The 50928-nt window shown below is 39.4% G+C and overlaps 1 protein-coding gene and 1 long non-coding RNA gene across 2 annotated transcripts; one reads left to right on the top strand and one right to left on the bottom strand.

Annotated features, from left to right (window-relative positions):
• The first annotated feature begins 1878 nt into the window (after nucleotides 1-1878).
• LOC143718296 (guanylate-binding protein 4-like) lies at nucleotides 1879-25776 on the top strand. The gene is made up of 10 exons (XM_077209352.1): nucleotides 1879-1920; nucleotides 2888-3078; nucleotides 7482-7609; nucleotides 15797-15906; nucleotides 16963-17150; nucleotides 19298-19540; nucleotides 19991-20271; nucleotides 23753-23965; nucleotides 24390-24492; nucleotides 24705-25776. Exons 2-10 carry the CDS (start codon nucleotides 2904-2906, stop codon nucleotides 25217-25219), a joined length of 1956 nt encoding a protein of 651 aa, XP_077065467.1. The 5' UTR covers nucleotides 1879-1920; nucleotides 2888-2903; the 3' UTR covers nucleotides 25220-25776.
• A 2896-nt stretch (nucleotides 25777-28672) lies between these two features.
• LOC143718382 (uncharacterized) lies at nucleotides 28673-33562 on the bottom strand. The gene is made up of 3 exons (XR_013196341.1): nucleotides 33382-33562; nucleotides 32224-32353; nucleotides 28673-29066 (listed from the first exon to the last, which is right to left on the bottom strand). It is a non-coding gene; the product is annotated as an uncharacterized LOC143718382 (long non-coding RNA).
• Nucleotides 33563-50928: the final 17366 nt, after the last annotated feature.

Below are 50928 nucleotides of genomic sequence, written 5' to 3'. Positions count from 1 at the left end.
GATCTGCTCTGACGGATAGATCCTTGTAGATCTGCTCTGACAGACAAAAATGTGTTGATGGAAATATTCCGATGGTTAATTTATTTGATTTGAATAAATACGTTAATACACAAAAAACCCTTTGGTACGGTGTGGCAAATTAAAAGATAAAGTTGTGATTAAGTGAAGGATGGGTCAAAAGATATCGAGACCGTTACAAAGGGAAAAATCCAGAGATTAAATGTTTAGAAATAGTTGTGGAGATCATCATGGCCACCATGCCAAAGTCCCCTCAGATCCTGCAGCAGATCCAGCAGCCAGTGGTGGTGGTGGGTCTCTACTGCACAGGGAAGTCCTACCTGATGAAATGCCTTGCAGGAAAACAAACAGATTAAGCCCCACACGCAGCGCTGATAGCATCCAAAAGCTTGTTTGAAACATCATGCAGTTACACAAATTTAAGGCATTGTTTTTTTGTGTGGCATTATCATGGTTTGCGTTGTGCAGCACTATTGAGTCCAAGACGAAGGGCATCTGGATGAGGTGTGTGTCTCACCCCACTAAAGCAGGAACCACTCTGGTGCTGCTGGACAAGGTGATGTAAAAAGCAGAGTACTGAAACACAAATAAAAGTAACATCAAATGTCACAAGCAGTTTTAATGGTTCAACAATACTTTCACTTTCAGAGCAGAGATACCCTTATTAAGATAGAATGTCACATTCAGCATGTTGTTTGCTTTTGAGAATGAAAACATTAATTAAATTAATAGTTTGCTAGTTTGTTGTTAATAGGAGTCAGTGAATGCACTTTCTTAAAAAAGTGTATTGATTAATGTATTGCAACATATTTACTTAATTTGTACACTAGATTACACTAAACACTAGATTAATGATTTGAGATTAATCTCCAGTTTTTCTAACTCCATGATTTTCTTTCTCTTTTCTCAGGGAGACTCAAAGCATGACACCAACATCTTCTGTCTGGGTGTGTTACTGAGCAGCACTCTGGTCTACAACAGTCGAGGGACGATTGACAACAGGGCTGTAGAGGAGCTGCAGTATCCTTCTGACAACCTAGACAAATGAGTACAAATACATCACAACATTGTAGTCAAAACAAGGAGATGTCTCTTGCTCCACATTGCCATGTACAGGTACAGTCTATTATGAGGAAGTGCATTGGGTTTATTTTGCATTGTTTTTTTTTATTCATTATTGAGAAAGTCACAAAAAGGCACACAAAGGGGGAAAAGGGGTTGGGGGACTTATTTACATCTACTTACCTACATCTACATCTACATCTATCTGCTTCCTTCATAGCTAGACTTTGTGATACTAAAAAGTATTTTAGAAATGGTGTTGAGAGTTTGCTTAGTACTTCATGGAATGACACATTTGTTTTGTTAGACTATGAATCATTTGTTGTAGTTTGAAATTCACTTGACATTCCTGACATGTTTGACATGCCTGAACAAACTGTCAGATTTGTTACTGAACTAACAGAGTGCATTAATGGGGATTTTCACAATATGCAATGGAAGGTTTGCTAGTGCCGAAATCAAATAACTTGAAGGAAAAGAGAATCTAGAAGTGTGTGACTGCATTAGTGGGTGTAAATAATTTCTTCATTCTTTGTTTTTAGATTTTAGGAAGGGCACCATAATGATAATGAACGGGCAGTTTTTATTAAGAAATAATAAATAAGCACTTAAATAAAATAAAAAAATGTACACACTAAAGATGTGTTATTAATCATTGGCAATCAAGTCACATGTACAATTTCAAAGACATGAAACAAGCAGACACAACCATTCAGTTCACTGCAAGTCAATAAGAAGAAATGGGGCCGGATTCAGAGGTGTGGTTTTAAGGGTGGCTACCAGGAAGTAACTGCTCTCAAACGGTGTCCTTCAGAACTCAAGAGAAATCACAGAGAGCAGGTACGTTTTTAGTAAGATTACAGCTCTCTCTTATACCTCAGGTCTCTTTATGTCTCTGTTCTGTGTTATAACCTTGTTTGTAAAGGAAGCATGCATTTAATAGTTATCTAATAAAAATGTATGAATATATATATATATATATATATGTATATATATATATATATATATATATATATATATATATTAAAACAAATCTATGAGTGTGTGTATATATTGGTAAAACGTCAAATAATAGCCAGGGCTTTTATTTTCCCAAATCGTCGAACTGCAACGGCTTGTATTTGAGACAGGCGTCTATATGAGACAGGCCTTTATAATTTAGTGTTGAAATGTTGTTCACTGAGATGTTGTTCCTAGAGTCTCTAATCTCTAAAAATCTCCAAATGCTTTACGTGAAACTGCGGTCTTCCGACCTTTTATTATCGTGTCAATTGATTTTGATTAATATGCGCGAGGGAGAGAGAGCAAGACAGCGCTAGTGTTGTTTGAAGACGTGAGTGCGCACGCGCGGCCGGGGCTCTCTCTCTGCTCGTTTGCGCCCTGCCCACGTCACTCACCGATCAAAAAAGGCTTTGGCGGGACACAAATTTGCTTTGGCGGCCGCCAAAAAGCAGACGATCTGACGGGGTTTAGAAGATGAAATACAACCCGAAACTAAAAAACAGAGCCGGCCTCTATTTGAGACCGGCCTTTATTTACCCAAACCTGTCGCCACACCAGGCGTGTAAAAGAGACAGGCGTCTATTTGGGACTCGGCTATTATTTGAAGTTTTACGTATATGTCCGAAAATGGCCTCATAATGTAGGTGTACTCAGAATTAGCAACATTATGAGAAAATCCAAACTGTCTGAGATGGGGTTAGAGGTAGGGTATAGAAAATAGTATTAGCTCAGTATAAAAACCATTACACCTCTATAAAGTCCTTGTAAATGTACCAAAATGTAAGTGTATGTTTGTGTGTGTAAGTGTGTGTGTAAGGACCATGGATAAACCAGTCTGCTTGATTGACACTGGGTCAGAAGGGAAGCTGTGTGTGCAGGAGTCAGCACTACAGATCCTGCAGCAGATCCAGGAGCCAGTGGTGGTGGTGGCCGTGGTGGGTCTCTACCGCACCGGGAAGTCCTACCTGATGAATCGCCTCGCAGGGAAACAAACCGGTTAGAACTATACAAGCAGCAACATCCATCCTAGCCTTAAACAGTAATCACACTCAACATGCAGTCATGGTGATAATGTGCCAATCTCTCGATCACAGGTTTGATGGAGAAGCCAGGTTCATGGTGTGTTGTACACTGTGCATAATATCTGGTAGAATAGCCATGACAATGTGACTTACAGCCTAGTCTCAGCCTCAGACGTCACACCCACAGAATGATAGGTGAACATCGAATGCATATGTCACACTTTTCTGGATACACTTCAGGAGTTTCAAAATCGTGATCTGATAAAAATCATCAATCAAAAATTAACCCTCTGGGGTCTGAGGTGTTTTTGGGGTCCTTGAGATGTTTTGACATGCCCTGACATTTGTGCTTTTTTCAGTTGCTTATAAACATATTAATTGCAAAGGTGTAATTACACTCTATTTAGCACAAACAGGGCTACCATAATATGTGAGCAAGATGTATGTACATGTTTGTATTTTTGAGAGAATATTGTTTATGCATGGTTATTGAAAAAGCTACAACTTAAAGTGTCTGAAATAAGGCCACAACACACATACTAAATATGTGTCCACAAGACTTTTGACTAATGGGTGTTGTTGCCTAGAATTTTTGCTTCAAAATGATCTGAAAATCATCCTGCCTAATCATTCACATAAAACAATACATTGATTTAAATTTTACAAGACACCTTTTGTTTAGAAAGGCAATATATACGTGGAGGCGTGTTCACACCTGAGAAGACAAAGGCCGGATAATGTACGAGCTGCATATTAATGAGCCTTTCACACAGCTGTGTCACTGGGTACCAAAGAATGTGACCTCAGACAAAAGAAATTATATATATATATATATATATATATATATATATATATATATATATATATATATATATATATATATACAGGTCCTTCTAAAAAAATTAGCATATTGTGATAAAGTTCATTATTTTCCATAATGTAATGATAAAAATTTAACTTTCATATATTTTAGATTCATTGCACACCAACTGAAATATTTCAGGTCTTTTATTGTTTTAATACTGATGATTTTGGCATACAGCTCATGAAAACCCAAAATTCCTATCTCAAAAAATTAGCATATCATGAAAAGGGTCTCTAAACGAGCTATTAACCTAATCATCTGAATCAACTAATTAACTCTAAACACCTGCAAAAGATTCCTGAGGCTTTTAAAAACTCCCAGCCTGTTTCATTACTAAAAACCGCAATCATGGGTAAGACTGCCGACCTGACTGGGTCTGCAATATTTCAGTTGGTGTGCAATGAATCTAAAATATATGAAAGTTTAATTTTTATCATTACATTATGGAAAATAATGAACTTTATCACAATATGCTAATTTTTTGAGAAGGACCTGTATATATTTTACAATTAGAAATTGTAACCAATTACAAATAGGTTACAATTACAACAACAATTACAATTTTAACAATAATACAAGTGTATTCTTTCTTTGTAAAAAGTATACATTTTATCATACCTATTAAAAAAGGTAAGGATTCATTGGTTTGAATATTGGAACAAACACTATAATAACATCTCAGTTGATAATTCAATATACCTACTTTATTTTTGACAAAACATCCCATACTATAGTATATTTAACATATGAGCAGAAATTGGCGAACAAATGCTTACCTATTTAATGTGACAGTAGTCTTTTTTCACAGTCAAAACTTTATAATTTGGGGGGTGGTGATGGCACAGTGGATCAGACACATGCCTTTGGTGTGAGAGACCCGGGTTCGAATCCACTGTGAAACACCAATGTGTCCCTGAGCAAGACACTTAACCCCTAGTTGCTCCAGAGGTGTGCGACCTCTGAAATATAGCAATTGTAAGTCGCTTTGGATAAAAGCGTCAGCTAAATGAATAAATGTAAATGTATAATCTATCCAAAACCAATCACGAAATCTTGGCTAAACATTCATATTTAGTCTGTAACATATCGTGTTTATGATATTATATTAGTATGTTAATTAGCAGTTTGTTGCTTATACAGACATTTTATTTCAACATATTTCAGTCTATTTTTACTCATCTTAGTAGGCTAAAGCAATATAGTTTCGATGTGTCCATGTAAAAATAACATGTTTACTAATGAAGATGCGAGAGTGAATGAACGGCACAGACACGCGCTGAATAACTGTAGTAAACAACGCGCGCGCGCCTGTGTCGTTCATTCATCATTTAGCCTACACACAGACACGCAATTCATATTTAAACAGTCTTTTTGCGGTTTACAGACACTATTCAATATCGTGATTCAATATCGAAGTCTGTAGTGCGAGAGCAACGACGGAGCCGAGCGGTGAGTAAGTAGGTCAAGTGCAAAATGACGAACACCTGTCTCTGATTGCAGTAATTGGCGTGGGGAGACCGCATATAAAAGCCGGCTGGTGCAAGAGAGCAGAGAGAGAAGGACTGGGTACTCGTGCACGAGACGTGAGCTGGACGCTGAAAGTGGAAAGAGTGTTACCTGATATAGTGGAAAGAGTGATATTTTAAATAGTGGAAAGAGTAATATATTTATAGTGGAAAGAGTGTTCTCTGAACTTGAACGTGGTTTATGTTAGAGCGCGCACAGCACATTTTTTCTGTTTCTCAACCAAATAAAAGTGTACGGGTCCCAGTCACGCCGACCCCTGTCTTCTTCCATCACACCAACACTGAACCTTCACTACACAGGTATAATGAGCTGGAAAGAAAAAGACTGACATCTCTCTCTTTTCATACAGATTACATAAACTGAGAATATTTGTTGTTTTATATAAATTAATTCATTTAAAAGAAGAGAGTTCAATCTTCATTATGGAAAAACACTCGTTCCTATATGACAAGTATTCGCGGAGTTACAGTTCATTTTCGGACGCGTTTCAGAATGGACTTCACTGACAGAGAGAATGCAAAACTAGCATCATGTTTATTTTTCTTTATTTGACTAAAAGCACAATACTTTGTTTATATTGTGAGTATACACAAAAAAAATTGAAACTTAACAGGATCGAATGATGTATAACACTGACACGTAAGATCAAAATCAACAGAGTATTTTGAATCTCTTTTGCACTCATAAGAAAAAAAGCCAAAGACTATCCCGCCAATCTCAGAGGGTTAAGGGCACGAAAATATAATGTCAATGTCCCAACAATAACTGACCGGCGTGCATCTAATAAATTATTCAATCAAGAACATTATGCAAGTTTACTCCAACAATGGAGACGTGAACTTCCCATACTTTTGAAAATCCAGCGTTTAGTTGATCCTGGTAAGTGCTCATTGTCACCGTTGTAAACATGATGGTTTTCTTCTGACATGAGTTGTTTTGATGTCACGGCATTTGTTTCAAATTGGACCTGTAAAGAACACGACACACACGCCTCCCGGACATCCTGTAGAATTTAAACATGACGTGGAACAAAACAAACTGATTGATTGCGTAACATGTCAGTCAAACGTCCTCTTGGGCAGTCCTTGGCCAAGAAAAGCTGCAATAAGAGTCGAGACCTTCTGCCGTCAGTCTGAAAGTCTGGCTACGTGAAACTACTTGCAGCCTACAAAATATAATAATAAGCTACTAACTAGTTCACTTGTTTACTTTACATTCCTAAAATAAACATTTACACAATATCTAGCAATACTTGTCTTTACAGTGGTTTGGCTAGCCTGGCTCGCCAAGTACTACCGCTCAATTTTTATTTTCCTTTATTACTACGTCTGGGTTTGCTGTATATTCTTGGGTTTTCTCCGATCAATTTTTTACCGATCCAATCAGCGAACAGAGGGCGTGGCTGAGAACGATGACGTCTAGGTGTGCTAGTTTGAGTTATAGACATACGTCACAACCAAACGTTAGCGATTGGTAATGGCAGATCCAGAGTGACTCTGGGAAGATCCAATAGTTTTAAACTTCAACAGAGTACCCGCCTTCAAGGAAGTTAACGCTTGTCAATGGAGAGTGGCCATACTCTCTGTACAAATGAAATGTTTACTTGAGTCTGGTAGAACCAGGCTATGGTTCGGCAGCTGTTTGTCAAAAAGCTTAGGCTACAGTGGAACCATGTTTCTTCTTTTTGCCTCTTAAGTGGTAGTTTTTAATAAACATGTTATCAAGACATTTGTGTTATCAGTCTGTCAGAAGACATGGTTGCTGTCAAAATCTAACAACTACAGATCCTGGTGGAAATTTGTCAGAAAACAATTTTACAGATTATTGTGTTGACCATCTGCCAAACTTTCTCTAGTTCAGCAAGACTGTTATTTAATATGAAATTAAGCAAGCACACAATCTAAATAAGACATTACTCTATTTGACAAGGACAAAATATTTTGGTGATTGATGTTACATGTTTCTTTGCTCTTTCTCTCTTTTAGGATTTGCAATGGGCAGCACCATTGAGTCTAAGACGAAGGGCATCTGGATGTGGTGTGTGTCTCACCCCGCTAAATCAGGAACCACTCTGGTGCTGCTGGACACTGAGGGACTCGGAGATGTGGACAAGGTGACAACAGCCTATATGCAGTAATAGTAATAATAAGAATCACATGACCCACAGGAACCATGACTTAACTTCAAAATAAAAGACATGAACCAAAACCAAACATGACATATCCCCCCCTCAAAGGGCGGCTCTAGACGGGATTATGGAGCCCCTCATCCACAATTCCCACTGTAATCCATGAACCGCTACACAAAATTGCATAGCCACTATATTCCTCAAGGGTTTCTGGGCTGTTGCTTTTGGGCATTAGATAGTTTTAACAGTCCACACACATGGTGCCACAACATCAAAATCCACCTGGGAACATAGTTCACAAAAATCTGCGACATAATCTTCAATGACATGATCACATTGACAGAGGTGCAGGAGGCGTACTGCTGGGTTCATTTTTGGCAGTCTAGCTTTCTGTAATGGTGCTGACATAGAGCCAATGAGGACGACGATTTTATGAACCAAAGTTCCTTTTCAGAACATTTACTCGTATTGCGTCGCTAGACGCTATGGGGAAACTCCTTTTCTCCGAATTTTGAAGCCTTTAATTAAAAATGCAGTGCCACTGCACAGCCTTAACAGAGCGGCGATCTGAGTACGCCCATTGGCCCCCGCAAGCCGTGTTAATTAATCTCTCGCTCTCCGCTGTTCTCTTTACGTCCAGGGGATTGTTTTCTCTCAGTGGATCTGAAAAATGTAAACATTCATATCTAAATAGCCCCCTTCACAGACCGCTTTTGAGATTCGTGTTCGAAGGGGTGGCCTACCAGTATACAGTTCAACCATTCAGACTGTCTCGGGCACCACACACTTTTAGTGCATGGATGCAGCACTTTCCCCCCCTGAGACAGAAGGGGATGCGCATCCTGAATTACTTTGACGACTGGCTCATAACAGAGAGCCGATCTGAGTGCGCCTGTTGGCTGCTCGCTGGGAACTGTATGAACCTATGGCAAAGCAGCATGTCTGCGTGAGCCAATCACTGCGCAGAGCCTGCCGAGAGGGGCACGGCATCTGCCTATAAAAGCAGCTCATTTCGCCATATGAATCAGATTTATTCTCTGTCAGCAACGAACATAATTCTCAAAGAAGCCTTCTCGCCCACGAGGAAGCCAGGCAGCGGAACGAGTGCTGAAGATGGACACTCTCACTATGAGAGCGCGATTCTCACCTCGCTGTGTTCTCCGCCGTTCTCTTTCTCTCAAGCATGAGACTAAAAAACAATGAAGCCACTCCCCATGCAGGCCGCGTTCTTCAAAGACTAGGCAAGGCAAGGCAAGTTTATTTATATGGCATATTTCATACACAATGGTAATTCAAAGTGCTTTACATAGAAGAAATTAAAATAATCAAATGAAATAAGAATAATTAAAACAGTTTAGAATAAAAAAGAGAAGAGTGGTGCATGTGCCAGGCAGACTGAATAAGGGAGCAGACATCTTTGGCAAGGCAGAGGTTGACCTCTTAACCTTCCAAAGGCAACTCTCACTGCCCAATATTCTGTACAAAGAACATGGATGCGCTGGCCCACGAATGGCCCAGTCTTCCCCTTTATGCCTTTTCCCGGTTGCGCTGCTCTGTCAGGTCATCAAACTGATCAGGGAAGACAGGCGTGCCGTCATTCTGGTTGCCCCTTTCTGGCGGACCCAGCCTTGGATCCCCGAGTTTATTTAGCCCCATGGCCAATTTCCCTTAGGAAAGATCTCCTTTCCCCAGGTCAATGGGACAATTTAGCATCTACGACCCAAGATGTGGGGTCTCCACGTATGGCTCCACGTATTTCTCAACGGGAACTTAAGGTCCTCCCAGTGCGTCCTAAACACTATATCTGAGGCTAGAGCTTTGTTCACAAGACGCATCTACGCCCTTAAGTGGTCTGTTTTCTCCAAATGGTGCTCAGCCCGGAGCCAAGACCCAACTTCATGTGAAGTACCGCTGGTACTCTCCTTCTTACAAGAGCTAATGGACGTGGGTCGCACCCCCTCCACACTCAAATTCCACGCTCCCGTGGCCGGCTAGTCTCTGGGTAGAAGCAACCTGATTGTCTGCTTCCTGAAAGGGGCGCGGGGGCTCAACCCGTCTCATCCTCTTACCGTACACTCTTGCTATCTATCTACGGTCGTTAGGGCCCTCAAAAGCACAAGTTATTATGCTGTCTGCTATTCCCGATTTGGAAGACCTGACAACATTCACCTGACAGCTGAAAACTCATCTCTTCCGTGAACACTTAACGTCATAAAAAAAAAAAAACTTTCCTTTTACTTTAATCCTCCCTTGTCTGGCTTATGCTACTCTGAGCAATGCCTGAACTTTGTATTTTGAGCACTTCTTGCATTTTTTTTGCCTCTTCACGATGATTCGCTTGCTTTAGTCCTCATTTGTAAGTCGCTTTGAACGAAGGCGTCTGCTTAATGTAAATGTAATGTAAATGGAAGACGAGCGTCAACTTCACTTACTCTGCCCTGTTCAGGCCTTAAGAGTATACATAGAGCGCTCTGCCCATTTCAGACAGTCAGAGCAGCTCTTTGTATGCTTCGGTGGCCGCACCAAAGGGTTTCCGGTCATGATGCAGAGACTATTCCGTGTCGGCGTCAGAGCTCACTCCACCAGTGTCAGGATTCCACCAGTTTCATCCACTCATTCACTCACTCCGCCCACTTGTTCATTATTACCCGAATACTAATGACCATCACCTGCACCTCTTCATCACATCTCCCTTAATTTCAGCTCCCCTTCACTCACTCATTGTCTGGTATCGTCAATACATGACTCACATACTCTCTTATGCTACTTACCCGCTACTTACCTGCCTTCCACTGGACTTCATGCAACCCTTGCCCTCAGAACTCTTCCTCAGTCTTCAGCCATCCGTCTGCATCCGTCCCTGGGATCTTTCACCTGCATCTGCAATAGAGACTCTAGTTAATCATCAGCTAAGTTACCATTCAACTATCATATGTCTATATACTCACCATATCTCCGACTGCTTCTGCAAAACCTGTAAAATAAACTATTTCACTTACCATCAGTCTGACCCCTGTTCCATCCGTGACAGAAGACCAGACCAAACATGCAGAAACCAGCGGAGCCCGTGGAGAATCCATCACGCGATTGCTTTTCTGAACTCATTCAGGCCGTTTGCCAATCACTACTTTCTTCTCCACCTACCGATCTACCCTCCGTTTCCGAAGATGTCATCCACTCTGCACGTCAGCGCTCACTTCCGCAAACATCTACTGCTTCGTCAGCTGCCTCTGCGAGTCCCATGGCCCGACCAGTGACATTCACCGGAGAGGCGGAGGACTGCAGCGTTTTTCTACTTCAAACCTCAGTAAACTTCCAGATGCAAGCACACCAGTTTTCAAACAATTCAGCCTGAGTCGCCTTTGTTATCTCCCTGTTATCCAGTCGAGCGCTCCAATGGGCACAATCTTTATGGAACTCCAGTTTCGAACTTTATGCAACATTTCAAGGAAGTGTTTGGTCAGACAGTCTCCGATCTCTCTGTTCACGATCAGCTGTTCAATCTCCATCAGGGAAACTCCTCGGTGAGTAATTATGCACTTCAATTTCGCATATTTGCGGCTTCGAGTGGCTGGAATGAAACCGCTCTGATAACTGCCTTCCGACATGGTCTCAACCCCGACATCTGACAGCTGATTGTGGTATTTGAAGACTAGGAATCGAGAGCCTCATTCAGAGAATCATTCGGCTATCCCAACATTTGTCTGCCTGCAATAACCCTGCTTCCGCTGTATGTCCTCCGACCTCGGCTCCATCATTCGCTCCTCCAGCACCCGAGCATATGCAAGTTGACTCCACTCATCTCTCTACTACGGAGCGGCAGCGTCGCGTTAAACATCACCTCTGCTTGTACTGTGGGGGTGATAAACATCTCATCAGCACCTGCCCAGTTCGACCTCAACGCCCAGCGTTAAGCACCATTCAAATTCCTGCCAAGATTGCATCTTTGAACTGTACTACTGTCCATTTATTAACCTCTCATGTATGTGTCTCAGCACAAGCCCTCCTCGACTCTGGTTCCACGGGGAACTTCATTTCCACACAACTCCTACAAAAACTGAACATCCGTAAACGCCGAAACCTTCAAGATCTCCGAGTTCAAACTATTCAGGGCAAACCGCTTGGTCGAGGTCGAATTCGCTATTTCACCCCCACATTGAAGCTCTGCGTCGGCTGCCTACACACTGAGGAGATTTCCTTTATGGTGCTGGAGGAGTCCACTGCTGAGCTCATCCTTAGGAGTATGTGGAGGAAGCCCTCAAGTAAGAGTACATTCGTCCATCCACATCCCCTGCCGCTTCCAGCTTCTTCTTCGTGGCCAAGAAGGACGGAGGTTTGAGGCCGTGCATAGATTACCGTCATCTCAACTCTCAAACTGTGAAATTTAGCTATCCCCTTCCTCTGGTCCCATCAGCATTGGAGCAGCTGTGTGGAGCCCGTATCTTCTCTAAACACGATTTACGCAGTGCGTATAACCTGATCCGAATTCGTCGAGGCGATGAGTGGAAGACGGCTTTCATAACGCCCTCCGGCCATTATGAGTACGGAGTCATGCCCTTCGGACTGTCCAACGCTCCAGACGTCTTCCAGGGATACATGAACGAGGTTTTCAGAGAATATCTCAACAAATTTGTGGCTGTCTACATTGACGATATTCTCATCTACTCTTCTTCCCTCGCTGAACATCAACGTCACGTCTCTCTTGTCCTAGAGAAACTTAGAGCTCCTCAACTGTACCTCAAGCTGTAAATATGTGAGTTTCACACCACCACAGTTCAATTTCTGGGCTACGTCATTGACCAACTCGGAGTTCAGATGGACCAGAGGAAGGTGGAAGCTATCCGGAACTGGCCCCAGCCGTCAACTGTAAAAGATCTTCAGCGATTCCTAGGATTCGCCAATTTCTATCGAAGATTCATCAAGAACTACAGTCACATCAGTGCTCCTCTAACATCTTCTCTAAAGGGCCGTCCCAAGTCTCTGTCCTTATCTCCTGAAGCCACCATCGCCTTTCAACACCTCAACGAGGCCTTTCAAACCGCTACAATCCTGGTTCATCCTGATCCTGAGATTCCCTTTGTCGTCGAGGTGGATGCATCCTCTACCGGGGTTGGAGCGGTACTCTCCCAGCGGCAGGGTTATCCTCCTAAACTCCATCCATGTGCCATCTACTCTAAGAAGCCATCCCCGGCGGAGCCGAACTATGATATCGGCAATCGTGAGCTACACGCCATCAAGTTGGCTTTAGAGGAGTGGAGGCATTGGCTGGAGGGAGCTAACCACCAGTTTCATGTCATTACAGATCATCACAACTTAGAATACCTCAGAGAGGCTAAGAGACTAAACCCGCGCCAAGCTCGATGGGCCCTCTTCTTTACCCGCTTTGATTTCCTCGTGTCTTACCGACCTGACAGTAAGAATTGAAGAGCTGATGCTCTCTCCCGTATTCATAGTCCTCCCAGTGAAGATTCATCACGTGAACCCATTCTACCTCCAGCCATGTTCGTCAAACCTATCGTCTGGGACATCGACGAGCAGCTGGCCGAAGAGAACCGTCGTCATCCCGCTCCGCCGGTAGGTCCAGAGGGGCGCGTCTTCGTACCTCGCCACCTTCGCACCGCCCTTCTGGACTCCGCTCATACCACTCCGGGCTCTGGACATCCAGATACCAGGCGTGCCCTCTCGCTCCTCAGTAACCGGTACTGTTGGCCGTCCATCTCCCAGGACGTTTCCAGGTACGTCAGAGGATGCTCAGTCTGTGCCGTTACCAACACCCCCAGAAGACTCCCGGAGGGCAAGCTCTTGCCACTTCCAATCCCTCAGCGACCGTGGTCTCATATTGGGGTGGACTTCATGATTGACCTGCCCCGATCCAGCAACCACACATGCATCTTCGTTGTTGTGGATCTTTTTTCTAAGGCCTGCAAGCTGATTCCATTACCAGGACTTCCAACTGTTTTCGAGGCCGTGGAAGCCCTCTTCAATCATGTGTTTCGGAACTTCGGTATTTCCAAAGATATTGTCTCGGACAGAGGTCCGCAATCCATCTCTAGAGTGTGGCTAGCGTTCTTCAGACTCCTCGGGGTAACGGTCAGCTGTCTTCTTGATACCACCCTCAGACTAACGGCCAGACTGAGCGGAAGATCCAGGAGATTGGACGGTACCTGAGGACCTACTGCCACCAGTACCAGGACAGCTGGAGCCAGTTCCTTCCCTGGGCTGAATACGCCCAGTACTCCCTTCGGCAGTCTACCACTGGGCTCACCCCCTTTCAGTGTGTCCTGGGTTTTCAACCTCCTCTCTTCCCTTGGTCGGGTGAGCCCTCAGAGGTTCCAGCTGTCGATTACTGGTTCCATCAGAACGAGAGGGTATGGGACTCGGCTCACGTGCATCTCCAGCAGGCAGTGCGGAGGCACAAAAACCAAGCAGATCGTCGGCGCTCGGAACCTCCGCAGTACCAGCCTGGACAGAAGGTATGGCTTTCGACCTTGGACATTCGCCTCCGCCTGCCTTGCCGTAAGCTGAGTCCTCGATACATTGGTCCATTCACCGTACAGAGGCAGCTGAACGACATCACCTACCTGCTCAACCTTCCTCCTCAATACCGGATCTCACCTTCCTTCCATGTGTCTCTGTTAAAACCCTTCACTGAACCTGTCACTCCTCCTTCCACAGAACCTGTTTCAGCGACGTACATCCTCCTCCGGTCCCCATCGAAGAAGAGCCCATCTACCTGGTCCGCACCATCTTGGACTCACAGCGTCGAGGTCCAAGGCTGGAGTATCTAGTCGACTGGGAGGACTATGGCCCAGAGGAGCGGTCGTGGGTTCCTCGCGAGGACATTTTGGATCCAGCCTTACTCACCCAGTTCCACGCCGACCATCCTGATCGCCCAGCTCCCAGGCCTTGGGGTAGACCTCGTCGCCGTCCCTGTCCCTCCTCTCAGTCGCCAAGAGCCGCCTCGGAGGAGGGGGGTACTGTCAGGATTCCACCAGTTTCATCCACTCCTCCCACTCATTCACTCACTCCGCCCACTCGTTCATTATCACCCGAATACTAATCACTTGCACCTCTTCATCACATCTCCCTTTATATTCAGCTCCCCTTCACTCACTCATTGTCTGGTAAGGTCAATACATGACTCACAGACTCTCTCATGCTACTTACCCGCTACTTACCTGCCTTCCACTAGACTTCATGCAACCCTTGCCCTCCGAACTCTTCCACAGTCTTCAGCCATCCGTCTGCATCCGTCCCTGGGATCTTTCACCTGCATCTGCAATAGAGACTCTAGTTAATCATCAGCTAAGTGACCATTCAACTATCATCTGTCTATATACTCGCCATATCTCCGACTGCTTCTGCAAAATCTGTAAAATAAACTATTTCACTTACCACCAGTCTGACTCCTGTTCCATCCGTGACAACAAGAGACGTGGCCTCTTCCTGGGCGTGGTCCAGTGGTGTGTCTATTGGCGACATCTGTGCGTCCACCTTCGCCAGACTTTACAACTTGGAGGTATTAAAATTTTATGCTGCAGGCACAAGACCTCTCTGTCTAGTTGGAGTTGACCTCAGAGCGAGCTTCCCCATAGCGTCTAGCGACGCAATACTCATTCCCGTTATCTCAGGAAACCGAGGTTAAGTAACCAAGATGTTTTGTTTATTCCAAAAGTACAAAATAAACAAAGAATTGACTTGGTGTGTGAACTAAACTTTAACAAACATAAACTCACCAACAATGGGTAACACAAACAAAACTAGAAAAGAAACAATAGAAACATGAGGGCTATAAATACACAAAGATTAATGACTAACAAGGGACACCTGTGTACAATCAAACAATGAACCAATGAGAACACATCACTAGATGTTAACACACTCTTTCAAGACATTGAGTCTAACCCCCTGTTCTGATTTGCAACAGTACTATTTCCGGGAATGATACAGGCAGACCTGGAGGTGATGGAAGCTCTTTCACAGAAAAGGTTGAACTGGTTCAAAAGAAAAAAAAATTCACAAACCGGAAATCACTAACCGTTCATGTGTTAGTTTCTGACACATTTTTACCACTGGGGTGCGCACAGATCCACTATGCTGTCAGGGGTTTATGTATGCTAACAATCTTGCAATGTCATTCTTTGTCAAATTATTGTATCCAATCTGTCTCAGGGGGACTCAAAGCATGATACCAAGATCTTCTCTCTGGCTGTCCTTCTGAGTAGCACTCTAGTGCTGAACAGCCGAGGGACGATTGACAACAGGGCTATAGAGGAACTGCAGTATCCTTTAATTCAAACATTATACATTTTTCGAGTTGACATTTCATTTCATTTACAAATTTTCCAGGGATGTCTCTGAAAAAGGGATGTGTGCTCAAAGCATTTAATCCACTCTTTATCAGCTTGCGCACAGCAGCTATTATAAGGCATAGATAATTAATTTATCTAACATTCTATAAATTTTGATTCATTTACTTCATAGATATCCTTCTCTGATATATCCATTCTTCTCTCTGTTTACTCTAGTGTTGGTGTTTCTTTTCATAAGTACTGTACTCTGCACACTGTGGTATTGTTTGTTGGTATAGGAGCAATTTAATGAATATAGGGCCCGATACCGATATTTTTTGTGAATGCCCAGTGAAAAGGAACATTTGATGAAGTAGATGTAAACATAGTACTGTAATCTACACTTTCCATGACTAAGTAATCACAGCAACTGACAATCATAACCATGTTTCAACAGTTCCACTTGGTTAATATTTATTTCATATGCAAAGGCTTTACCCGATCATAGCAGTGAGTATTTAAATAGACACGTCCCTTTAAACATGTTTACATCAGAGGGTCAAAACCAGGGTAGAAAAGTTTTTGATGTAAAACTCTTACTAATATTTGGGTGGGTATCTCAGAGTATATGTCGTGGTATGTACTTCCGAGGCATTTAAAGTGCAGCTGTCACAATCCTCAGTCAGCAGACATATCCCCACAGCAAACTACATTTACCAAAATCCTCTCTGGTTATCACCTGAGCACACTCCTTAATCACAACACCTGTCTGCCATCATCCTCATCAATTCTGCTCTATAAAAGGCAGCACCACACTCACATTTGTTGTCTGGTCTTGTCTATACCAATAGAAGGACTTACCCAACTATTCACCTTGGAAACTTACCTGTCTTTAGTCTGGCTTCATATCCTGCCATTACTTTGTCTGCACCACACACCAGTCAGCACCTGCAACAAAAAGTGAACTGTGAATGCTAAAAGCTAAGTGCATTATGCTGTTTTCTGTGTTCTCTGTTTGCTTATTGTTCAAACCTGAACCATCTCCAGATATGTCACAGAGCTGACTGAGTATATAAAGGTCAAATCATCTGATGAGGATGAAGACGACTCAGAGTTTGTTAAGTTCTTCCCTAGTTTCATCTGGGCTGTGAGGGACTTCACCCTGGAACATAAAATCAATGGCAAATACGTGACTGAGGACCAATACTTAGACTATGCCTTGACGCTGAAACCAGGTAAGATTTAAATTGAGGCTTTAAATGACCTGATCATCATTGAGAAGAGTATGTAAGAGATACTGTACAGCCAGCCAGAAACAAAAAATAAACCCTGAGTCTGTATTATACTGGGGGGCTTTATTACACCATCATAACCAGCTGGCTGCTTTCTTTGTTTACAGTTTTAGAAAATATCACTGAGTCTGGAAAAAAATTAACTTAAACTTATAATATAATGTCTGTTCAAGCTTGCAAGTAACCAAAAGCAACTGGGAATGGCAATTTACAAGCAACATTGTATTGTACAGGGCTGTATGTTAACTTTTTTTGCCCTGGTGCTACAGAGGTTGAAAATTTTGTAGCACCGGCCGAAGAGTTGTAGCACAAGTATAAAAGTCTGTTATCATCCCTGAAAACAAACAAGTAATGGAGTTCATCACTTAAAGAGGCATTGATGTTCCATAAAATGCACAAAAAATACAATCCATCACAAAATTTGTTTTAAGACAAACTTTTTATTTGCTAAAAATGGAAGAGTGCAGAAACATAGCACTTCTTACATTTTTACTTTACCTCTTACTCAACTTTACACATCAAAGTAGAACAGATCTGTGGGCAGACATCACTAAATAAAAACTCTTGTTCGCAGAATATTGCACTAACCTACCCTTGACACTTCTCTATGGGGCTGTTCACACCTGGCCACTTCATGCATTTTCTCCGATCGTGAAAAGACCAGCTGTAAATGCCCTCCGAAACGCATTCGAGACGGATTTGAATCCCACTTCAGGAGGTGGTCTGGGCTACATTCCAGATGAAACTGGACAAGTGTAAATGCTCCTCTTTTGCTCCTTATGCTTTTACTCCTCCTAACAATGCTAAAAAATAAACGTGTGAGAGCGTGTTATAGGCTATATGTCATGTTATAGCCAGATATGACACACGCTTCACCATAATTCAGTATCGTTCATCAAACCAACGTGCAAACTATCGCAAATCAAAGTGATAAGTCGCAGACGCTTAACACACGATCATATTCTTTAAAAGTAAAGAAACAAAATGATCTTTCCAGTGCTGTTGCTGCTCTCTTATTGCAGTCTATGATTTTGAAATTAGCTGATGATCAATAAAATTCAGCTCATATCTGTTGCTTTCGGTGACGTGAATCCGCATATAGCGCAGGAATTGAAGATTGGCTTTTAACCATTTTGCGAAAACACACATGACTAGGTGTAAATGGACTCGTTTTGAGAAATCAGATAGCTATCCGATCTTAGAAAACGCATGAAGTGGCCAGGTGTAAACAGGCCGATGAGACTAATAGTGTCAACAGTTGCATATTTTCTTTAGTTTAGTGCATAGTGTGTGTGTCACAGATCAAGTTCACTTTATTTGTATAGCACATTTACAACAGCCACTAGGCTGACCAAAGTGCTTTACAGAACAACCAGATTAAAATATAGTAAGACCTGCATAACAACACATAAAACACAAATAAGAGCAGCAAAGCTAAGCGAAACCTTAAAACCGGAGTGACAAAGCAGTGTCAGACTCAAATAAAAAATAGTAAAACAGGAGTAGCAAAGCAGTGTCAGACTCAAATATAGGATCTACAAAACAAGAGCTGTTGGTCAGCATTGAAAGTTAACCACGGAAAATCCTTTTTCCACTCTGTGTTATATCTATAAATTTTCCATTTTGTTTCTCCCTTACTTTGATTTGGTAAAATTGCTTCTGTCGATTCTTTCTCGCGGGCTCGTTTGGGGTTTTCGTGGATCACTTGAAAATAGCGCTTCATTTTCTCGTCAACTAGCAGCTGCGTAGAAATTATGGGCGCGTAAGGAATTGTCGGAAATGGAGTTGGACAAAATGTATCAATGCAGCCAGGACACGAGTTTTAATCACACAATGGACCAAGTATCTACCAAGTATAATAGCAGTGCGCCATCAATCTCGCACGCAAATAAGCACAACAATCACTTCACACTATTAAGCGGCTGTGTTATGAACACGCATAACGCGTGCTACAGTGGTAAATTTATTCATCGCACAGACCAATTTTTTTTGTAGCACTTTTTTCTTTTTACAGCACTTTTTTTTTTTTACAGCACTTTTTTTACAGCCCTGAACCTCTTTAACAAAGAGGTGTTTTGTATCTTTTAAAGGCACTAAAAGAACAGTTAAAGAGTTCAACCTTCCACGGGAATGTATCCGAAATTATTTCCCGTCCCGGAAGTGTTTTACTTTCCCGTTTCCAACCAACCCAGAGAATGTGTCTCGTCTGGAGAGCTTGGATCCTACTGACCTTTCCCCAGATTTCCAGAAGGTCTCAGATAATTTCTGCAAGTTCATCTTTGACAGGAGTGAAGTGAAAAAGCTGAAAGATGGACACACAGTCACAGGCAGAGGTGATTCAATAGGATATATGATGTGATGTGACATTTGTAAAATAAACATTAATATATGATTAATCTACTATATTCAATCACACAAGTGAATGGCTCAACTGCCCAATTGCTTAACTGCTGTCAACAGAAGAACCATGTTTTGGTTCAAAAACCTAAGCTTGTATTTATTAGGTTGTGTGCTCATTGCACCATAATGCCCCATACCAGTAGGGAGACTAAATCAAAATGTTCTTCCATATTTGTGATGTAATTGCACTGAACTAGGAGACACAATGTAAGCTCCAAATCTTCAGAAGAGACTGGCAAATGCTAACTATTCCCACAAAAAACTAGAATAAATTGAGTTATCATTTGAGCTATGACTGTTTATGACACTTTCTGAACTGCATGATAAAAATCTATAGCCACCCAGTTAATTTTCTTGTGTCTGACCCTTCTCCTTCCCTGAAGTTCTTGGTCAGCTGGTGAAGACATACGTGGACACCATCTCCAGTGGTGAAGTTCCATTTCTGGAGAATGCTGTGATCGCCATGGCAATGATTGAGAATGAGTCTGCAGTGAAGGAGGGGCTTCAGGTTTACCAGAGTGGAATGGAGAAGCTGAAGGACTCCTTCCCTCTGGAACTGAAGGAAGTGTCCTCAGAACACCAACATCTCAGCAGCTTGGCGACACAAACCTTCATGAAGCGTTCCTTTAAGGACAGTGAAGGGAAATTCATGAAATGTCTAGAGGTAATGCCCAGTAAATAATGTATAACTCATATTAATCTGTCTAACTATCTATCTTTCATAGCGTCTGAATCACCTTTTGGACTCCAAGTAAATCAAGGGCCTAGTGCCGAATTGCCTAGTCCCTGTGCCGAATTGCCCCTATGTCACCTTAGTTGCCTGGCAGATGCTAAGCAGGAACACCTCGAAGCTCCTACGTGACTTTAAAAAGATCTTAACTCAGATCAACTCCCCCCAAGGCAGGCACAAAAGGGCATGTGGCACAGTACATTGGGAAAATGCACCCAATATACATAGACACGGGCATTCTCTTAATTTAACTCATAATTAATTCATCCCAGAATGTATAGGAAATATTCCTGTGTGTATGTTTGTCCCCACATTATATTAGCCAAGTTACAACTTTTGAGTAGTTAGTTAAATTTTAAATGCTTATATTCATATGTGAGAATTACTCATTCCTTTAATTAATTATATTATTTTTACAATCCTTTGGGGTAACAACTACCAATTCTGACACCATCATAAAACATGCAAATTGGGCTGTCAGAAGGAGACAAAGTAAACGCTCCCGCTAAAAGTTTCTACTTACTATTGGTCATTTCACACAAAATAGATGTGGACTGATTTATCCTTAAAGGAGCATTTCACCCGTGGGAACATTAATCTTTGTTGAAAGTGGGTAATATATGTAGTCGAAATGTAAAAAGAAAATTCGAATTTGGTGCTTTCTTGACCGAGTAAAGACAGAAAGTAACTTTAGGGTGAATTTGTATGGAAAACCTCAACTCCCACAATGCACCACATTGCACAGCTTTGCAAGCCACTCTCACTAATCCAGAACAACTGTCTTGGTGCTTAGCGTGCCACGTTGGTATAAGAATATAATAGAATATAAACACTAACTTTACAGTCAGACGTCCGTTTGTCCCTGCAGGCTTTGGCTGCGTTTCCAGTTCACCTTTGGGACATACCTGTCAACACTCCCGTTTTCCCCGGGAGTCTCCCATATTTCACATCCATCTCCCGCCCCGTTCCTGTTTTGTTATTTCTCCCGTGAAACTCCCGTAATTTGTATGGACCAAATCTCGTTATATGCAGGGATGCAAACGGCGGACTTTATTTGAATGCAAACATGTTGTTAAATGCGTAGTTTAAGCGCGCTGTATCTTTTTTATGGGCATGATGAGCGATGCTCAATTTACAAATGAATCACCCTTTTTTTTTTTTTGTCGATTCTGTTCAAAGACTTCATCAAACAAGTTGGCAGATCTGTCTAAATCGGTTTGCGAATCAGTTTGAATGATCTGTTCGGTTTTCTGCACGCACTGATTCACTGAAGCGCTTTCAATTCACACTCCACTCGGAGTCGTAACAGGAAGATTTAAGAACATCAAGAGCGTTGGATGAAGTGGCCGTGGACCTACAGTCTAGTGAAAGCAAATGTGCAAATGCATCATATTTTTGCCAGCGATGAAGATCTTTATTAGTTGAAAATCTTCGTATGCTGTCTGTCTGTGAATGAATTATGCCACAGGACGATACATTCGATTTCATTTCATTCAGGTAATACATTTTACAACCAAACAGATTATTACGCCACGATTGCACCCCCCCGCCCCAGCTCGAGCTAGTCCGGGCTCCTCGTCCGCGACAGGCAGGTCTTCTGCCTCCTGCTCCTCCATCAGCCTCAGCTGCTCTTCACTATATTGCGGCTCGTAAAGATAGCCACAAACATCGGATTCGAGCAGCAGATTTTCAAATTCCTCTTCTTCCATATCATATTTTGTTTCTTACGTCATTGTCTTAACTTCCTATCTCCACAGTGCTTGTTAGCTTAGCTTACAAACAAGATGGCGGATAATGATTTCTGTACTTACAAGTGAAGTCCCACCCACTGATCTATAATAGGTCTGTAGCGTGAGTGGGTCCCACCCCCTGGATAAATGATGAGCTAGTGTTTGTAGTCTTAACCCTTATACAAAGAAATTGGACTTCCTGCTTTTTATGACACAAAATGACGATTTTTACATCATAAAAAGCAGGAAGTGGAACACTTAAATCCTTATTTCTCCCATCTCAGGGGAAAATAAGGGAATAAACCATGACCATTCAAAAATATGTCTGAGTTTCTAAAGATACAAAGCTTAATGCAAATGGGTGAAGTGTCCCTTTAAAAGAAAATGACACAAGCTCATCTTCGCTATTTTTTTCCGTCAGCTTATTTTCCTTTCCTTCAGATGAGACGACATCTTGATTTTCGGCAACTTTGCTTTCAAGTTAACCTTTTAAACTTCCCTTTTTGCTACAAGCTTTTATACTGTTGAGTACTCTAGTAAGTAATCTAATAGAACAGAAAGGTTATTCTTCATAGCCAGAAGAATAGCCTTTCTTGAGAGTTGATAAGAAGAAGAATCTTTCTTGAGAATTGATAAGAAGATCGTACTGTCGAACAGATCAGTCGATTTAAAATAATTCTAATTTAGATCCTATATATATTTTAGATCCTATCCTAAATATAATTCCTATATATTCATAGTTGATTATAATCTGTTGATTAATTATCTATCTATATCTCTATATATATCTCTATATATATATATATATATATATATATATATATATATATATATATATATATATATATATATATATATATCTCTATATATATATCTATATTTTTTACACACACACGGACTATGTATTTCCTTTTTTAGGTGGTTATTAAGGCTACAATTGATCATAACGTGTTATGATTAATTGTGTACATATATATATATATATATATATATATATTTATTTATTACTTTTGAGCTAATTTCTTACACTATCTACCTATCTATCAGGGCTGTAAAGTGATTAAAATGTTTAATGTAAAATAATTAAATGATGTGCTTATTAATTAATGTAATTAATCGCGCATCAAATTTGGCAATTGCCTCCTAAAGAATTTTAAGTCATTATTGTTAAATGAGAAAAGCATAAAATAGACATTATAAAAAGTAGCTTTTAACTTGGATCAAACATGTACTGAACAGAAAAACAGACTCGAAACGTGAAAAAATAAACTCAAAACATTACAACAATACAACAATAATAATTTATTTATTGAACTGCTGTAGAAAAACAATATCACATTTGCACTCGTAAAACAGCACTCGTGTGATATGATATAAATATATGCTTTATATGATAAGACATAAAAATGAGACAGAAACTCACAACCTCTACTGGTAAAACAATTCTGTAGTATTTGTTGTCAAAGAAAAACTGTTATGGAGAAAAATAAGATAGTATTGGATGATGCCCATTGTTTTGGCTGTAATTATGAATGTATCTGAAAGTGAATCAAAATCTAAAAAAAATTGTTTTAAATGCAATTTAAAATTTATATTACTTTTTTTTTCTTCTTTTTTTTCAATAGTTGTAGCCTCTAAATGGTGTTTAAAGTTTTCTGTTTCTAATATTTTGTGTGATGCTGCAGGAAGACATTAATAAACTCTTTGATGAATACCTGTGCCAAAACGAGGATGCTTCTAAAAAAAGATGCGAGAATCTCCTGTCATCCCTTTCTGCACCAATGACAGAAAAACTCAAGAAAGGATTTTATGCCAGATCTGGTGGTTATGTTCTCTTCTCCCAGGACTTTAAAGACATTGTAAAGAAATACAAAATCCAAGCCAATAAAGGAGTCAAGGTGAGTATCAACATTTTACACAATTGCTGCAACATCACAGGTTTCAGATGTTTTCAATCTATAAGAGGTTTGTCATGTTTTTCTAGAATATGTGTTCATAGAATGTGGGAAACAGTGGATTAGGCCCCCCAGTTGAGAACCACTGGTCTAAAACTACCTGATGAAACTGCATGATCCGCTATTAACATTTCATTTGACAAAAATGTGTTGGTTGTGATGTAAAATCAAATTGCATGACACAATATATAACTGAACCTAGCTTTATCTTATTATTGTTATTTATTATTACTAGCAGGAGCATTATATTCTCACTCATCATTAGTAACATTAGTTGTAGTAGTGGTGGTACTAGTCTCATAGTAACATAATAACAATAATAGTAGTAGTAGCAGTTTTCACATTATCATATGTGTGTTGTCCACAGGCAGAAGACACACTTGAAGAGTTTCTGAAGCAGAAGTGTGTGGATTCTAACGCCATTCTGCAGGCGGACAACAAACTGACTGAGAAGGAGAAAAAGATTATGGGTGAGTTATTTGCATCCTGGAGGAGGTAACAATAGCAACATCAAGCTGAGAAAGTGAAATCTGAACTCATGGCATCTTTGCAGCGAAACTAAGGAATTAATAATCGAGTGCAGTTCAATTTACCCATTGACAGGTATTTAATTAACACTTTTTTTTTTTACACTTTCCATTAAACTTAATTTAATTTTCTTCGCTTCAACATCTTCTTCCAGAGGAAAGAGATAAGGCTGTTCTCCTGGCTCAGGAAATAAATACTAAGGAACAGAAGCAGCGGCAACTCGAAGAGAAGATGGAAGCAGAGAGACGGAGTAACGAAGAGAGGATGAGACAGATGAAGGAGAAGATGGATGAGGAGATCAGGCTCCAGAGAGAGGAGGCTGAGCGTGCCTTGGACAGCAAACTGAGGGAGCAGGCTGATCTGTTGGAGAAGGGCTTTGAGGAGAAGGCAGACAAGATGACAAAAGAGATGGAGGACTTCAGGAAGAAGAATAAAGAAGCAGAAAAGAAAAGTGACAAGCTGTTTAAAAATATGATAAAAAACATGAACAAAAAACATGATGAGAATATGAAGCTAATGATGAGGCAACACAGTGAGCAGATGAAGGCAATCATGAGCATGCCGAGACCTAAGTCAGACTCCTCCGCTCTACTCTTATGTCTGCTGCTCGCCGGTCTTGGTGGCGGTGGTTCAGGATCAGGTTCGTGTTCGTGTCCCTGCAGCTGTTAATGCAGCTTTAAGCCATTTTTGCATTTGTGCAAACTTCTACCAGATTTAGCCACTTGCCATAATGCCTCAACCCCACCTCTTATCTATCTATCTATCTATCTATCTATCTATCTATCTATCTATCTATCTATCTATCTATCTATCTATCTATCTAGCTATGGCACTCAGCATGGAACGGGGAAGTATGGGGGCCACCCTTAGTTACGTTTGAGGTCTGGTACAAATGACATATAAATTAGTCTATACATAAATTACCATTTATAAATTAAATTATAATAATGTATCATGCTTATATCTGGGCCTATAGCCTATATATTTTTGTAACATTAGAATATTTTGTCAGAACCTCAAGTAAATTGCATGTTGTTTTGTTTTCAGAATCATGGGAGAACAGTGATCTCTACTTAAAATTAAGTTTGAATCAAATTATGTTTAAAATAATATGTAATATTTCTGGCATCTAACTTACACTATTACGGTTTCTAATATTATTATGTAGAATGTTACAGACTAGGATGAAGTCTTCATGTACATTAAAATAAGAAAACCTTTCAGAATCCTGCATTATAATTGTCCCAAATCCTTGCTAAAGACGTGGCGCTTATCATCAAGTGTGCCAAGTTCTTCAAACCACGGCTCTCTAGCAACCCTCAATTGTCATTAATGTCAGACTGTACGGCAGTCAAGGCTCATAAAAACATATGTACACAAAATTTTTTTATCAGAGAGTACAGTTTTATATCATTAGTCCGTGACCCGTTCGGTGACTGTGTGCTGCATTTAAAGACGTGTGTGAAACAAGTGGTGTTTTTTGTTTTGTTTTGTTGTCGTACTAATTGCGTCATCAGGTTCTCTACTCCGACTAGTTTTTGATTTGATGTTGTCATAGGAAAAGTCATACTGCCCCAGCTAGAAATTATACGTTCTGAGAACGTCCCCGCTGGTGTCAAGGACTTTGCCTTGTAACGTTCCCACAACGTTCCCAGACAGACATGATGTGGACCCAGCAAACACAGAACGTTCCCCTAACGTTCCCGTATGGTTCCCATTTGGTTATTTTTTTGCGAACCAAACAAGAACGTTCTAGGAACGTTCCCTGTAGGTTATTTTTAGGTTTAATTTTATTACCTAAGGAGAACGTTCTGGGAATGTTCCCTGTAGGTTCTTTTTAGGTTCTATTTTTATAACCTAAACGGAACGTTCCCAGAACGTTCCCTGTAGGTTATTTTTAGGTTTACTTTTATTACCTAAGGAGAACGTTCTGGGAATGTTCCCTGTAGGTTATTTTTATGTTTCATTTTATAAGGAGAACGTTCTGGGAATGTTCCCTCTAGGTTATTTTTAGGTTCTATTTTTATAACCTAAACGGAACGTTCCCAGAACATTCCCTGTAGGTTATGTTTAGGTTTAATTTTATAACCTAAGGAGAACGTTCTGGGAATGTTCCCTGTTGGTTATTTTTAGGTTTAATTTTATAACCTAAGGAGAACGTTCTGGGAATGTTCCCTGTAGGTTCTTTTTTTAGGTTCTATTTTTCTTAAACAAATTAAAAGGTTGAAAATGTTTGCTTTAATAGCAGTGATCAAATGCTTAATTACATGACCATTATCAGGCAGTAGAGAGCGCTCATTGATTGGCAAAGTCTTTTTTTAGTTAATTAAAAATTTGTGCAGCCAAGTTTTCTTTTTTAAATTTACTTTTGAAAACAAGAGCTATAATTAAATAAACAGATTATTGCAAAGATCGCTTTCAAAACCTTTTTTTTTTTTTTTGCATATCTCAAAATTAATGGTCATTGCATTTGACATTGATAAAAATTTAGTTTTTACTGTTTATTTTTTTAAATAGTGCAAGACATAAAGGATGGTCATACACAATGTTTTAGTGTTGCCTTACCATTTTTCTTGAAGTTCCCCAACATTGCGATCAGGTCTTAGCAAATTGCCAGTCATTTGGTTCTTCGGACCAAATGGTCCCGAAGAATTTAAATAAAAAAATGTGTAAAATCATAGCTTCATCGGAATGGTCCGAAATTTGGTGACTTTGTTGGTACTTGGTATATGAACACCCCAAAAAATTGGTGACAGGATTTGAATAGTCTAAGTGGTTGTAAAAAAGAAAATGGTCACACTCAGGGTCTTCGGGACCAAATGGTCCCGCCATAGGAAATGAATGGGAAATTGGCAAAAAATGTGAAAATACCGAGTTTTTTTTGTACGTACAATCTACAAATCAGCCACGATCCAGAAAAAAAGCACACAACAGTGAAGGGGTGAATCTATAAAACATCAAGAGTGCAAAACAGACACATCCACACACACACACACACACACACACACACACACACACACACACACACACACACACACACACAAACACACTTTTATACATAAACAAACGAATAAATTCAGATTACATATGGGTTTTGCATTTTTAAAATGCTCAGTTTGTCCACCAGATGGCATCCATCTCATTTCAAAAATTGCTTTTATGAGGTCTAGGCTTGACTCTAAAATGAAATACAGCTTTAAAAAAAAAATATATATATATATATATATATTTTTTTTTTTCTATTATATTCAATGGGGGGAAAATGGGTCATATTTATTGCATAAATATTAATTATAAATCTTAAATTATCTCAAAACACCAAAAAAGAAAAGATTTTTTTTTATAAAAAACAAGTAAAAAAAAAATATGATTTTCTTTTAATAAATATGAATCAAACCCTTCCGGACCATTTGGTCCCAAAGACCCTGAGTGTGACCCTGAAATGAAGGACCCCAGAGGGTTAAAGAGTTGAATCAGGGGCCTATACCATGAAGCCGTTTTAGCTGGCTAGCCAGGTAAGTTTCAGTTTAGTTTGCACCAATCCTGTACCATGAAAGTGGCTTGGCTAGCTGCGTTCATTGCCATGCCTGCTCCGGGGCAGGTTATGTTCTGAGTTAGAGATCACAAACTGAAATTGGACCGAGCATATGAGAGAAGTGACACGTCTGACAAAACAAGTCACTTTGTGCATCTGCCATCATGGTACAGGCCCCTACATATCACCTCACAAAGGTTTATCCTCATGCACAGAATCTCGATGTGCTTAATCACTATTTATTTGCAGATACTCCTTGATCATTTTACAGTGCTGAATCCATCACCTGATAACTGTAACATAAGTGGAATCAATTGTAAGACTGTACATAAAATGATATTATATAAATGTCCTTCTAGAATGAAATTATATGGGATACTTTTTTTTCAGAAAGTGCCCACAAGTCTGCTATGCTCGAGACTTACAGTTGAAGGAAGTTATAACATGTGTTCTCCAACAAAACAGTGATGCTACTAGGACAGTTCTAGGTTGTAATGGAGTTTTAAAATAAAAAAAGGTTTTAAATAAATAAGTCAGCACTTTACTGTTAGACAGACAAGCAATACACAAAAATGATGCTGTACATGAAATGAAAATAATACAATTATAATGTGTGGTACTTAAATTCCATTCAACTTCTGTTCTTGTCGTGGAATACAATTCAGTTCAGGAAAATGTTGAAGAAAAAAGATTTCCAGTTCAGAAAAAAAAATATGTAGAAGAATTGAAGAAATCGATGCCTTGTTCAGTTAAAAACAGACCCGGATACTCCAACTGATTGGTAGTCAGTGTACAGAGAATCCACTGTGTAACAGGTCGCCTTTGCAGAAACGGTTGAAACAAAGATGAAAGTCACAGTCTGGGTTGGCTCGCCATCATTACTTGCAGTTTGTAAATCCTCTCCTCGTACACCACAGAAGAGTTATTGTATAATTTTGTGGACCCATTGAAGAGAATGATGGTTTCCCAATGCACATCTCACTAGAAAAGAAGATGGAAAACAGGTATGATGTTTACAGACTTATACATTAAAATAATAAACCATTTTTTTCATGAACTAATCTTCAGGTAAAATGAAGGCAGGCTACTTTACACAGGGCAAACATGAGTTTTTGGGTGCTTTTAAACTTCTAAATTCTTGATTTGACCTTTTAACATCATTGACGATGTTATTGATGACTTTAAAGTGACAGAATTCACATAATGTCAACAATAACTTCACCCAATTGACTGTTTATTTTAATTAAATGCACAACCAAAATTTACTGAATCAACAGCTTCATTCAACAACAAACAATGTATTTACACAGCTAATAAACATATGGATGCATACTTGTCTGACATGTTTGATCTTATGGATTATTTCAAGCATGTAGTAAAATTGAACAAAGTTAAAGGGCACCTATTATGGAATTTTTACAATTTTCTTTTCATGTAGTGTCTAAGTGAACAAAAACATCCTGCAAAGTTTTATATATGAAAGTTCACCGTATACAAAGTTATTGTCTCTCAAAAGTAAGAGTCAACTCTGAGTCGCTGATTTGAATCGATAGACGAACGATGCTTTTTCTCTATCTAGATGACGTCAACTTGACAAGTTATTTGAATAAGATACTAGGGTTGTGCCGATAGACGATATCATCGTCCATCGTGATGGCTGACAGACATCACGATGTTAAGCCAGCATCGCGATCCCCGTGTCATGCTTGGCACGTGATTCACCACAGCCAAAATAGCGCTGTATGACAGATGTAACTTTATAGTTACTTACACTGTGTGTCTGATATAAATAAAATCCGTCAGCAAATATATTTGAATGGGTTGTTATTGCTGCTTCCATAGACACCATTGTGTATTTTACAAACTATAAATGTATTGTTTTGCTATAAATTATATGTATTTAAATGTCTGAAACCTAAAATAAACATTATGTGGTTAAAAACATTGAATAGTTGTGATATAATATGACAAGCACTGAGCACGTCCGTCTCTGGCTCAGCGCCAGCCACAACGCGAAAGCACAGTCTGAATCTGGCAGTTCTGTCACGTCACTCTACATTCGCTCGTGGTCAGCTGCTGCAGAGCGTGCCGAAATCAAATTGCTGATGAGATGTGGAGGAAAATATCTCCGCGTTGTGCCTACGCGCCCCTTAGCTGTTCTAAATCCAGTGTAAAACACGGCCTTGCGGGGCTTATTGCTTAAGTGAAAAATTTGAATGTTAGCCCCGCCCCTCCTCCCGATATCATCGTCCATCGCGATGTTTCACTGTAGACATCATCTGATGCCAAATTGGTAGACATCGCACAACCCTATAAGATACGCCCACTCATTGCGCTCGTAGACGCCAGTGAAACTTGAAAACATCATTGTCGACAACAAGACGCTGTGTTCTGAAGTGCGAATCAAAAGCAAACTTTTTTTCACTGCCCAGGGACGAGCATGTGAAGAATCAGTGGCTAGAGTTTATATGTACAACTATACCACACAAGTATAGACCAACCTTGTGCTGTGTTTGCATCATTTTAATGACGATTGCTTTCAAGTGTGGATTCGCGAATCGGTTGATACTGAAGGAAGGTTCAGTACCAGTTTTATTTGGATCGGCTTCCTCCTCCGAATCACAACCTCTAAGTATTATTAATAATTGTTGCTTTTATGGGTTTTGTAGCATGCTCAATAAGTATGTGTGTGTGTTGTGTAAGTTACGCTCAGCGCAGCTTCTAGTTCTAGATCTCCAATGTCAATTTTTTTTTAAATATGTGAAATGTTTGTCGTTGTTATTGGAGTTCTCATAAAGAATAGAGCGTATTGTAGTACTGCAGTGCTTTATCAATATGTTTATGCATTGGGCTAACGCAAACAATAACTGACTGGGTCATCTGACCAATCACCGCAGATTAGCGTCACGTAAAGGAGGGGTTTGGAAAAACGAGTCGTTGAACGAATCATTTGGGAGTCGGTGAGCAAATCAGGTAAAAATAAATGCATATTATAAGACAACAAAAGTGTTTTTTGTCATTGCATGCATGTAAAACTGTTGTTGGGGACTCCTAGAACAATATTAGGAACATTTTAAATGCCATAATAGGTGCCCTTTAAGCTTAAACTACTCATATGATTGTTCACATATTGTAAATAATTAATTGTTTCTGTAATGTGTTTCTTAGTACTCTGTTTACCTTAGTACTCTGTTTACCATGCTACAATAAAAAGCATATTTCTCAGAATTTCTCCAAGATTACTTGTTGACGTTTTTTACGAATGTCTAAGATTAAGCGTTTTCAGTGTTTAACCCTTGTGCCTCCTAGGGACATTTTTGGCCTTTTCGGTTTTGGTTTTTTGATCACTTTGCCTGTGTTAACGCTAACTGCATTACATTTGGCACAGGTGTGTATTTTTATTGTAATTTTACTATTTCACCGCTATTTTCTTAAAAAATATATTTTTTTGCACTAGGTACACAAAATACTCCCTCTTAGCGCCTTTTGGACAAAAATGGCCCCATTGAAACTGCAATTTTTTATCCCAGGGCCATTTAACTATAAAATGATGAAATATTTCATAAGAGGCTTTCATTCTGTTGGCAAGGCTTCAAAATATAAATTTTTACAAATTTTTTATCAGATGGTGCCATTTTTCCAGGTTTAGTCTCTAAAGCAAAGTACTCGCTTTATTCCGGTTTTCTGATTTTGCCAATAAAAAAAGTGTGTGTGTTTGTGTGCTTGTAATATTGAGAGAGAAAAACTCAACTGCAAATCTAAAATCCAATCACCAGTGGAGCTTTGCTGGAAACCAATGGGGAAAGTCTGTTACTGCGCCCAAACAAAATCTTACTGAAAGCTCATTTTTTGAAATATCAACCTCACATTTGGAACACAACTTATTTATATTTATGGCTTTGATTTTCTAGCCGTTTTTGAGTTTTGTTTAATAAAATATATATTTTAAAAATAATGTTCATAAATAAATTCATAAACTTAAACCTATATAACTTTTTTAAATGAGGCACAAGGGTTAAATTAATTTTTACAAATATATTCTTGTGTTTTTATTCTGTCTCCCAATGTTGTCGGTCTAAAAATAGCCTTTAAATTATACTAGCTCAAGACCACACAAGAACTTGAAATCGACGCTTACCTCTCAGTCTCAACCATCAACAGTGATCGCGTTCAGCGCGGCTATACTTGGCTCTTCTTCATCCATTGCTCGCTTGCGTATCGCCACCTAGGGTTGCTCAATTATATTAAACAAAGTGGGACTCTCAAACCTAAAGGAAAAAGAGGAAAAAAAATATATATGACATATTTGCTTTGAATAAAGTATAGCAAAACAAAAACACTGCAGTATTAGAAAACCCCAATATTTTTGGACGTTTACTGCCAAGGTAACGCAGTGTGTCATTATATAAATGTACATACATTTTTGAAAAAATGAAGAAAAAAAAAACCATCTCTCAATATTAAATTATTAATCGCGTGGCAAGCCCGCGAAACCGGGCAGCGCTGGCCATAAGCTGGGGTCTGTGCCCACCGCGCGCACAACCTGTCTACCCTTTGAGTGACATCCCAGCAGTGCGGTTTCCTGAGGTAAATTACTTTTTACTTAACCAATTTAGTTAAATTACTTTTTTAAAGTATGGTCTGACAACAAAAGTAAATGACATGTAAAACTATGAAGAAAAAGCAATTTAATTATAATAAGTAATTATAATAGCAAACGGTCTGAGGGAACAGTTCGTTTTTCTCCACTAAAATAACAGCAGTTTTCACTCATGAAACTCAAATTATTATAAAATTAGACTTTTTTTACAGTAAATGTACCACATCTCACACAAACAACGATTTTCCGTTTCTTCGCGAAAAGAAACAACAAAAAGTCGCACGAAACAAAGTTCAAATTCTGACAGCGATCACGTCCTCGCGCTCCCCTCACTCAGCATCAGTGTCTCTCTCTCTCTCTCTTTGAATGTAGTTTCCCTGTCCCGTATAAAATTATAAGTTATATATGCGGTATCTCCATACGCCTATCACTAAAACAACACACAGGTGTTTGTCATTTGCACTTGACCCACTTACGCTACACCCGTCTCCCGATCATCTCTCCCGGCCGTCACAGACTTCGCTAGATCACGCCCCCTTGCCACAGAAAGGTAAGTGTTATTTTAACCCCACTTTTAAACAGCAGCTAGCCTAACAACTCAATGCAATGTCAGCACACAAGGGGTAGCTAAATCATCTTTTCGCGACAGCGAGCAGCTAGCGTTAGTTCGTTAACAATATATTTACATCCACTCACCACAGACAAAATGAGCACTGCACAGACGAGTGTTTGCAGTTGGTGTCCAGTCTGCCCTCTTGATGGCTGCAAGCCACTGATGGCGTCTTTTTCGTCCTGAGGTAGCCTGTAAAATGATATTTTGGGGTCTCCTTTTTTGTTGCACAACATATTGAAGGCGTAGCTAGCTCGTTCCTTTGCGACTGACTTACGTGAATCAGGTAATGTTACTCTTCTTTGTATTTTTTAATGGCGCTTGGCAAACAACTTTTAATGTCCATTACCGCCACCTTCTGAAATGGAGTGTGGATCAAAATAGCCTACTTTACTCACCACTAATTAAATAAATAAATGCATAAAAATCGAATGAAATTATTAATATTAATACATTATCATTCACATCATTAGTAATGCAATTTTAATAACAACTAAACTCATATTCTTCTAATGAGCCCAGTTTTTTTTCAAAAAAACTAAATATTGCTCTATACCCTACATGCCCTGAACTCAGTTGTAATATTTCCTAATTTTTCTTTACTTAGCCTAACTTTCAGAATCATTCTTTCCTGCTTATACCTACGAAAATTAATAATTACATGTTCTAATGTTTCATTACTGTTACACTGCTCACACAACCCAGTTTCTGTTTCCCTATTATTTTAAGCATACTATTTAATCCAGTATGCCCAAATCTCATTCTCGAAATAATGTCTTCTTCCTTTTTATTCCTATTATTTTCTCTCATTCCTCCTACCTTCTTCTGGATACTGTAGAACATTCTCGCCTTTGTTTCCATATTCCACTCCTCTTGCCACTTCTTTTTCTATCCTGCTTTGATTATGCTTTTAACTTCTGCCTTACTATAATTTACTGCCATATCTAAATCAGGTACTCAAGATGGCGGCAGACAAGTTTAAGAAGTGAGTGACGTCAGTGAGGAGACGTTGTTGACATCATCTGATATTCATCGTTTATAAAGTCCGCTCATCAGCGCCGATAAACACCGTTAAATGAGGTTACATCGGTGTGACGTCATTGCTAATGGAGCCAATCCACTCCGTTTGAGAGACGCTCTTTCGTTTGAGAGTTATCTGTCATGATAACGTTCCTTTAAAAAAAGATAAATTACAACTATGCTTCATAATATCTTTAATTTGTATGGAAAGTATTGCGTTGTCACAGATTTGACTGCGAGCGCGTGAGCTCCCTCTCCCTCTCTCTCACACACACGCTGGCACCTAGAGAGAGAGTGACAAGATTCTTATAGACCTTCTATAATGAAATCGATCATATCTCATTTTGTACAACAACAACAACAACTATAATAATAATAATAATAATAATAATAGTTATTATTAGTATTGTGGTTATTATTCTCAAGAATGAAAATGCATCTTAATGTGGATTATCTATTCATCAGAGCCTTTATAAACTTTGAAAATGTATACCATGAAAATAATTATTCTCTTCTCTCTCTTTTTTTTTCTCAGTGTCGATTGCCATCTAATTGTTGTAAGTATTAGAAGTCAACCTACATCTCTGATTTACCAGATTCATCATAACATGCTAATTGATCAATAGATCAATTAAAGCAACATAATGTGCCAAGTTATAATCTTAATGAAGACATTAAAAGGATAATTCTTTAAATACATAAATGAATAAATAGAATGGAATCTCTGATTTGCCAGTTTCATCATAACATATTAATTAATCAATAATCAGTGATGGAACTGAAAACATTTGAAAATGTACAGACATACTTTGCTCATATTTGGCTTTTCTCTCGTTTGCTTGTCAACAGCAGCTACATACACCCCAAAGGCTCTTTTAAGAGCCACGTCACGAGAGCGTCTATGGCTTTGTGAGTATATATTTTGACTGACTATCAGATACCTCTCAGTATTTGGGTTTAGATCAATCAAAAGCAACATCATGCAGCATGTTAGTAATGTCTTAATGAAGACAAGGGACAATTCTTAAAATGAATGAATAAATAAATAGAATGGAATTCTACATCTCTGATTTGCCAGTTTCATCATAACATATTAATTAATAAATCAGTGATGAAACTGAAAACATTTGAATTTGTACAGACATATTTTACTCATATTTGGTCTTTTCTCCTTGTTTTTAACTGCTAGGCACATTCTTATAATTTTACTTCAGATGTAACTTTGATATTCACGATAGCATAATTTGCAGCATGCATACAACATTTGTAATGTTGAGTACTTTAATGTTTATGAGTAATATATTATCTTTTTTTTATGTAATAGTTTTTGCATCATCTTCCACTGTCTCCCTACCTCCTTCACATTTTTGTCTTGCCACATTCAGGGTAAGTAATATTCTTTATCTTCATGTTAAACGATTAGTTCACTTTTAAAAAAAACTTTTGCTGATAATCTACTCGCCCCCATGTCATCCAAGATGTCTATGTTTTTCTTTCTTCAGTCGAAAAGAAATTAAGGTTTTTGATGAAAACATTCCAGGATTTTTCTCCATATAATGGACTTCAATGGGACCCAAACGGTTCAAGGTCCAAATGACAGTTTCAGTGCAGCTTCAAATGGCTTTAAATGACACCAGACGATGAATAAGCGTCTTATCTAGCGAAATGATCGGTCATTTCAAAAACAAATAAAAAAGTTTAAGTTGTACAAGCACAAATGCTCGCCTTGCTCTGTTCTGTGATGACTCTGTTCTGTGAGACCTTTTCAACGTAATTGCGTATTACGTGACGTCACGAACGCGCATCACAGAACAGAGCAAGGCGAGCATTTGTGAAAGACATGGACATCTTGGATGACATGGGGGTGAGTAAATTATCAGCAAATGTTTTTTAAAAAGTGAACTAATCCTTTAAGGACTCTCCGTAATGTTTGTTTAAATAAACATGCATTCATACATTTAAGAAAACCATGTTATGTTTATATATTAAATATAATTTAAATTATATGGATATAAATTTATACATGTAAATATACTGTGTACACACACACACACACACACACACACACGATTCTTGAGGCAATCATCACCATTATAAAAAAGTTAAATTTGCTGTTTCACCATTGTTCTGTTCATCTCAGTAAATGAATGGTGGATGAAACACCCTTGATATCACCACCAGAATATCTGTTATACAATGTCAAACCAGCATAACAGTACCACAGACAGTAAAATTTACTTTACTTTTCACTATAAAACTGGCTTTCTTAATAACAGACAGACTGTGACTCCTTCGGGTTCTCCGTTGAAGTTTTGGCCTGACAAGGTCATGTTCCACATGACCCCATGTTGGCTCTTCTACCTGTTCTTTACATAGCTGGTAGCCCACATTGTGATATGTTGTCCCATTTAGAGCACTGGTAATCCGGATTTGGTAATCTTGAAAACTGTGTATCTGGATCAGGGTGATCCAGTCCAATGTTGCTTTGAAAAACCGGCATAAAAGTAAGACGGATTACCTGATCCTGGATAGGAAAAAATGGGATTTCCAAATCTGGATCATTTTGATCCAGATTAAATGTTTTGAACAACTGGCCCCACGTGATTACTGATACCAAAAATAAAGTTTTTACTAGTAAGAACTGTATTTCGGATATGGGAAATTGAAATTTCAACTAGTAAGAAATCACATTTTGATATAAATAACTGAAGACTTTCTGCTAATAGATATAGTGAAATATTGCAAAATATGCCAGTACTACATTTTCAACAAGTCCAATATTTTGGATTTAGAATGGATTCAAAAACCAAGAGGCAACGCTACACAAGGCAGTGGAAATATGCACGGAGATCACTGCATGAAAGGTGTATTGGAGAGGAGTCATCAGTTCATCCAGTAACACTTCAAGAAAGAATAAATGAAGAAAATTACACTGATGAAGACATCTCAAGTGTAGAAATTGGGGTCAGTGGGGAGGGCTGCAGTTCAGGACCTCACAGTGTGGCCGATGGGTCCAGTGTGGGAAACAGCAATTCAGAACCTGAGGATGAAAACAAAGTGGCCCTAACTTCACTCTCAACATTTTTACAAGAATGGGCAACAAAACACCTCATCAGGCATAATGCCCTAGATGATCTCCTGAAAGGACTTAAAAAAAATGGACACCCAGAGCTCCCATCAACAGCAAGGACACTGCTGAAAACTCCTAGACTCATTAAATCAGTGGCAAAATCAGGAATGGAGTGTGTCCATTTTAATTTAAGAGAGAGCGTTCTTGAGCAGCTGCAGCGCTATCCAAGAGATATTACAGAAGGAGTTAGCACATTGGAGCTATCATTTAATATAGATGGCCTGCCTATTTTTAAAAGCAGCAGAGCATGTCTTTGGCCCATCCTCTATGCCATTCATCTGCCACCCATCAGTGTCTTTCCTGTGACACTGACACTCGGTCCCACCAAACCAACAAATTTGGAGTTTATTGAAGAAGCCATAAAGGACATCCAGGAGCTTCTGGACAATGGTTTGGATGGAAAAGAAGTCAAAATCAGATGCGTTGTGTGTGACGCACCCGCAAGAGCCATGGTCAAAAAGATCAAACAATATTCTGGATACTATGGGTGTGATAAATGCACACAGAAGGGCACATGGGTGGATGGACGCGTGACCTACCCAAAGGTAGATAACCTCACTTTACGAAGCAATGACACGTTTCGCGCTGAAATGACCAGACGTCAAGAAAATGAGGACACTCCTGTGTCCCCCTTTCTGAGCCTCCCACTGGACATGGTAGAACAATTCCCAATTGATTACATGCACCAAGCTTGCCTGGGAGTGATGAAAAAACTAATAACAGTGTGGGTTAGAGGAGACAGGAAAGTGAGAATGTCTGCTGGGCAAATAAGCAATGTGACCCAAAGGCTGCTGTCACTTCAAAAGGTCATCCCCAGCTGTTTTGCCCGGAAACCTAGAAATCTGGAAGACATTGACCGGTGGAAGGCAACCGAACTGCGGCAGTTTGCTGTTTACACAGGAAAGATCGTGCTTAAAGGAATTCTGGCTGACCAGCTATATGATCACTTCATGATGTTCAGTGTTGCCTTAAGTCTTCTTCTTTGCCCTACACTTGCAGTGGAACACAACAGCTACAGCAAAGAGCTGATGAAATACTTTGTTGGAAAAGCAGGAGAATTATATGGAGACCACTTCATGGTGTACAATGTACATTCAATGGTGCATCTACCAGAGGAGGCAATGGCTTTTGGCAGTCTGGATGCTTGCAGTGCGTTCCCTTTTGAAAATTATCTTGGGAAGCTGAAGCGACTTGTAAGGTCAGGAAAGCAGCCACTTACTCAAGTGGTCAAACGGCTAGAAGAGATGCCAAAATCCCCATTGTCTGTGGAGGCCTCTCAGCCCAAATTCAAAAGGCCTAATAATGCCTTCATACTTGATGAAGGTAAATGCTGTGAGGCCATTGAAGAGAGAGAAGAGTCGGATGATGGTTCCCAGATGCTGCTGTGCAAGCTTTTTGAGAAAAAAGAACCACTTTTTGGAGATCCATGTGACTCCAGAATTCTTGGATGCTTCAAAGTGCAATCAAGGCATGCTGTTATGAAGCTCATACCAAAACGGCAACTGACAAGAAAAGCTATAATGGTGGAAAAAAGAGAAGAGACTATTTTCTTAGCAATCCTGCATGTTCACAGATAATGCCTTAGGAGTCTCTCTCTCTCTCACTCACACACTCAGACACTCTCTCACTCTCTCACACACACACTCACTCACACACACTCACACACTCAGACACTCTCACTCACACTCTCACTCACACACTCACTCTCACACACTCAGACACTCAGTCACTCACACTCTCACTCTCTCACACACACTAACACTCAGACTCACTCACTCACTCACTCACTCACTCTCACACACTCAGACGCTGTCACTCACACTCTCTCTCTCTCACACACACACACACACACACACACACACACACACACACACACTCAGGCACTCACTCACTCTCACTCTCTCAGACTCTCACTCACACTCTCACTCTCACACACACACACACTCACTGTCACTCACTCACTCAGACACTCAGACACTCACACTCTCTCTCACTCTCTCACTCACACACACACACACACACACACACACACACACACACACACACACACACACACACACACACACACACACACACACACACACTCAGGCACTCACTCACTCTCACTCTCTCAGACTCTCACTCACACTCTCACTCTCACACACACGCACACTCACTGTCACACTCAGACACTCAGTCACACACTCACTCACTCACTCACTCAGACACTCACACTCTCTCTCACTCTCTCACTCACACACACTCAGACACACACTCACACTGTCACTCAGTCACTCACACTCTCTCAGACTCTCACTCACACTCTCACTCACACACACACTCACTGTCACACTCAGACACTCAGTCACACACTCACTCACTCACTCTCACTCAGATACTCAGACACTCACACTCTCTCTCACACACTCTCTCTCACACTCACTCACTTACTCACTCACTCTTATGTCCCTCTCACATTATTATTATTATTATTATTATTATTATTAATATTATTATTATCTCCCTCTCACTTTTGCACCTTTGCACTTTTATTGCAGAATTTGTTACCTCTGAATAATAAATGATAAAAGCCTTTTGGGCTAAATTTGGGAGTGCGGATCTCCATCTTTATAATTCATAATATAAAACACACACACACACACACACACACACACACACACACACACACACACACACACACACACACACACACACACACACACACACACACACAAAGAGACTGCAAATGCATTAATGTTAAGATCTACTGTTAATTCACCATTTAAGGACATTCAGAGAAACCAAGGAGAACAAACAGTGAAGGTCATTAAAATCAGTTATTATAAGCAAGTTATTGAATAAATATAATACACTGTGTAAATTATCTTTATTAAATATTTCCTTCTGTATATATTTTTTTCTCAACAGATGGACACAAAAAGTTTTGCAGTTGTGGAATTTGCTGAGGATAGTGCTGTTGAAATAATTCCAACGTCATGGTTGGAGGAAACCAAAGAGGTATTGTTTTGTTTTCAATAAGTTTTCACATTCGTTTACATTACTAAATCAGTTCAAGAATGGTAAATCTTTTTTTGTCAGGGAATGTTCTGTTACTGGACATTTACTAACACAAGGAAACTTGTAAAAAACTGCACTCTGCCAGACAAAGCGAAGTGGAGGCGATGTCTATTAAAAAAAGTTTGGCTAAGAACAGGTAATGTAGTTTTTGCATTATTTAAATGAATCTACTATTATACTATCTAATTTTTTTCAATATTTAATATTTACTGTATTTTCCAGACTCTTACACAAAAGGTCTTCAAAAATGCCGGCGTGTAGCGGAGACCTCGAATATTGAAACGGAAGACTGCTCCACAGTGAACAAAAAGAGGGCACATAAAAAGCCACCAAGATTTGTGTCGGAAATTGATTCTTCCTCAAATGGTAATTATTCAAATCACTTCAAAGAATTGTATATTAATATTCTAATATTAGAATTATATATCCACTGAAAAAAAAACCCGGAAAAGAGCCAACGTAATTATAAATAACAGTTTGTGAACTCTATTTTGAAGCATGTTTCCATTTCAGATGATGGCAGAGTTTTACCAAAGGACAATACAGATGTGTCAAAACCTCATCCACCGAAATGTAAGTTGTTAACACATGAGTCAGAGAGTCACGAGTCATTCTATAATTTGGGGTACATTTGACAATGTAAAAACTTTTGTTTTACCACAATTATAGTATGGCCCACATGACTATTACCCAATGTCTCCATTTATCATCCATTCAATTTTGTATTTACAGATTCATCCTTCTCCAATATTTATCCTCTGGACAAGGGTTTGTATAATATACAAGTATGCTTTTATGGACAAACACATCTTCCCAAATGAATGACACACACTCTCTCTCTCTCTCTCTCTCTCTCTCTCTCTCTCTCTCTCTCTCTCTCTCTCTCTCTCTCTCTCTCTCTCTCGGCAAAAAAAGGAATTTCAACACTTTCTCAACACTGTAAGTGTTTTTTTTTTTTTTTTCATGGTTAATTATAACCTGCAACTCATTCATTAATGCTGAATGGCCTGGTTTCACAGACAGGGCCTAAGCCATGATTAGGTCATAGTTAAATTAGGACATTTAAGTAATTTTTTTTGTAAACATGCCTTAGAAAAAAGCATTACTGGTGTGCATCTTAAGACAAAACAAATGCACTGACATGTTTTAAGATCAGTCAGTGCAAGTTTCTTTCAGTTGAAATAGCTCAGATTTAAATTTTAGTCTAGGACTAAACCAGTAAGTTACTGTAACCCTTGTCTGTGAAACCGGGGGTTAATGTGGCTTTTGATTTCCACTTTCCTGCAGTTTAGCTCCAACCTTGATTAAACTCACTTTCCTTTTAATTATCAATTAATTTCAATAATTAAATTATTAAATTATTCAACATTGATTAGCTTAATCAGGTGTGCTAGATTAGGGTTGGCGCTAAACTCTGAAGAAGAGTGGTCCTTGAAAACCAGTTTGGAAATTGACTAGTCTGTTTTTATTTATACAGCAGAGGATTCGCTGCAGGAGTCCCAACTGCCAAGAATATCACGGCCTCTTGAAGGTATTTTTCTAAAATTCTATTCTAAAATTCAGAATATTATATTCTAAAAATCAGAATATTATATTTATTGTAATTATTAATAATTTTAGTTAGAGTGAAATTTTGTTTTATGCCACAGTTGCTTCACAGCTACTCATAGAAGAGGCCCAATATTCTGACTCTGCAACAAAGAGTAAGTTAATTTTTGATTTTTCACACTACAGTAATACTGCACATTCAAGGAGCTTTATGCAATATTGCTTCACAGGCTATCGCACAAAAGTCTTACAAAAGCTACAAGAGATTGTCGAGAACCAGCAAGACATCCTGGCTATGCAGAGACAGTTACTGGCTGCAGTAGCTGTGACGGTGACAGAGGAAGATGGGGAATTCCTGGAAAATGGGCCATGCCAAACAGTGGATGAACTGCAGATCCTTGACAGGGAATTGGAAAACAAAGAAAAAAGGGCCAAGATGGTAATCATCCATACATCCATCCATCCATGTGGTCTGTGTAAATATTTCTAGCTATTAGTAAAAAATAAATTAAAAAACATTCTCCAACTCACACATTCTTTGAAGTTTGTGGTAATCAAGAAGAGCTTTTTTTCAGATATAATAGTCTTTGAATGCAGTATATACTTATTGTTTTTTTTGTTTTTTTAAACTACCTAAATATCCTAATTGATGTATGGCTTAATCCTGGATTAATCAAAAGACCTGTCTGTGAAACCATGCCAAGTTTTTTTTGTTTTTATTAATAAATAAGACAGACAGACAAACATTTATGCATATTGTACATGCATGCATGCGTATGCTTGCATTAATGGAATTATAGTTTTTAAATTAATAAAAGTAGAGTGGTTTCAGATGAAAATGTGTTCACATATGAATGTGGAACACCACATCAATCACAGCTTGAACGGTTTCCATTCAAACAACAACAAAAAAGTCTTTCATCTGCTGTCATGATGCCATTTTCTTTTTTCCTCTAAACAACGGTCTTTCTTTTAAACAGAAGAACTACCTTCGGTCCCTTGGGGGACCAAACCCAGGTGCAACCTTGCGCAAAATATTGCGCAAGGTTGCATCAAATGAAGTCCTGGGTGCCTACAGCCTGAAAGGGAAAAAAGGCAAACTACCCTTCCAACAGATGAGGATCTGTAGTATTATTATAGGCAAGTTATCAGTCATTTTTTAAAATATTAATAGCCAATTTTTTTGCACTTTGGAAAATTGTTCTGGTAACATTATTTTAAAATAATACCATACCTCAAATAGCTACAATGTTTACATAATATTATTCCTACATCTAGGGGCAATGCAGAAGTCCTACAGATCTCTGAAGGCCAGTGAAATTGAAGATCTAATTTCAATGGTCCTAAAATTTGCCCCACACAGGCATTTAAAATGGTAAGCAATCGTGTCCGTTTTGTTTTAATTTTCAATGTACCTGATGCAAAATCAATTTTTCTCGTGTCATTTCTGACATGGTTTATAGACCGATATTGGTTTTAATAAGGTTTGTAACTTTACAGCGACATCTACTGATGAGTGGCCTAAAATCTAAACTTTTAACTTGTATAATTACTAGATGAGTGTAAAAAGTATTTGTGCAGTGAAATATCATCATATATTGTAGAAATGTTTAGTAATTGTTGTAGTAACTGCCTTGCAAATAAATAAATAAATACCTGGCCAGTAATTTTTTTTTTAAATAATAATTATGGCTGCTAAATTTTTGTTAACACACCGGTCATCGGCACACAATCCTTAACTGCATTACAGTTCATTTTTTAGGCCTATAATTTCTATCTGACTCATGCCTTTTTTTCCCCCTTTGTTTTTGATTTGCAGCTGATGGTGAAGTGAAGACTTTGAAGTTCACGGGTTTCATGTTCACCGGTCACAGTTTCATGTTCACCATACACCATATCCCAGTTTCATGTTCACCGTGTGTAAATGTAAATTTAAAATGTAGATTTATGTAAATTTTGTTTGATATATGAATAAATTGTTTAATATATGAATAAATTGTTCTTTAATATATGTTCATATCTCATTTCAAAGATTGAGATTGTATGTTTTCTGAACAATAAATTATGTAGAAGTGGCCTGTTGACTTATTATTTATGTTCAGACATCAGGTTAGGAGAACGTTCTGGGAACCTTCAGAGAACTTTCTGGGAACCTTCTAGGAACGTTCCCTATTGGTTATCCAGGAAAGTTTTCTTAACGTAAATAGAACGTTCCCTTAAGGTTAGGGGAACGTTCCGGGAACCTACTGTGAACGTTCCCGCAACGTTCTGGGAACGTTCCGAAAACGTTCCTGCAACGTTCTTGCAACATGCTTAAGGTTAGGGGAACGTTCTGGAAACTTCATGGGAACATTCCGGGAACGTTCTGGGAATGTTCCCATAAAGTTTCCAGAACGTTCCCCTAACCTTAAGGGAACGTTCTATTTACGTTAAGAAAACTTTCCTGGATCACCAATAGGGAACGTTCCTGGGAACGTTCTGGGAACCAAAAACTAACGTTCCCAGAACGTTCCCAGAACGTAAAATTGTTAGCTGGGGAGTTCTTTTAAAGGGTTTGGGGACGTTATTTGGAGGACCTTCAGGGAACATTCAGGATGTTCTGGGAACGTTTAGAGGACAATATTTAATTCAGAAATCCAATGTTCCCAGAACATTCTGAGAACGTCCCCGCTGGTGTCAAGGACGTCGCCTTGAACGTTTAGAGGACAACCCAGTTAGAAATGTTACGTTCCCAGGACGTTCTTAGAACGTCCCCACTGGTGTCAAGGACGTCGCCTAGTAACGTTCCGGGAACGTTCCGAGACGGTCAGGGTGTGGAGTTCTTTAAAGGGTCGGGGAACGTTATTTGGCGGACCTTCACAGAACATTCAGGACGTTATCGGAACGTTTAGGGGACCGTGTTTTATTTGGAAATGTGATGTTCCCAGAACGTTCTCAGAACGTCCCCACTGGTGTCAAGGACGTCGCCTAGTAACGTTCCGGGAACGTTCCGAGACGGTCATGTTGTGGCCCACGTAGGAGGGGACGTTCTCGCAACCTTGTGCAACGTTCCCTTAAAGTTCTCTAAGGGTAACGAAAGTTCTGAACCTTCACAGAACATTAGGGACGTTCTTAGAACGTCCTCTTTTGGTTATGAAAGTGCTGCAGTTCAAGGTTCCTTATATGACTTTAAGGGGATGTTCCATACTGGTTATTCTATGGTCACATAGCGACGTTACAAAGAGGACATTTGGGACGTTAACAGAACGTTCCTATACGGTTCTCTGTTGGTCATATAATAACGTTCCCAATGTGACTTCAGGGGGACGTTCCATACTGGTTATTCTATGGTCACACAACAACGTTACAAAGAGGACATTCGGGACGTTAACAAAACGTTATCGCATGGTCCTCTTTTGGTCATATATAACGTTCCCAATATGACTTCAGGGGGACGTTCCATACTGGTTATTCTATGGTCACATAGCAACGTTACAAATAAGACAAATTAATGAAAGCAAAGATGTATTAAATGCAGGGTGCGAATTGCCGGGGGGATGCGTGGGATTTCCCCCTTTCTGGTCAATGTATCCCTGCCTCTGCTTAATTATTTTTATCCCCTATAGGTTTGTGTTTCTGTGTATTGGTGTCTTTTGTGTGCATGTATGTGTGTATGCTTGTCAAACAATGTCAAACATTTTGTTGACAAAAAACAAAACAGTGATTAGTAATGAAATCTTACTCTTACATAAATTCAATCTTATTTAATCCTCCATATTAAAGTTTATGTGCTCAAATTATTTATATTTATTAAACAATACTTCAAAACAAGACGTTTGTACTGATTACTGTTGTCCATAAATCGAACTTCCATGCGAAGCGAACTCCGCGAGAGAGACCGAGTGTGTCTGAGTGCGAGAGAGAGACCTTCTTTCCATACATTTTTATATGTGTTTTAGAGATTGAATTGAAATCAAATATTAACATTAATGCCCTAACTATTTCTGAATAGGATGTGTACTTCATAAATATTTGGAATAGTATGGAAATATAAGGTTCAGATCACTACAAACATGTATGGAAATCGAGGAGTCATCGGTGGAGTCTGGATGTCATCTACTGGAAAAGTTTGGTACTGCGCACAAAAAAACATTCCTAAAGCTCATTTATTGAGACATCAACCTAAAATCTGTCCCAGAACTTGTTCAGATATGTACAGCATTGGTTTTCTTGACGTTTTAGAGTTGAAAATGTTTTGTAAATATATATAAAATACAACAATATGTTTTTTATATATTTTTTAAATTTTCATAAACTTCTAAACTTTTTAAACTTTACTTTTACAACTTTGTTTTACTTTAATAATCTGAGAAGTGTGCCCTTTTAGTACCCTGTTCGCAGTGCATTAAGTAATGTTAACAAATAAAACTTTTTTTGTTTTAATAATCAATAGTAAACGTTGAAATTAACATTAGCAAAGATCAATAAATGCTGTAGAAGTGCAGTTCATTATTAGTTCATGTGAACTAATAAATAAATGTATGAAACCTTATTGTAAAGTGTTACCGAAATTACAACTGGAAAATTTGCGAGATGCGTCTCGAATGAAGGGATTAAGGGACTGTCCGAGGTGCTGAAAAACGTGCGTTTTCGGTGACCCCAAAGCGCACGTCGATAACGTGCGTTTCGCGTGTTTTGATGCAAAAACCCCGCGTTTCTGATGCATGTTTTTCGTGACCACAAAGTGCACGTTAAGAACGCGCGCTTTTATGGTAAAAAAAAAAAAAGAAGCGCGTTATGGTTTGGCTTATTGGCCTATCGTTATGGTTTCTGTAGGATTACAAATTTATTTAAATGTTTAATTTAGATTGCCAATACAATAGTATTTTATATTGAGAAAGTTTAGAAATGATGAGACCAGGAAATCTCTGCAAACGGTAGGGGTTCTCAGCGGGATATTCCTGACTGTCCCATCTCAGTACGAGAAGGCTAGGCTTTTCCTGTTCTCGTTGTTTACCGGGGGAAGAGTCATGCTGAGCAAGTTTGAACACCTGTTATTTTATTACTGAGACCATTTGTCTCATCTCAGTACGAGAAGTCTATGCCTTTTCCTGTTCTCGTTGTCTCAGCTCATTTACATCACAATGTAATCCCTCCCCCTTGAAATGTATATATGAACTCAATGTATACTGCCTTAGTTAGACTTCACTTGACTTGGGTCCGGAGCAGACTACAGCAAATAAAGAATCCTGCTTAAATAAGTCTCCTGGTTTTCGCTTCTGAGTTTTTCTACACTGAAGAAGGAAGAAGTTCACAACAGATGGTGCCGTGACCCGGATGGAGAAACTGAAACTCAACAAAGAATGAACTTTTGAAACTTCAAAGCTCAAAGATCTCAACAAAGATCTGACTTTCCAGTTCCAGACTGAATCTTTTGAATCCAGAAAGATCTCAACAAAGCTGCCTGAGTTCGCGAACTGAATCTCAACAAAGATCTCAACAAAGCTGACTGTGTTCCAGAACTGAATCTCAACAAAGATCTCAACAAAGCTAACTGAGTTCCAGAACCAAGCTCAACAAAGATCTCTGACTGAGTTTCCAGACGGAATTTTTTCCATACAACAATAATTTGGTGAGTTTCACTCCATTCAAAGAACCGTTGAAAAACCAGTAAAAATTATCCTCTGTGCCGTCAGAGAAAGAGTTATCAGACAGCTGTAGTGTTTGATTACCTAAAGTTATCCTTTAAAAGTTGTCTTTTAAAGATGAAAATATATCCTCTGTTCAGGCAGGGACGTTTTTAACATCACATGTTAAAAAGATATCCTCTGTGTCAGCCAGGGAAGATTAGTATTATTTTGCTAATTATTTGTTTTGTTGTTTGTTACCTTGTGGTGTTACCCTCTAAAAAATTTCTTTTAGAGAAGAGAGTTTGATCCTCTGAATAGTCAGGGAAGTTGTTGGTATCCTCTGTGCAGACAGGGAAGATTTTAGCATTCAAGTTAAAATATTGTTAGCCTCTGTGCAAGCAGAGAAGAGGTAGTCTTACAGGCTATTTATTTTGGTTACCCTTTTAAAAGTTTTTCTTTTAGAGAGGAAAGTTTGATCCTCTGTTTCAGGCAGGGAAGATTTAGAAATACATGCTAGTAATTTTGTTTTATCCTCTAAAAAGTTAGGAAGGTGAAAGATCCTTTCCGTTTCTTTCAGGGAAGATTAGCGTAACGTGCTAATATTTTGTGTTTCATCCTCTGTTTCTTGCTGGGAAGTTAAATGTGATGTGTTGGTAACAAGGAAGTTTAACAATAGTTGATTTGTGTTAACAAGCGTACCCTCTGTAATCAGAGAAGTTTAGTGTTTGTTTGTGTGGTAACAAAGAAATCCACAAAATGATTAAGAAAAGTGCTAGACTAATCTCCACAACTAAAAAAGGTGGTCTTGCTAATCCTTTGTGGTCAGATAGCGAATTTAAAACACTGTTAGGAGAACAGATGGATCTAATAGTCACTGAAAAAGTTAGACAAGAACTAACACAGAAATATGAGATTCATCCAGATAAGATTTGGTCTATTGAAGAATGCAAGAAGGTGTTAGGTGCATGTATCAGAAAGAAAAACATGAAAGGCATAATCTGTTGCCATAGGGAATTTAGCTTATCCATTGCACAAGAACAATCTAGGTGTATAGCTAAATTAAAAGAACAGAACAAACAAATGCACACTAAGGTGGGCCATAACAAGGCCTCAACCAAATGTGACTCAGAAGACCAATCGTCAGATGAAACTTATCCTGACTTACAAGCATTTTTTGAAACAGATGTAGACATCCCATCAGTAACTGATAAGCCTGTAGATTCAGTAAAGGTTTGTGTTGCAAGAAGATCTCAGGGAATTGAGGGAACTGAAAGTGTTCCTCCCAACTGTTCTGTTGTCCAAAACCAAACTGTTGCCAAAGCACTCGGACCTAGAGACATAGAAAGACTATCCCAAAGCTTACCTTCAGTACGCACTGATGTTTCTGAATTTAGAAGGGCATTGATCAGTAAAATGCGTCTTTACGACATGTCGTTGGCAGAAGTCACACAGCTGATGTCACAAATTCTAACTGAATCTGAATTCAACAGTTTTGAGTCTGCTGTTACTTCTGAACTACAACATGCCAGAAAAGATGAATTGAGAGAGGGAGTTCTGAAAGCGTTGAAGAACATTGTTGGACCTAAAATTGACTGGTCGAAGATCACTAGTTGTTTACAGAAGAAGGGTGAAACTGTTAGTGAGTACACTCAAAGATTTTGCCAGTCAGCAGCAGCATACAGTGGTATAGCTGACACTTCAGAGAAGGTGCTAGAAGATAATGGTCCCCTAGTTCGCACATGGTTTGATGGTCTGTTGTCAGAACATAGAAAAGCATTGCCTTTCTTAGACTTAACATGGTCCACTAGAACCATACAAAACAACTTAGACAGTTTGGCTGCATGGGAAAGAGACTCTGATGTCAAGGAAAGAGTAAAAATTGCAACAGCATCCTTTAAGGTCAACACAGAGAATCAACAGAAACGCAAATGTCCTAAGAGAGAGGGCAGTAGTTGTTATTATTGTGGTAAACATGGACATTGGGGAAAAGAGTGTAGGAAAAACAAAAAGAACTTTAAACAAGTTAAAAATGTTACTCAGCTCCTACTCAGTCTGCTGGCTGCTCTGAAGCAGCCCCTCCCCTCATCATTAAGCTCGTTGGGCAGCTGTTTTAGTTGTTAACCAGTTGGGCTGTGAGTGCTTTATTTCCCCACTAACTTGCAACAGAGATAAAATACTTCTTTTTTTGTTTAATAGAACAAAAGGAAAGTGACTATCTCAGTTTTTTCCTTTGGGGGACACTGGTTAAAGTAGACTCACAGCCTTAAATGTTATTTTACAGCACAGGCCTTTCATCATTAATAGTGTTAGGTCAGACTGTAAACGTAAAAAAAGCCCTCATGCAGTGTCCACAATAATGCCAAATATTGTCTTACAGCGTGCACCTGTCACAAATCCGTCCTCATGTATGATGTCTGCTATGACTGAAGTTTTGTTAGAGGATGAAGGAGAAATTACTCACGATTGTGTTACGCTTACATATACACCTATGAGTGAAGTAAAAGAAAAAGGTAACAGACGAGCAGGTTACGCAGTAACGTCCACCACGGAAGTGTTAGCTTCAGGACGTCTTCCAGATCATTTTTCAGCTCAAGCTGCAGAACTAGTAGCCCTAACAAGAGCATGCACGCTAGCTTCAGGATCAGTTGCTAATATCTACACAGATTCCAGATATGCTTTTGGGGTAATTCATGATTTTGGTGTCATTTGGCAAACCAGACAGTTTCTAACTTCTGCTGGATCCCCCATTAAGCATGCTGAATTAGTGAAAGATCTAATGTTTTCCATGAAACTTCCAAAGAAATTAGCAGTGATCAAAGTGAAAGCACATCTCACAACTAATACTACAGAAGCTAAAGGTAATGCTCTTGCTGATATGGCAGCTAAACAGTCTTGTTTCTATGCAACTGTACAAGTGTGTTCAGGTAGTGCAGCACAGAAGAAAATGATGCCTCCTGAATCAATAATTGATCTGTACAAAGACGTTTCCTCAATTAGAACCAAAGTGACATGGGCCACATCAAGTGATGTTGATTACAGCAGCTGCAGTATTGTGTCAGGGAAGGAAAACCTAGACTCATGTGTCACACTGTAAGGTTGTTCCTGCACCAACAGGGATAGGTTAGGACACAGAACCAGTGAGGAGCCCCGGGAAGAACCGAATGCAATAGGCTTCGGGGTTAACCCTGGGGTGAAGACTTCCCTCATAGGCCCTATCCTAGTCCATCCTTACCTCACTGTTCTTTAGGTGTCAAAGGAATTAAGAAATA

The sequence above is a fragment of the Siphateles boraxobius genome, unplaced genomic scaffold (genome assembly GCF_051911475.1).
Source record: "Siphateles boraxobius isolate OS27281-9 unplaced genomic scaffold, OSU_SipBor_1 61, whole genome shotgun sequence".
Taxonomy (NCBI): domain Eukaryota; kingdom Metazoa; phylum Chordata; class Actinopteri; order Cypriniformes; family Leuciscidae; genus Siphateles; species Siphateles boraxobius.
This window is presented reverse-complemented; position numbering and strand designations above follow the sequence as displayed.

Coding starts and splice junctions, on each gene's coding strand:
- LOC143718296 (XM_077209352.1), top strand. CDS start 2,904: ATGGATAAACCAGTCTGCTTGATTGACACTGGGTCAGAAGGGAAGCTG. Junction 23,966..24,389: donor AAGCCAATAAAGGAGTCAAG/GTGAGTATCAAC, acceptor TGTTGTCCACAG/GCAGAAGACACACTTGAAGA. Junction 24,493..24,704: donor GAAGGAGAAAAAGATTATGG/GTGAGTTATTTG, acceptor ATCTTCTTCCAG/AGGAAAGAGATAAGGCTGTT.